Genomic DNA, 70,548 nt, shown 5'->3' with positions numbered 1-70,548 from the left:
CAACTGGCTTCTTTGGGACTAGTGAGGTGGTAAGTTAGCAAACAGCTTCTCTGGTCAAGTGGGGGGAGCCTAGACTCCAGCCATGGGCATCCGTGCAAACACCAACTCTCCCTGCAAGGGGGGCAGAGGGAAGCCTCTGGAACAAGCGCTAAGCTTGTCTAACTTAAGTATCTAACCCAACCCTCTGCCTGCTGACCCTCCGTCTTGTGCAAAGGAGCGTAAAATGCTGCTGCCCCTGACTGCGGGCACTCTCCATGCCCTGTGCATCGGCAGTCCCCGGTGCGACCCGCCTCTCTCCTGTAAGAACACGGGCTTGTGCTGCTTTACCGGGGAGCGTGCGCTGGAGCAGATCAGTGTTATCTGTACATTAGATCAGTGGGTCTCCAACGGTGGGTCGGGACCCCAAAGTGGGTCACGCCCCTGTTTTAATGGGGTCGCCAGGGCTGGCATTAGACCTGCTGGGGCATGGGGTTGAAGCCCAAGTCCAAGCCCCACCACCTGGGGCCGAAGCCAAAGCCCAAAGGCTTCAGCCCTGGGTGGTGAGGCTCAGATTACAGGCCCCCCTCTGGGGCTGAAGCCCTTGGGCTTTGGCCCCCTGCCTGGGGTGGTGAGGCTCCGGCTTTGGCTTTACCCCACCCAGGGCAGCGGGGCTTGGGCGGGCTCAGGCTTCGGTCCCCCCTCCTGGGGTCGTGTAGTCATTTTTGTTGTCAGAAGGGGGTGACGGTGCAATGAAGTTCGAGAACCTCTGCACTAGATCCCAGAGACTCCAATCAGGTTTGCAGTCCCATTGTGCTAGGCACGGTACAAACATACCGATGCAGAGGGTCCCTGCTCCAGACAGCTGCTGTCAAACAGACAAAAGTTGGGGTGGGTGAGGAGAAAGTGACTTTCTCACAACCATTCAGCAGATCAGTGGCACAGAACACAGCTCTCCTGGTTTGTACTCACATGCCCTAACCACTGGGTGACACTGCCTCCCCAGCTCAGACTGTGACAGGTGGACCTTGTGCTGAAAATCCCCACACTTTCATCTTTTTTTTTGGTCCCCTTCTCAACTGTCCTGAGAGCATCCCCTCTAGATGTCTGACCAGGATTTTGGAACAGCTGAAGAAGAGATGTGCGCCCAGAGAATCCATCCTGGATGGTTTTTACCCTGAGTTGGGACTTTGGCACTGAGACTATACAGTGAGACAGTGTGGGGCAATGGGTAGGGTACTGGCCTCGGAGTCAGATGTCTGTTTCGATTGTAAGCTCTTTGGGGCAGGGTTTGTCTTTTACTCTGTATGTACAGCACCTAGCACAATGGGAAACCATCTCAGCTGGAGCGTCTAGGTGTTACTGTCATATAAGTAACGCGGTGCAGGTCTGGGTGACAAAGCTCAGAGTGATGGTGCCTTGTTGCTGAGGCCCAGTGCCGTTGTTTAAGGAGCTCACACTTTTCCTCGTCTTTATTTCCTTCTTTCCCTGCACAGGTTCTGTTGTAACAAATCCTGAATTGCAGCCATTACTCTGTTGCTCACATACATGCTCGCTCTGTAGGGAGCCAAGACTATCCGTCTAGCCAAGGTATTTCATTGCGCCCTCTTCCTCCATTACCACAGGATCTGAGCATGTCAGAATTTGTAATGTTTTATCCCCATTGTACAGATAGGGAACTGGAGTTTGGACAGCCAAAGGGGCTGGCTCCAGGCTGTGCAGGAAGTGTGTGGGAGAGCAGGGAACTGAACCTAGGTGGGCAGCTAATAATGGGCCATTCTTCCTTACGCTGTCTCCAGATAAAAGTCCAGCTCCAGTGTCCAGCTCCATGTTCTGTAGCAGCTTGTGGCAGGCCCTCCTGTTGGGTCTGGGGTTTTCGGTAGGGCTGTCGATAAATCACAGTTAACTCACGCAATTAACTCAAAAAAATTAATCGCAGTTTTAATTGCACTGTAAAACAATAGAACCCCAATTGAAATGTATTAAATATTTTGGATGTTTTTCTACATTTTCATATACATTGTATTCTATGTTGTAGTTGAAATCAAAGTGTATATTATTTTTGATTACAAATATTTGCGCTGTAAAAATGATAAACAAAAGAAATAGTATTTTTCAATTCACCTCATACAAGTACTGTAGTGCAATCTCTTTATCGTGAAAGCGCAACTTACAAATGTAGATTTTTTTTGTTACATAACTGCACTCAGAAACAAAACAATGTAAAACTTCAGAGCCTTTAAGTCCACTCAGTCCTACTTCTTCTTCAGCCAATCGCTAAGACAGACAGGTTTCTTTACATTTACAGGAGATAATGCTGCCCACTTCTTATTTACAATGTCACCAGAAAGTGAGACCAGGTGTTGGCATGGCACTTTTGTGGTCGGTATTGCAAGGTGTTTACGTGTCAGATATGCTAAACATTTGTATGCCCCTTCATGCTTCGGCCACCATTCCAGAGGACATGCTTCCATGCTGATGACACTCATTAAAAAAATAATGTGTTAATTACATTTGTGATTGAACTCCTTGGGGGAGAATGGTATGTCCCCTGCTCTGTTTTACCCGCATTCTGCCATATATTTCATGTCATAGCAGTCTCGGATGATGACCCAGCACCTGTTGTTCATTTTAAGAACACTTTCACTGCAGATTTGACAAAACGCAAAGAAGGTACCTATGTGAGATTTCTAAAGATAGCTATAGCACTTGATCCAAGGTTTAAGAATCTGAAATGCCGTCCAAAATCTGAGAGGGACGAGGTGTGGAGCATACTTTCAGGAGTCTTAAAAGAGCAACACTCTGATGTGGAAACTACAGAACCCGAACCACCAAAAAAGAAAAACGACTCAGATAATGAAAATGAACATGTGTCGGTCTGCACTGCTTTGGATTGTTATTGAGCAGAATCTGTCATCAGCATGGACGCATGTCCCCTGGAATGGTGACTGAAGATGAAGGGGCATATGAATCTTTAGCGCATCTGGCACGTAAATATCTTGCGACACCGGCTAAAACAGTGCCATGAGAACGCCTGTTCTCACTTTCAGGTGACATTTTAAACAAGAAGCAGGCAGCATTATCTCCTGCAAATGTAAACAAACTTGTTTGTCTGAGCGATTGGCTGAACAAGAAGTAGGACTGAGTGGACTTGCAGGCTCTAAAATTTTACATTGTTTTATTTTTGAATGCAGTTTTTTTGATACATAATTCTACATTTGTAAGTTCCACTTTCATGATAAAGAGATTGCACTACAGTACTTATATTAGCTGAATTGAAAAATACCGGTACTATTTCTTTTGTTTTTTTTCTGTGCAAATACTTGTAATCAAAAATAAATATAAAGTGAGCACTGTACACTATATTTTGTGTTGTAATTGAAATCAATATATTTGAAAATGTAGAAAACATCCAAAAATATTTAAATAAATGGTATTCTCTTATTGTTTAGCAGTACGATTAATGGCGTGATTAATCGCGATTAATTTTTTTATTCGTGTGATTAATAGCGATTAATTTTTTTAACCGCTTGACAGCCCTAGTTTTCGGGTTACATTCGGATAGAAGCCATGAAGGGACAGATCATTACACATGCCATTGGACTAGCATAGGCCAGTGCCATGTCTGGCCAGTGGTCAGAACCTGATGTTATGAGAGAAGGCAAAACATCTGGCTCTCATCATGACTGACATCTAGGTGAATGCCTGGTATTTATTTCAAATACAATTCAAATTGCACATGAGATTTGTCTGCAGATCCATTTTATGGCATAGGTATCACCACCCCAGGGCGGTTTTTTGATACCATTGGGGAAATCCTTTGAATGCAGATCTCCTGTGACCCACAGCAGCTGTCTGTGTCCACCAGCCTCAACACAGAATCCCCTTTAGGTTCATTCCAAGCCCTGTGGGTCCTTCACCATGAGCGATGTTACAGATGGCACCTAACAGGGCTTTTTCAGCTCTATCCTCTCTGCTTCAGTGTCAGGTTCACATTATGGAGATATCCTATCTCATAGAGCTGGAAGGGACCTTGAAAGGTCATCAAGTCCAGCCCCCTGCCTTCACTAGACTAGCAGGACCAATTTTTTTGCCCCTGATCCCTAAGTGGCCCCCTCAAGGATTGAATTTACAGCCCTGGGTTTAGCAGGCCAATGCTCAAACCACTGAGCTATCCCTCCCCACCCATCACGGGGACGAAATCAGAGTTGATTCTATGGATTTTAAACAAAAATGACAAAGGGGGCCGGCCATGCTCAGAGAGTAGAGCTCCATCCAAAGGCTAGAGAAATGGACGTTGTCCAGCTCTTTGCCTCTTCCCACCCTGCAAGAAGAGGATGACGGGCCTTTCGGTTAAAACTGATGCGGGAGGGCGAGTGAGCCGTAAGTGGAGCAGCTAGGAAGACGCTATGCAGATTTAAAAGGCAGCTTCCGTTTCTTTGCACAGCCCTGGCTTTGGCGTGGTTTCCTTGCTCTGTTATAAATAAAAACTTGAAGTATTTTTGAAGCTCTGCTGTTAGTAGAAGGGTAGGAGGCAAGTCCCTGCTAGAATCCTCAGTTACAAGCAATGGGCATCAGTGTGCAGGAAAGGTAAAAAAAATCTCCAAGTTGTTATTAGCGGGACAGCACCTGCTAGAGACCCCAAGGCACTGTAAACTCCTGAAGAATGTACAATCTAAGTAGCCAAGACAGAAGAGGATTATTATCCACACACAATAAGGCAAAGTGACTGAGGGGAACTACTGGGAATTGAACCTTTCTCTCCAGAGTCCCACCCAGTGCTTTAACCCCAGGACCAGCCTCTATTTCAGCCTGCAGTACTGACACATGGGTGATGTGGCTTGAAAAATTTGAGCTGTTGAGGAGAAATAACGACTAATCCACAATGTTTTCTGCAGAAAGATTCCCCTCCTGCAGATACCTAGGGGTTAACGCAGATCGAACCAGGAAGCTCTCTGCACCTGTCAGGAAGCAGCGGTTCCTCCCCGCCTCCTCCACAGTCTGGGGGAGGGTTGTGTAACTGACCCCCCCGGGAGTGCTGGGGCTCACATTTCCCTCTAGGTGTCTGGCCGCAGGCTGGGTGTGCCATGTGTGCTGAGAGTTCCCACAAACGCTCTGGCTTCCTTTGCTAGGGCGGCAGGGCTGGCCTTACCGTGAGGCGAACTGAGGTGGCCACCTCAGGTGCCAGAGTGGGGGGGCGCCACTAGAACCAGAGTGTAGAAAATTGTGTCTGCTGCGGGTGCATATGTATTCTCTCTGCTTGAGATGCACAGAGATGGTGGAGGGCTGTGCTGGAGGAAGGAGGGCACAAGAGACATAACAGGCAGGCAGGAGAAAAGGTGAGAGGGAATAACAGAAAGCAGCAGGAGCTGCAGGGAGAGAGAGGAGGAGAAGCCTCTTATGTACCTCTCCAGCACCCCCAGGAGCCTGGACTGATTCACACCAGCGTTTCAGGGAGCTTCCAGTTTCCTGCTGCTTCCCTGAACCCACTTGAGGAGAACAGGCAGTCAACTGAAGTAGTAGGAGCCAGTTAGGCCCTTAAGACGCTGATATCGTCCCTCACTCAGGCCCTGCTACCAGCCTGCTTATTTGTCCCCTTCAATTGAGTGTTGAGAGCCACTATAGCTGGTGCAGAACAGCAGTCATGAGTGAAAGAAGAAAATGCCCCTCTGGGGCAGCATTCAGAAAAAGAAAGAAAGCAAAGGAAGCTTTTCTACCTAAGCAGGAAGGAGCTCACGGTGAGCCTTCCAGCCCCAGTGAGGATGTGAGTGGTGAGGAGATGCCTGATCTTCCACTTAGTCGGAGTGCAGGTGACCTGGCAGCTACTGCAGCATCCATATCTCCATCTCAAATGGATGTAACCATGCACATTCCTGAAGAAAAGTGTAGATCAGAGAAGAGTGTGGTGGAGGCGCAAGAAACAGCTGCTGCTGAGTTTAGTTCCTTAAGTCTAGATGATCCAGGACTGTGGACCCACTTGAGCAGTAGCCTGAGGGACTTCCTTGTACTGCATGGGCCACAGCAAGTGAAAAACTTCATGTTCCCCAAAGACAATGAAAATAGAAGTTTCCATCCAACACATTACTGGCGTGAAATCCCCAATGGTGACAAAGTGGAGAGGCCGTGGCTTATGTACTGAAAAACCCAGAATGCTGCATACTGTTTTTGTTGCAAACTCTTCCAGTCTAATGTTCCAGCCACATCGGGTTCTACAGGAACAAAGGACTGGAAAAATCTGGCTAGAAATCTGGCATGCCATGAGAAGGCAGCAAATCACCAGAGAGCACTCCATAGGTGGAAAGAGCCTGAGATGAGACTAAGGTTAAAGGCCACCATAGATGATCAGCATCAAGAGAAGATTGCATCAGAGTCTCTTTACTGGCAAAATGTTCTGAAAAGGCTCATTGCCATTGTGAGAATGCTGGCTACCCAAAACCTAGCACTGTGTGGCACTTCAGATCAGCTGTATGTGCCAAACAATGGAAACTTCCTTAAAATTGAGGAGCTGATGGCTGAGTTCGATGCTGTACTCCAGGAGCATCTAAGAAGAGTCCCCACCCAAGAAATGTACACACACCACTACCTTGGAAAAACAATTCAAAATGAGATCATACAGTTACTGGCAACAAAAGTCAAACAGAAGATTGTGGCAGATCTGAAGTCAGTAAGATATTACTCTGTTATTCTGGACTGCACACCTGACAGCAGCCATACGGAACAAATGACTTTAATGGTGCGTTTTGTAACAACAACAGAACCTAGTGAAAATGTCCCTGCAATGGTGACTGTCAGAGAGCATTTTCTAGAATTTATTGACATTGATGATACTACAGGAGCTGGTATGACAAATGTGCTTCTTAAAAAGCTGGAAGATACAGGAATTGCGATAGCTGACATGAGAGGTCAGGGCTACGATAATGGTGCCAACATGAGAGGAAAGAACAGAGGAGTGCAGACACGGATCCGAGAGTTAAACCCTCGAGCTTTTTTTGTCCCATGCAGTTCTCATTCATTGAACTTGGTGGTCAGTGATGCAGCATCAGCTTCTAATGAGGCTGCTGAATTTTTTAATGTAATTCAAAACATCTATGTATTTCTCTCTGCATCAATTCATCAATGGCAAATTTTGAAGCAACATCTGGGACCATCCTCTCTGACATTGAAACCACTGAGTGCCACATGATGGGAAAGTCGAGTAGAGGCGATAAAACCTATCAAACACCAAATTGGGAAGATAGATGATGCCATAGTTGCCATTATGGAGGATAATGCTATGACAGGAACTGTTCGTGGGAGAACAGTGGCAGAGGGAAATGGATTCACTAGAAACATACATAACTTCAAATTTCTGTGTGGCTGTGTTGTGGCATGACATACTGTTTGAAATAAATGTTGTAAGCAAGAGACTCCAAGGTGTTGACCTTGATATATCTGGAGCAATGGAACAACTGGACAAAGCAAAGTCATATCTACAGTCTTACCGGTCAGACGAGGGATTTCAAAACATTCTGAAGAGTGCACAGAAGTTGGCAGAGGAACTTCACACTGAAGCTATTTTCCCACCCATTCAAGAATACAAGAGTCACCGAAGAAGAAGACATTTTGATTACGAGGCACGGGATAATCCCATAAGAGACCCCAAACAACAATTCAAAGTTGAATTCTTTAACCGGGTGCTAGATTGTGCAATACAGTCAGTTGAAGAACGTTTCATGCAGCTCAAGGAACACAACAGTTTATTTGGGATGTTGTATGGTATTCCAAAACTCCTCACTATACCTGAAGAAGACCTACACCAGCAATGCAGGCACTAGAGACAGTGTTGACACATGATGACATGCGCGATATTAATGCGAGTGATTTAGGGGATGAACTGAAAGCCCTTTCAAGATACATTTCAGCAGGATCAACTCCAAAGGTTGTTCTGGAATATATGTGCACAAATAAGATGACCACCCTCTTTCCAAATGCTTTTGTTGCTCTGCACATACTTCTAACACTTCCTGTTGCCAGTGGAGAACGCAGCTTCTCCAAGCTGAAGTTAATAAAAACACATCTACGCTCCACAATGACACAGGAGAGGCTGGTCGGCCTTGCAACCATCTCAGTAGAGCATGAGCTGGCCCAGACTGTGGACCTTCAGGAAGCAGTTCAAATCTTTGCAACCAAGAAGGCACGGAAAGCACCACTTTGATTATTCAAACAGATAAAAATGCCAGTGTTTACTATGCAGACAAGAAAAGTTAACTTTCAAATAAGTGAACAGCAAATGTAAGTGTTACTTAAAATTATACAGAGATATACCTATCTCATAGAACTGGAAGGGACCCTGAAAGGTCATTGAGTCCAGTCCCCTGCCTTCACTAGCAGGACCAAGTACTGATTTTGCCCCAGATCCATAAGTGGTCCCCTCAAGGATTGAACTCATAACCCTGGGTTTAACAGGCCAATACTCAAACCACTGAGCTATCCCCCCTTTGAACAAGGCATTTTAAGTTGTTAGTTCTCCTTTATTGGGATAGGTAGCAGAGCAGTACCATGAGAGGAGTAGAACAGGAAGAAGGCAGAATTGAGACCTTTCAAAGTTTTGGCCCAAGCGGAGGGGGCATGAGGGCGTCATTTGAGCTCCCTGCCTCAGGTGCCAAAATGTTGTGGGCCGACCCTATAGGGTGGCTTGAAAATAAAAGGTGCATCTACCCCAGACACAGTTTCTGCAATGATCCACCCAACAGCTCCTAATCCGGCCTCTAGGGGCAGCCCAGGACAGAGGTATAAGGGTGACATCACCCTGTGGGTCTCTTCAGGCCTAGTGCCAGGGGTACCCCCTGCAATCCACCCCTTTCCCAGAGGCAATAAAACTGTAGCTTGAAGATCCCACTGGCCAGGTCCTTTGTTCATAGTCTTGTCTTGGCACCCTCCTCCTGAACCCTAATATCAATAGTCTTACCTTTCTAACGCGATGGATGTGCCCTCTCCCCCGCCGTGGCAGCCCCCAAGCTGGGGCTGGAAAGGAGGGGGGTCTCTCCCCCTCTCCCCCATGTACACCCCCCTGCCCTGTAGCTACTGCTGCCTCCACGCTTCCCAAAGGCTGCTGCCCTGCCTGGCTTTTGGCTTTCCGGGCCCAGCGCCGAGGCTGCCCGCTACCCGGCCTCGCCCCCGCAGCCGGCTCCCACGCGGCTGCTCCCATGCCACCTCGGGCTCTCTCCCCGGCCTGCTCCCCTGGGTCTCAGGGAGTCCTTCCCTTTCCTGGGGATTGTGGGGCCCTCCGCCATCTGGGCCCTTTCCCTCCAGCTCCTTTGGGCAGGGGCAAGGTACCCAGCAATGAGCCAGCAGGTTCATGACATGGGCTTGGCCAGGGAAACCGTGGGGACTTGCTGCATCAGTTTTGCCCTTACTAAAAATGGCTGCAGGCCTCCCCATTGTTCTCAATGGAAGGTGAAGCTCACAGGCTGCCCACCATCAAGATGGCCACCATCAGCCCCCTGGCAGGGGGTAGTGAGGCTGCCCTGACTGAAGATGGCTGCCACTGCCTACTGTTTGAAGCCAGGCTGCCCTCAAGGAAGATGGCCGCTCCTCCTTCACCATGTGTGTCCCAGGCAGGAGACAGGAAGGGGTCAGGGGAGGATGGAAAGGGAAATGTGTGTCTGTGGGGGAAAGTGGGCTCAGGGGAAGCTGTCAGGGCAGAGATGTGTGCTGGTAGAGAGGGGAAGTGGGGGCAGTGGGATATGGGGGGTGGGGAGGGAGATTGGGGCAGTGGAATGGTGGGGTGTGCAGGGAGGGAGATGGGGGGCAAATGAATACAGGGAGGCCGGTCAGGGGTCTGGGGAAGAGGGAGGCTGCAGAGGGAAGGGATGTAGAGGGAAGGGAAGGAGACAGAAGCTGAGAAATGGGGGAGAGAGAGAGAGGTGGGGGGAGGGGCGACTTGGAGACTATTGGGGGGCAGGAAGCGAGGTTATGGGGCCAAAGGCATTGAGGAAGAAAGCAAAGGATGAGAGAAGGAGGGGACAGGGAGGGAGGATGTTGGAGACAGGAGCATGTTGGGGGCAGAGACTGCAGGAGATCTGGGGCGGGGGTCTGGAGACTGAGGGAAATGGAAGTGTGGGCAGAATTTGAAGGGTGGGGTGGGGAGGTTGGGGAGGAAGGCGGTTGATAGGGGAGGGCAATGGGCTGGCATTGCCCCTACCCCAGGGGCTAGGGGAGGGTAATTGGAATCCAGAGGAGAGGCCTGATTTTTTGTGTGTGCCTTTAAGGCTGGATTTTCACCCTGAAATAATCACATGCAAGTTGGGGGTGGGCAGCATCTCTCTAAGGTGGGTTGCTCTCACTGTTGCAGGATCGGGGCTTCCTGTGCGCCCCATTCTGTTCGGCGTTGTTTTACCTTGTGCTCCTGCCTGTGTCCTGTGCAGTTTCCACTCTGCGACTCCAGCGTGCTGGGTTCTGTGTTTATCCATAGCAAAAATGATCCATTTAGCAGCCGGCCCTGCAAGCCCTGGACTCTGAGGCCTTGTCTGCCCTTGAAAAAATAGTGGATGAATCACGCTCCCCCTGCCACCACTGGGGTTAGTTTTAGGGGCAGAAATGGGATAAGAACTCAGGCGTTTTCGTTGCTGTTCTGAACGGGTTTCCTGAGGCGGTGGTAAAGATGTTTGAGCCCTGTCTGCATTAAGAGCTAAGTACGTGGACCGCTGCACCACATCCCTTGCTGCTATAATATGGGTACTCATTTTTGTAATGTAGATGCACCCTGGGAGGCATGCTGGGGTCTTTTCTTCTAATCTATCATCGTCAGGAGTAAAGACTCTGCTGGCCAAATTCTATTCTCAGTGATCCCTGTACAGCCTCATTGTGGTATTGCTGACTCTTGTGAGTTTATTGAGAGTCTTGTGATTTTCTGAAAGCCCTGGCTTCTGGAGTCCTGGGAATAAATGAAAATCTTGGTTTTCATTAAAAAAAGAATGGTTTCTACCCGCCCCCCCGGATGCAGAGAAAAACTTGGAAAGGTGACCCAAAGGTAATCTAAAGCTAAGAAACCAAAGTCTCACCATTTTTTTATTATAATCTCCTGATTTGGAGTGGGTGATACAGCCATTGCTGTCAATGGGTTTGCACGGGGTCAGAACTTTCAAAACAATCCTGTTAATGCCGCATAAGTTGGCACCATTGTTTGCCTTGATGGCATTGACAGATGCTGGCTCTGCTGATGACAGCTGCAGGGCCAACTGCAAATGAGCAGGCATTCATAAGCAGTTCGCTTCACAAAAGCTGGACCTGAGGAATCAGTGGGATGGGAAGTCTCCTTTCTGGAACCGTGCTTACCAATAAGACCTGCCAGTATAGCCCCGCCAGTTCACACCAGGTCTTACACTCCTAGAGAGAGGAGCTTCCTCTGTCCCAAAGAGCTGACAATCTGATGAAACGTGGCTCAACAACTGTGGGGGGAAAGGGTGCAGGCAGTTATTGATGAGCATAAGGAGGTAGAAAGGACTGAGATGGGGTTTAAAGAAGGACTCCAAGGAAGAGAGAGGTGGACACTTGGCGGATGAAGACAGGTAGACTGTGCCAGGCAGAGGGGGCAACATGACAAGAAGCAGAAATGGGAAAAGAAGTGGAAGCAGGAAGGCAAGAGGATTGGGAAGAGCATAAAGGGGAGCTGGAGGACATTCATAGAGTCCAAGGCCAGAAGGGACCATTGAGATGATTTAGTCTGACATCCTGTGTAACATGGGCCAGGGAACTTCCCAAAATAATCCCTAGAGCAGATCTTTTAGAAAAACACCCAGTCTTGATTTCAAAATTGTCAGTGATGGAGAATCCTCCATAACCCTTGGTAAGTTGTTAATTACTCTCCCTGTTAAAAATGACAGGTTTCAGTGGTAGCCGTGTTAGTCTGTATCAGCAAAAAAAACCGAGGAGTCCTTGTGGCACCTTAGAAACGAACAAATTTATTTGGGCATAAGCTTTTGTGGGCTAGAACCCACTTCATCAGATGCATGGAGTGGAAAATACAGGAGATCTGTATTTCTTCTTTTCTGGAAGGTCACCAATGGATTGTAGTTTCCTCAGGAAGTCAGCGGTGTCTCGAAGATAGCTGGGAGTGCTGGTAGCGTAGGGCCATTATGTGCCAGCAATACCCCTCTGCAATGTACATTGGCCAAACCGGACAGTCTCTACGCAAAAGAATAAATGGACACAAATCTGACATCAAGAATCATAACATTCAAAAACCAGTAGGAGAACACTTCAACCTCTCTGGTTACTCAATAACAGACCTCAAAGTGGCAATTCTTCAACAAAAAAACTTCAAAAACAGACTCCAACGTGAAGCTGCAGAACTGGAATTAATTTGCAAACTAGATACCATCAGATTAGACCTGCATAAAGCCTGGGAGTGGTTGGGTCATTACAAAACCTAAACTTAATTTTGCCAATACTAATTTCTCCCTACTGTTACTCACACCTTCTTGTCAACTGTCTGTAATGGGCCACTCTCTTACCACTTCAAAAGTTATTTTTCCTCCCTTAGTATCCTGCTGTTATTGATTTATCTCGTTAGACTGATCTAACACTTGGTAAAGCAACCCGCATCCTTTCATGTATTTATACCTGCTCCTGTATTTTTTACTTCATACATCTGATGAAGTGGGTTCTAGCCCACGAAAGCTTATGCCCAAATAAATTTGTTAGTCTCTAAGGTGCCACAAGGACTCCTCATTTTTTTTTACTGTTAAAAATGTCTGCCTTATTTCTAGTTTGATTTGTCAACCTTCAACTTCCACCTATTGGATCTCTGCTAGATTGAAGGGCCCATTATTTAATATTTGTTCCCTGTGTAGGTACTTATAGACTGTGATCAAGTCCCCCATTAACCTTCTCTTTGTTAAACTAAATAGATTGAGCTCTTTGAGTCTGTCACTGTAAGGCAGGTTTTCTACTCCTTTAATCATTCTTGTGGCTCTTCTCTGTACCCTCTCCAACATCCTTCTTGAATTGTGGGCATCAGAACTGGACACAGGATTCCAGCAGTGGTCGCACCAGTGCCAGATACAGCGGTAAAATCACCTCTTTGCTCCTACTTGAAATTCCCCGATTATACTTCTGTTGGGGTCCACTAGGCATAGCTACCAGGTAACTCAGGGGAGTGGAAGGCCAAAAGTGCCAATGAAACTCTTTTGCTCTGGGCCTACCTGAACCCCCAAACTCCATCTTGTGAACTCGCACCTACTTCTGTGTTAACTGCTTACATGCTCTGAAGCAGGCTGAAGCAGAAATGTATTGGTCAACGTTTCTAGCAGATGGTTGCAGTTTCACTCACACTAGCAGAAATAATAGAGATAAGGAGCAAGGGAAAGGAGGGGTAGTTAGTTTACAGGCGTCTAACCCAAAGGTCGCAAAGACTGGGACAAGTTTTCTCACAAGCTTATGTAGAGCTTATTGTAACAGTTGTCTGAAAGGGAGGGGTAAGGGGGAACAGCCAGACAAAGAGATGTATGCAAACAGTTTGAAGTATAAAAGGTAAAATTTGTTTGTATTTGTTGCACTGGATTTGAGACATGCTGGTCTCCTAGTGCCTTTTCAGAGCTCTGAAATAAACTTGGCTTGCTTTCTCCCCTCGGTGTCTTTATTGGTGCCAAGCACACCGGGCGACGAACCCTGTTTGCCATCTCGAGGCCTTTTTAGGCAGGCAACAGTTTTGGCGCCCAACCGTGGGGCTCGAGGCTGAAATTTAGCCTTGCCCGGATCCCTCCTGGCGGCCGACGGATTATGACGACGACCGACGCCCAGAGCTCACCGGTGACTTCATCGGGGGCCTCGGCAGAGACGTGATTTGATCGACCCCGGAGGGCACAACGGTGCAACGCACACAGACAGTGGAGAAGCAGCTGCGGGCGACGGTGGGGAACTGGTCCCGTGGATAGGGCGACGGTGCAGAACCGGACCCTTGGATAAGGTAGGAACAGTCCAGTGGGGACTTTATCTGTTGTGACCTGGGGACGCCCAGAGTCTGCCTGTTTTGACCTGGGGACGCCCAGAGTCTCCCTAGAATATGGGGCAGGGACAGAGTACAGCCGGCAGGGTACAGTGTACACCCTTAGAATGCATTTTGGTGAACTGAAAAGTGTTTGGATCTGATCAGTTGATTAAAAGTAAATTGAAAAGGTTCTGTACAGTTGATTGGCCTCAGTACCAGCTGGAGTGCCAAGAAAGGTGGCCACCGGAAGGATCACTTAATTACAACACGATCCTTCAGTTGCTTTTGTTTTGTCAGAGAACAGGTAAATGGAATGAACATCTCTATGCGTATACGTTTATGGTATTAAGAAATAGGACTGATCTTTTGCTCAAGTGCCATTTGACTCCGACAGACTCGGTAGTAACGGCTGCTAAACCCCAGAACTCTCCCACAGTTGTAATGCCAGAATCGGTGTCCCCTTCGGCTCCTCCACCCCCACAGGCTTCAGAGAGTACCCCCCCCCTTGGGATTGTATCCGTTGATTACTGAAAGTGTGGTAGCCCGTCCAGGAACACAGGAACGGCCAGCCCAGATAGTGTCTGTATATTCGCATGTACCTTTTAATCCAGTCCATCTAGCTGCTTTTAAGGCAGAGGCAGGAGAATTCTCAACGAATCCAAGCAAGTTCATTTCTATCTTTGAAGGGTGTCTAGCTAGCCATAAGCCTGACTGGGATGATTGTAATATACTTATGAGAACCTTGTTGTCTGAAGTGGAGCGGAATCAGGTTATAGCTAAGGCTAAGGAGGAAGACAGAGAAGGCATTTAAGGAAAAGGAAAGCTATTGGACACCAGAGGTTGTACCGAGTGGAATCCTCAGAAGTGAGTGTGCTCGTCCTGGTTTGCTGCTTCAAAGCTCTGTATAGAAGTTATGTTACTGGAAAGGTGTATGATGGCAATGTGTATGTGTTAATGGTTGGAGGAAAGGTGTATGAGTGAAGAGTGGAAGGTTCCTTTGTAAGTTAGAAGAAGCCGAGAAAGGGAGAAGAGGAAAAAGCACAGAAAGAGTTAACAGGAAAATACAGCTAGCAGACTCAGTCCAAGGACATTGTTCACAGCCAAGACTTGGCTGACAACCAAGAGAAAGGGGGGCCTGAATGTGCCCAAGCAACTGTGAGATCTGCAAAATACTGCCAGGCATAATGAGGACAACAGAAGGGTTAAAAAGCAGCTTTGCTGGACAGTATTGGCTCAAGGATTTAAAAATTCCCCCACTCTGTTCGGCCAGGCTTTGGCCAGAGACTTGGAGGAGTGGGATAATTCAGACAGAGCCCTCCTGCTGCAATATGTAGATGACTTGTTAATTGCTGCTGTGGGTCTAATCCCTTGTCTCAGAGCTACTGTGAGTCTCCTAAACTTTATTGGACTGCGAGGATACAGGGTATCTCAAAGCAAAGCCCAAATTGCTCTTTCAGAGGTTCAATATCTGGGATTTCACATCAGGCAGGGAGAGAGACAGCTCTCAAACGAAAGAAAGGAGGCTTTCTGCCAAGTTCCCATCCCCAGCAACCGTAAACGGCTTAGGGCATTCCTGGGCATGGCAGGTTTTTGCAGAATATGGATTCCAGAGTTTGGACTGTGGGCTAAACCTCTGTATGAATGTGTTAAGGGAGCGGATCATGACCCCTTTCACTGGTCCCCAGAAGCGGACAGGGCATTTCAGTTACTAGGTGCCTGGAAACGTCCTGTGGCATATTTCTCTAAACAACTGGATCAAGTTTCAAAGGGATGGCCAGCCTGTTTGAGGGCGGTCGCAGCTACTGCTCTAGTGCTTGGGGAAGCTGAAAAACTGACACTGGGAGGAACTGTGCAAGTGTATGTTCCCCATATGGTCCGAGCCTTGCTGGACACTAAGGGTAGTTTTTGGCTCACACAGGCTCGGGTTGCTCGGTACTAGGCGAAGCTGTTAGAGAATCCTGAAGTCACCCTGCAAATCTGTCCCTCCCTTAATCCAGCTACACTGCTACCAGAGACAGAAAAGCAGGAACATGACTGTTTAGAAATCATAGATGTACACTGTTCTAGCCGCCCAGATTTGAAAGATCAGCCACTCCCAAATGCTGACTTGGAATGGTATACAGATGGAAGTAGTACTGTTGTGGATGGGCAAAGGAGGGCTGGTTATGCTGTTGTGTCTCTTCATGATACCATGGAAGCTGAGAGTTTACCGGCAGGAACATCTGCCCAGCTTGCTGAACTAGTGGCCCTGACTCGTGCACTCGAGCTGGCAAAAGACAAACGGGTTAATATCTTTACTGACTCAAAGTATGCTTTTGGGGTATTGCATGCTCATGCTGGTTTGTGGAAGCAAAGGGGAATGCTAACAGCCCAAGGCTCTCCGGTCAAGTATGGGTCTCAAATTCTCCGGCTTTTAGAAGCAGTACAACTCCCCTCAGCAGTAGCAGTGGTGCATTGCAAAGCTCATCAAAAGGGAAGATCAAGATGTAACCAAGGGCAATGCCAGAGCAGACAGGGAAGCTAAGCGAGCTGCTACACTGAAGTCACCAACAGAGGAGAATGCCCAAATGCATGCCCTTATCCCATCAGTGGGTGAGCTTGCAGCCCCTCAGTACTCCCAAGAGGACAGAAACCTGGCTGACAGTCTCGGTCTCCAGGAAAAGGAGGGATGGCTTTATTCCACAGAGGGAAAAATCCTCCTGCCCAAGGGCCTGATTCGACCAGTGTTGCAGAAACTGCATCAAACCACACATGCAGGCAGAGAGGCTCTTACCCAGCTTATGAATAAATATTTTTTAACCTCTGGACTTAAACCCCTAGCATCACAGGTACAAGCTGAATGTTTAATCTGCCAAAAGAATAACCCTCGACCAGAAGTAGCAGTGCCACCAGCCACCCTACGGGACTCACAAGGTAACAATGGAAAGGCTAGTTATGGTGAAGCCTTTTGGGTTTGTGGTACTAGTGCCTACAAATGGCTTCCTAATGGTTGGCATGGTAGCTGTTACAAAGGCTATCTCGCTCCTCCCCTCCGCGTTCTACCCAAGGCTCCCTCAGGTCGTCCCAGGTACTATCGGTCCTTGAGAGCTACCTTAGAACCTATCAGTGAAGGAGACAGGTTTGGGATGATATTGCTCCCTACCTATGGGGTGGGACGGCTAACCCAACTCTACAGAAGACTGTCTAAATTTCTCACCCAGTTTGCCAATGATACCCTAGCCATAGAGAAAAGCATAAGTTCTGAGCTGTACCAGCTTCGACTGCTGGCTTTGCAAAACCGCCAGGCCCTAGATTATGTGTTAGCCTCACAGGGCGGGGTCTGTGCCCTTATTGGAGAAGAGTGTTGTACCTATGTCCCAGAGTTTTCACAGGACATTAACAAGCACATCTTGTCAGCTGAACGGGCCTTAAACCAGTGGAAGGCCCAGGAAGGGGAACCCACTATTTTTGATTCCCTTTGGGGTTGGTTACCTGGTCTAGGAGGACTAGGGGGAAGCATTGTTTGCATCTTGCTCACAGGTGTTGTGATATGTTTTGTCCTTTTCCTTTTGCTCGCTTGTTGTAAAGTGCTCATATGTAAGATTTGTACCTCCCCCTCCCCAAGGTTCCTTTATATTCTCTTATTGATAATCCTGATTGTATGGAGCTTAATCACATTTTGTCTTTAGAGTATGACAAAACTCTGACAAAGGTTTGTTGAGTGTTCTCAAAGGAGGGATTGTTGGGGTCCACTAGGCATAGCTACCAGGTAACTCAGGGGAGTGGAAGGCCAAAAGTGCCGATGAAACTCTTTTGCTCTGGGCCTACCTGAACCCCCAAACTCCAACTTGTGAACTCTCACCTACTTCTATGCTAACTGCTTACATGCTCTGAAGCAGGCTGAAGCAGAAATGTATTGGTCAGCGTTTCTAGCAGATGGTTGCAGTTTCACTCACACTAGCAGAAATAATAGAGATAAGGAGCGAGGGAAAGGAGGGGTAGTTAGTTTACAGGTGTCTAACCCAAGGTCGCAAAGACTGGGACAAGTTTTCTCACAAGCTTATGTAGAGCTTATTGTAACAGTTGTCTGAAAGGGAGGGGTAAGGGGGAACAGCCAGACAAAGAGATGTATGCAAACAGTTTGAAGTATAAAAGGTAAAATTTGTTTGTATTTGTTGCACTGGATTTGAGACATGCTGGTCTCCTAGTGCCTTTTCAGAGCTCTGAAATAAACTTGGCTTGCTTTCTCCCCTTGGTGTCTTTATTGGTGCCAAGCACACCGGGCGACGAACCCTGTTTGCCATCTCGAGGCCTTTTTAGGCAGGCAACACTTCCAAGAATTACTTTAGCCCTTTTGGCCACAGTGTTGCACTGGGAGTTCATATTCAACTGATTATTCACCACGACCCCCAAATCTTTTTCAAAGTCACTGCTTGCCAGGATAGAGTCCCCCTGTCAGCATGCCCTGCATTCTTTGTTCCTAGATATACACATTACATTTAGTCGTATTAAAATACACATTGTTGACTTGTGCCCAGTTTACCAAGCAATCCAGATCACTCTGCATTGTGACCTGTCCTCTTCATTATTTACAACTTCCCCACTTCTTTTCCTGTGTTATCTGCAAACTTTGTCAGTGATGATTTTATGTTTTCTTCCAGGTCCTTAATAAAAATGTTAAATAGTATAGGGCCAGAACGGATCCCTGCGGGACCCCATTTTGGAAACACACCTGTTCAATTATGATTCCCTGTTTACAATTACATTTTGAGACTTATCAGTAAAACAGATTTTAATCCATTTAATGAGTGCCATGTTAATTTTATATCTTTCTAATGTTTTAATCAAAAGACCATGTGATACTGGGTCAAATGCTTTACAGAAGTCTAAGTCTATTACATCAACGCTATTACCTTTATCATCCAAATTTGTAATACCATTCAAAATATCAAGTTAATTTGACATGCTTTATTTTCCATAAACCCATGTTGACTGGTATTAATCATAGTACCCTCTTTTTATTCATTATTAATCAAGTCCCATATTAGCCTCTCCATTATCTGGCCCAGGATCGATGTCAGAGTGACAGGCCAAAAATTACCTAGGACATCCCTTTTACCCTTTGTAAATATTGACACGATATTAGCTTTCTTTCAGTCATGTGGAACTTCTTTGGTGTTCTAAGACTTATTGAAAATCAACATTAATGGTCTAGCAAGCTCCTCAGTCAGCTGTTTTAAAAACTATTGGATGCAAATTATCCAGACCTGCTGATTTTAAAATGTCTGACTTTAATAGCTACTGCTTAACATCCTCTGGAGTTACTAGTGAAATGGAAAGAGTTTCATTTTGTAATATATTTCCCATATTCATTGAATACATCTGCTTTTTCTGCATTATTTTTGATAATTCTACCATTTCCATCTAATAATAGATCAATACCATTGTTAGGATTCTTTTTGTTCCAAATATACTTAATAAGCTCCTTCTTGTTGTCCTTAACTCACTGGCCATAGATAGCGCCTTGTGTCCCTTTGCTTCCCTTATCAATTTTCTACAATTCCTAGCTTCTGATTTATATTCATTATTATCTGCTTCCTATTTTTTCTACTTTTTTATACATATTTTTGTTCTTTGTAGCGCCCTTCTCTTTTCCTCTAAATCAGGGTTTTTTTTAATCAATAAAGCCTTCTTCCTCGATTGTGAGAAGTGAGAGCTGAGTCTCGAGAGGAGCTGGATTATGCAAGGGTCCCTGGCTTGTAATTTTTATTTGTAATTACCTGGGTGATGAATGATATTTATGGAGGGCTGAGAGTTTGCTTGAAACCAAACTTGCTGTGTATTTTTTTCTGTGGAAATATTTCATGGATCCTTTGAGCTTCGTTCTTTCTCCCCTGCCCCCACTTTTTTTTTTGTTTTCGACTCAGGTTTCTTTTTCCCAGCAGCAAGATTTGTGTTGCGCCCATCTTAGGTGACAGTTAATCCCGATGCATATACATACGCACACACAAACACTCAGCTTCCATTTCAACTATGTGCCTCAAATCTTGCCAGGTGCTTAATTCGCTGTGCTGTTTGTTTGGGGTTTTTTTTTGGCAGCCGCTGGGAACATCGGTATTTCTGAGCTGCTGAGCAATCCAAGCAGAAATAATAACACAAAAGTTATTCACTGATACAATGGGGCTCAGAAATGCCAAGTGCATCAGGAAGATGCTATATATTAGAACTTTCTCTGAGCACAAAAGGCCCCAGTTATGCCCAAAGCAGGAACCGCATGGCCCTCCTTATGAATTCCAGCTGGAGTCAGTGAGATGTAGGCTCAGATCCTCTCTAGGGTTAGTTTATTTGTGGAGAAACCCATTTTTTAAAAAAGACGTGCTGTCTCTGAGATTTTTGCCTGAGCCAGTGTCAGGAGTGGGAGGGGCAGGAGCAATTTCCCCACTCCTCTGGGGCTCCCCACTGGGGAACGTGGGCACTGCCACTGCCCCATCCTTAGCGGGGCAGCATGCCTCCAGCCGCACCCTCAGCTGACACAGAGAGGAGGAGGAGCCACGGGTCTCTCTCCGACCCCTTTCAGGCACCTCCTGCTTGTGTGCGCCACTAGGAGGACCACTGGGACTCGGGTGCAGAAGCTGAGATCTGACAGCTGTAGAGATGAGGCAGGGCTGTATTGTATTCAAAGGGAATTCTTTATTGAGGCTGCTGGACACAGACAAGCCTTGTGGTTCTCTCTGGCTTTGTAGCGCCGTGCTCTCCAGTGTCTCGGCACAGGGATCCCCTACGTTGGGGTGTTAATTCACGCCTTTGGGATTTGGGGGAAAGTCTGTGTGCGGATGCTCATTCTGGAGTAAAAGTGTCCTATTTTGGTAACAAAAGATATGAACTAAAACAGATTCACTTATTTTGGTGCAAGTTTGTACATACACTAGCCCTTGGTCCGGACTGAGCAGCCGTACACGAACTGGAGCTGCACTACAGAGAGCTGATGTCTCCCAAAGTTCAGGCGAGTTTGGATCTGGGGTTGTCAGATGTTGCCCTTCCTTGGGGGTGTTGTGAGTGTCTCCCTAAAGTGTTTTGTGCTCATGTGTGTCAGGGGCAAACTTAGCATCAAACTAAATTGCACAGTGTTGTAATCAGAGTGATGGGAAGAGGGAAAAAGGAGCGCACGAGAGAAAGAGACACTGCAGGGAAAGAAGAGAGAAAAAGAAAAAGGAAAAAAGGGAAGGGATAAAAATAATGACAGGGCAGACCTCCGTGTGGGATTATTAACTAATGAGATAATTAACGCTTCACGCCTCTCTAGTTCCTTTCATCTAAAGATCGCAAAGCATTTCAAAAACAGTCCACAAACATACCTGTGCGGAAGGTCTTCGGATTACTGGGCATAAAGCCAATCTTGTAATTGACAGAGGTGTTTGCTCTCTGGGCATGAGACACTTGGTTGGGATCGCAGGAGGGGACAGAGTTTCTCCTACACGATGATGGTCCCAAACCATTTCTTGTAACCTCTTGAGGGGGGAGATATCTAGGAGTTGTTCTGAGCAGCTGGGGCTGGACTAAGGTGGGGCTCGAAGATAATCCATGCTGCTGCTGCTGCGTCAACTGTTAGTGCTGGCTTCGTCTTAAATACAGGTTTGGTCACCTCATCCCAGAGAAAACCACATCAACGTTGGGCCAGATTCTGGAGCCCTTCTTTAGACATTGGCCACTCTGATTTGAGTGGGAGTCCTGTCCCTGCAAAGTCTGAATAGCTGTAATGAATCCATGAGCAGCAAAGCTATGATTAACCACTGGAACGAACTCCCAAGGGAAGTGATGGACTCTGCATCTCCCAGTGTCTTCAGATCCAGACTGGCTGCCTTTCTGGAAGAGATGTTTGATCAAATCCAAATGATTGGGCTCAATGCAGGGGTAACTGGGTGGAAATTTAGGGTATCCCAAGGATGTCACTCGGAGCAGTGAAAGTCAACTTCTTCCAGAATAATCTGCACGTGCTCTAGCAATCATTGCTAGAGCCCTGGGACCTTTGCTCTAAACATACAGGCCTTTACTACTTTAAAAGCTAACCTAGACTTCCTGTAATTGATGCTACTAGCAGGACCCATTTGATTCCTACAGGCCGGCTAGGTCACTCATTTACTCCTGCACAAGGCCAGTACATTGCTTCAGGACCTAAAGAGTGCCGCATGCAGATATTTGATCCAGAGAAGAGATCATGAACTCTGGAGAAGTTCGGAAGTAGGTTTCGAGCCAGTTCTGAATGCCGCATCTAGGTGGCAAGGCAGTGAAAATGACTCGAGGCCTGAGTGAGAGAAATTAAAGCCGAGGAACTAGATTTAGTCCTGCCACAAGTGGTTTCAACCCAGCTGGACTGACATCAGCTTAAGCCAGCAGAGCGTTTGGGACTGTGACTGTTTTGTGCAGAAAGGAGATTAATAGGAAATGTGATGGAAGAATGTAGTGTAACAAATGGGATTGCTGGCCCTCATTGCAATGAAAAGGTACGCCTTTAAAACAGATGGAAAGAAAATACTTCTTTATGCAATACATAATCAACCTGCTGTGGAATATTAACTGAGACAAGGAGTTAATTAAGGAGAATTGGATGTCAGGGTGGATAACGTGTATTTACACCTGCTGGGGTAATAAAATCTAGCCAATATGAGGCTTCAGGGCAGAAGCTCATCACCGTCTGGGGTCAGGAGGAAATTACTCCACTGTGGAATGGTATTGCATTCTGGGATATCTGCCCCAGAGAGCTTAAAGAACCAAGGCAGCACGGTTAAAGTGTATTGCCATCCCATGAAAGGAAAAGAGCCGTAGAACTATAAAACCTTGCTACGATTATTGTTCATTATTGTAAAGATGTTTGGTTCCTTTGTTTTCTAGATTCTGGCAGCATGACTAACCAGGAGTCACTCGAGAGCTACCTGAATGGGAGTAAGAAGCAGTTAGGTCAGTGCAAGATGGCATGGCTGGATTGTTTGGCATTGGGAGAGCGGATTGGGAATGGAGAACCTGAGCTGGGGGGGCCGAGTATGGCGTGTAGGGAGCCATAGTAAGTGGGAGAGTTAGGAACCTTGGCTAAGAATGTCCCAACTTAGCAGTAGCTATACCCTGGTACTAAAAAAAGATATCGTAGGATCTATTTAAATGATTTTGGCTGGGGGACTGTTCATTCACCAAGGCTTCGGTTGTGCCATTAAATCACCACCTTTGCCCTGGGATTGTTCCTGAGGGAAAATGGCTGAGACAGGCCCTTCCTGCCCCCTTGGAAAGGCAGGACTGCCCACCCCATGCCAGCTCTGCTCGGCTTGATTTTCCCCAGCGGACTCCAGCCCCTCAGTCCTCAGGCACCAGAAATCCAAGAGCCGAGCTTGCAACAGGCTCCGGAGCCGGAGTGAGTGGCAGGGGAAGGCTTCCGGTGCTCTCTGTCCCCTGGCAGTCTCTACACCGGGCTGGGCACAATCTAGTGCTTAGTGAGGAGCAAAGAAAAAAACACCGGGGCTGGAGCTGGAATGGACTCTCGCTCTGCTCCAGTTGCCCCAAAGGCCACTTCTAATCAGGCCTGTGGGATCCCAATCCCAGTGGGTCCCAAGGTCCTCCTCGGGGAAAGCCAATCATGCCAGCAGCAAGCAGTACTCGGAGCTCCTTGTGGGCCTTATGGTGCTGTCATCTGTCCTGGTTCTGCCTCGTTTCCCCACGGGCCAGAGACTGTTGCCCAGAGATTGGCTAATGGCTCAGCGTTTGGCTGCTTTTCCAGATTTCACCTGGGAGGTGAAGGCCAACGACCGAGCCTATCACCAACAGTTCAAGAAGAGAGTTGCCTTCTGCCTGACGAGGAAAAAATATGAGGTGAGTCACCTTGCTTCAAGCCTGTGCTTATTTTATGGCCACTAGCGTCTCCGCTGATTTCCCAGCTGGCAGTGCAAGCCCCTTGGCCGTGGGCAGGGCGTGAGCAGACAGATCTCCAGAGCGGCTGACTGGAAGCGCCTTTTCTGCAAGTGCCTCATTCAACATGAGGAGGGTGGGGCTGGCCTTCCGTACAATTGCTGCATTGTTCGCCAGTCACGGTCCAGAGCAGCGTGTTGGGCCATTGAGATTTCTCCTAGAAGGGAGTCGTGGCTTTGTGTGCTTGAGGGAGCCATGACCTGTAGTGGCTGGTCCTTAGAGAGCGTAAGGGACCGGATGATGCTCCCTGTTAACGGAAGGCTCCCTTAGCTCAAGTGGTAGAAGCCACTGGCGGGTTTTTTTGGAGCAGGGTTCTCGTCCTGCTTCTTCAGAGGTGTGTGTTTTGTGTGGTGACTGGGTAGGATCTGTTACCGTGGGACCTGGCAGCAGAGGTAAAATGGAAAAGCCTGCATGTGAGAGAGGGGATAAGAAAGGGTAGGATGGGGTGTGTAACCCAAGGCTCCCCGCCGGGCCTGGTCCACTGAGGATACGAGTCTGCTGCTAGACTCGGCTCTTTAGCTCAAGCTGGAGCAGCTTCTGCCTTTAGCTCTGGAGATCCCTGGTGTCAGCCACACTGCCAGCTGGCTCGACCCACCCAGAGTGAGACCGGGAGATGAGCTGACAGACCCAGATGCTCAAAGGTATTTAGGCTCCTGACTTCTATTGATTTCAAAGGGAGTTAGGCACCTAAATACATGCGAGGAACTGGGCCATGAAGATTAAGGGCCTGATTCTCAGTTGCCTTACACCTTGGGCAGTCATTCACTGAATGTAAAGTGGAGGTTGAATGCTTCCACTCTGACTTGGTAGTGCTTTGTATTGGCGTAAAAGATGACACAGGGTTGCTGAGCCTGAGGTGGAGGAGTGGGTGTGGGGGGAAGGAACGCTGCTTCCACCATATACCCCCCTCCCTCGGTGTAGATCCCTGGCACTTTCTAGGCCCAGCAGCCCCACTGCAGAGTGAATCTGGAATTTAACCTGGGAAGAAGGGGATGTCCTGTGCCCCGTGAGATCCCAGTGGCTGGCAGGAAGCCCTGCTCAGCCCAGCTCTTGCTGCGTCCGGAGAAAGCCCAGCCATGTCAGTCTTTAAAATGCTCCTTCCAGGATAACGCCATCAAGACAGCCAAATACAACGTCATGACCTTCTTGCCGCTCAACCTCTATGAGCAGTTCCATCGCCTGGCCAACCTCTACTTCCTCTTCGTCATCCTCTTACAGGTGAGATCTCGCTGGAGGTCAGGGGGAGACTGCTGGGCCTGCCAAGCCAGTGCCCTGAGATGGGCACAGAGGGGAGAGAGACACTGTCTAAAGAAGGAGCTGTGCCTAGGGCTTGGAGCTCGGGACTGTGAGTTAGGACTTCTGAGTTCTAACCCCAACTCTGCTGCAGGATCGCTGCGTGATCTGGGGCAAGTCCCTTCACCTCTCTTGGCCTCCGTTCGGGCTGGAGCAGTCTCCCTCTCTCTGTTTTATGGGGATTTCGGATGATCCATTGGATAATTTAAGAAGACCATGTTTCTCTAGCAGCTTTCATGGAAGGATCACATAATACCCTCCAGTCCTCACACTGCCCCCATGAAGGATATTAGCTGCAGAGACTCGCCCAAGGTCACACAGCAAGCTGCTGGGCACAGAACCCAGGAGTCCTGGCTTCCAGTCCTTTAATCACTAAGGATGGGATTTTCAAACGTTCCTATGCGAGTTAGGAGCCAACTCCCTTGAAAGTCGTTAGATCAAAGCTTCTTCTCTTTGGCCTTGTCTACACGCAGAGCTATACCAGATTTTAAACCAGGGGTTCTCAGACTTTTGTACTGGTGACCCCTTTCACATACCAAGCCTATGAGTGAGACCCCCCTTATACATTAAAAACACTTTTTTATATATTTAACACCATTATAAATGCTGGCAGCAAAGCGGGGTTTGGGGTGGAGGCTGACAGCTCGCGACCCCCCATGTAATAATCTCGTGACCCCCTGAGGGGTCCTGACCCCCAGTTTGAGAATCCCTGTTTTAAACCGATTTAGCTAAACTGGCGCAAAAGGCCATGCGGATGCTCTTAGGGATTGGCCACATGGGAACCAAAATAACCATATGGGTTTTAATTCATCCCCTTAGTTATTTCAGTGTCAGGCTATGTGGGGGCTCTCTCGTTTCACCACAGGAGTGTTCCATTTTGAAATAACTGGCTTAATTGACATAAAGCTAGGAGAAGATACCGTTATTTCAGTTGTTTAGGCAAGCTCTTATTTTGGTTTAACTCAGCTTTGGTTTAACATATCGACGGGGGGGATATTGACCAGAATAGCTTATTCTGTAGCACCTATTCTGCACTAGCTGTTCTAGCTATTGTGGAATATTTTGTTCTGCAATAACTATTCTGGTCAATTTCCCCATGTCACCCTGTCTGGAGTGGCTCACAAGCGTGAGGGCCGACCTTCGAGCAGACTGTCAAAAAGCAGGGCCAGCACCCCAGACTGGTCATATGTTCTATAATTAGATTTCACCAACCCTGTACCAAATGTGAACTCCCAAAGTACTACAATATTCTTATAATGGAGTCACAGACAGTCCCTGTAGACGCTTCAGGCTACCTTGCCACCCAGGCAAGCTGGACTATGTGAGAAATGGTCACTTACACCAACAATTACAAAATAATCAGGTAACACCCAGTCCCAAGAGACCAACACTCAGCCAGGGCGATCTGCATCCCAGATCTCACACCAAAGACAATCCTATAGTAAACTAACTAAAGGTTTATTAGCTAAGCAAAAGAAATGAGAGTTAATGAGAGATTAACGCAGGTAAAAATATATATGTACAGGTGAGTCATACTCTATAATTGCAAAAGCTAGCAGAGGCGTAGTGTTCTTCCAGTTTCCCAAAAGTCTTTCAGGGCTACCCAGAATAACTTGGGGGATCTCTGCCTCCTTCTTCAGTTTTCTGCCCTGTTAGAATCCACACAGCCAGGAGATGAAGAATTTTTCCTTGGGTCCATATTTATAGCTTCTGGCAGAAACCAAGCTGTCAGGACAGTCCCCACGTGGCTTCTTCCTTCATGGCAGGAAAAGAGGAATGTACTTAGAGACTTTGATCTTTGATTTGACACACAATGACCACTCGCTTTCAGTGTGCAGGAATTAACACTCTCCTGTTAAAGTTCTTCATTTGCATTACACAAGGCTCCTCTCTGTTTGACGAGTTATTTAATTACTGGGGTATATGTAATGCAGATGCTTGCTCTTACATTATAACAGGGGACAGATAAGGTAAAACAATGCCTGCAACATCCCACCAGTTCTTCATGGAGTTTAAACACTAAACACATTTTTGTACATTTCACATTTACTTTGTACTTTACTAACATGCAAATGAACTGGCCTGGCTTGCAGGTGTGAGTTTGTCAGTTCTCAGCGGATGCCTAGGCCTTGGCCAGAGCTGGCAGTTGCCACTTACCAGCGTCACACTCCATGTAGACAAGTCCTTAGTGTGGTTTCGCTTGAGTTGATTAGGAAGATCTTTAAGCTAAACTGAAATAAGCTGCTTGTAAACCAAAACAAGAGCCTCTGTGCCGGTGTTTAAAAAGAGATTGAAGTTAAACTGGAGCAATTTCTGCCTGGGGACAGAGCCGCTGGTTTGATTTCCTTTTCCTAGCCTGGTCCCAGGCGGAACCAGGACATTCAGATGCTCCCGTAGAAAGAGTGGGAAAGTTACCCCAACTCTTCCAACCCTCAAGAAAGGGTCAGTGCTTCAGGGTGGGGGGTGAAGGCTGTGTCTGGTCCCACACCCTCCCCTAGTAATGTGATGCTCCTCTGCTCTCTCGCCTCCCATTTCAGACCGTTCCTGAAATCTCCACCCTGCCCTGGTTCACCCTGCTGCTGCCCCTGAGCTGCCTCCTCCTCCTCAGAGGCCTCCGGGACCTGATTGATGACATTGTGAGTACCCCATCAGTTCACAGGGCTGGAAATCCACGAAGGGGCCCGGTGCATGATGTGGCTTGCTGGAGAGCCCGGGACTGAGCTGAAAAGCAGCCTGGCACTCCCTGTATCTTTAGGCCTCAGCACCCAGCATGTATCCACAATGCCTTCATGGAGGCAAGGGGCTGTGGCTATCTACCATCCTCCCTTTGGAGCGGGGATGAGTAACTGGCCCCTTCCCCTGGTCTGGCCTCTCCATGATTGACCCACTCCCCTCCCCTGCTCTTTGGGGTCCCAGCCAATGGACAGGCTTCCTCTTAGATCCACAGACATATTGACCGCCCCTCTACTCCCCACGTTCAGACCCACTGGGCATGCCTTGTGTCATGCTGCGTGGACGGACTCGCGCCCGTGCGTGCCTACGTCAGGGCAGGCACCCCTATAATTAGATTTTACCCACCCAGAACCAAATGTGAACTCCTGGATCGCTATCACAGTCTGACCATGGAGTCGCAGGCAGTTCCTTTAGACCAGTGGGTCTCAACCTATTTATCATTGTGGGCCGCAATGTATTCCTTGGGCCGCAGGTGGAGAACCACAGCACCCCCCCCGCTCCCAAACCCTGCCCCCTACAGACCCCTATGCCCAGGGCCCAAACCCCTGCCCAGAGACCCCTCCACAGAGTGGGGCCAGGAGCGGACCCCGCTGCGCGGCAAGGCAGCACAGCCCCGGAAGCCCGAATCCTGCCCTGCAGGGCAGGGCAGCCCCGGAAGCCCGGACCCTGCCACACAGGGCAGGGAAGGGCAGGGCAGCCTGGCAGCCTCAACCCTGCCATTTCGTGCCGGGCATTGGGCAGCCAGGGCTCCGGACCCCACCGGGTTGGGCGGCCAGGCAGCCTGGCCACCACCACGCGGGCTCTGCAGTTTTTAGCACATCGCTGGGCTGCAGCTCTGTGCTAATTGGGCCACATGCGGGCTGCAGGTTGAGAACCACTGCCTTAGACTCTCCAGCCTATCAGGGAAACTGGACTTGGTGATAAATGGTCACTTACACCAAAAATCACACAATATTCAGGTTGCTTCCAGGCCCAAGAGACCAGTCACTTACTCCAGCTCAGCTGGTTCCCTAGATCTCACACCAAAGACAACGCCTGTAGCCAAACCTGTAATAAACTATCTAAAGGTTTATTAACTAGGAAAGAGAACTAAGAGAGTTGTTTCCAGGCTAAAGCAAGCAGACAGACACACAACTGAGTTGCAATAAATCCTAAGAGTGACAGAATTGTAGTGATCTGTCACTTCAAAGTGTCTTTCAGGGTGGACCCAAGGGTAACCCCTGGCTTCAGTTTGGTGTCTCTGGCCCCGTCAGAGTAAAAACAGCAAAGAGATGGGAAGTTTTCATGTGTCTTTGTTTTATTTCCTTCATTCAGCCTCCAAGTCCGTAGGATGAGTTTCCTTGGACGTTGCCTTTCCAAGGGGCGATAGAGCCATTCACCAGGCCTTTGTATTGCGATGTTCCTTGATGGATCATCTGATTTTGATAGTTCTTCTGGCCACCAGGGTAGGGGTGGAGGTAAACACTCTTCCCATCCGGGTTCACAAGTTTAGAGTAAACATTTTCGAAGTTATAAAGCAAAACTTACATATTTCCTTATCGCCTGGAATACAGACATTGCAAATAAGATTAATGCATACAGCAATTTACAAACATGCACTAGAGTTGTAACACTAGTAAATCCAGTCTCAAAGGATTAACACCTATTTTGCGCAACATAAGCGAACTGGTCATGCCTCCAACTATGAATTAGTCAGTTCTTAGCTATTGCCTGCAGCCTGGGAAAGAGCCTGCCAGTATCACACCTGGAAAGGGCAGATCTCCTCGCTCTGAGACTGGAACTCCCGGACAGAGCCTGGTGCTAACAGGGATGTTTTCTTGCAGCCCCGGTGAACGGGGGAGCCAGACATGGCCTGTCCCTGTCTTTTCTCCTATTTTTGCAGGCCCGACACCGGAGCGACTGGATGATCAACAGCAGGCCCTGCGAAATCTTGGTTGGGAAAAGGTTAGGGGCCTTGAGAAATGTCCAGCTGCGAGCTACAGGATAAAACTCACTGTCTACAGTCATGTTCTCCTCCACCGTGTGTTTGAAGAAGCGGGGGGAGGGGTGGTGGTGGCTCTGTGCCATTGTCTGAGCTCATAGGGTTCTCCCAATTTACCAGCTGTGCTCAGAGAAGTGGCTGTGATGTGTCATCACCCCCAGACTGCCCCACAGAGGCATACCTTCCCACAACCTGGGGCAGGCCTCATTTACTCCATCCTTGGGATTAACACATCCCAGTCCCAGCTGGGATGGGGATCCAGGTGGCCCTGGTTCCACGTGACACCTCCGCCTGTCCTAAAGGAGTTTCCTTTCCTTGGAAGGGCACCCAGAGAGTTTCTGCCACTTCTGGCCCATAGGACTCCTCAAGGGGGCTCTGCAGAGTGACACCCCGGCTTGAAGTTGCTCTTCTCAGGAGGCGGAAGGGTGTAGAAGGGACTGAAACGTCCCATCTGAGCCCAGGTCACTAATGGCCGAAAGTCACTGCCATCGATGGCTGCTAGGTGGCCCACCTGCTAGGCATGGGTGGGTCTCATGCCGGTTCCCATGTCACGAAACCACCCGCCCAGCTGGTCTTCACATTGGCAGGCTTAGCGGAGCAGCTAAGGATTGGATGGGCCACGGAGACTGAAGTCCCCTCTCGTCCTGGAGGTCAGGGTCGAGGCGCAGGGGCTGGGGAGGTGGGAGTGAAACTTGCCCTGCTGCTGCTTCCCCGGGCTGCCCTGTGGAGAGAGGTCTCCAGGGCCGTCAGCTCAGCACATCTCAGCCGTGCTGGCCTCCTAAGCGGCTTGTTTTTCTCTTGCAGCTTTAGCTGGAAGAAATGGCGGGACATCTGTGTCGGCGACATCGTCTGCCTGCGCAAGGACAGCTTCGTCCCGGTGAGTCAGGCCCCTCGTGGCGGGCCGGGCCCCTCGCTCCGAGGCCGTACGCTGGGGAGCGGGGATGAGGGGGGCCTCATTAGGAAAGTCTCTCTGAGGCCTTTTCTCTTTTGCTTGCTTTTAAAGGCCGACCTGCTCCTGCTGTCCAGCTCAGAGCCCAGCAGCCTGTGCTACGTGGAGACAGCGGATATCGACGGGTAAGGAGTGGGAGAGACTGTGGGGAGACCACAGCCACCGGCTGGGGACCAGAGACACCACAGCCAACGTTCTGAGGCCTCCATATTTGGGAGCCCAGCTGGAGACACCTTGCGCCTGGGTTTCAGAGGTGCTGGGTGCCTGGCAGCGGTGTGGTGGACGCTCAGCACCTTCAAAAACCAGGCCCCAAGGGATTCTGAAATGGGACACCCGAAATTCAAAAACTGGGATCTGTTGCATCTGCAAAGCAGGGGACTACAATTCCCGTCAGCCCCCTCTGTACACCCCCTTTTTCCTGGCTAAGCAGGGACCATATATCCTACCAGCCCCATCCCCTTTGCACTTCCATTCCCCTGACCGGGTAAGAGGAACGGTCCTGAGCCAGGCTGGGCTCGGTTTGGGGAGCAGGAGCCACACGGCAGCAGGGGGCTGGGGAGAAGCTCTAGGAACCGTGTGCAGGGCCGCAGTCAGCATGGATTTGTCAAGAACAAATCATGTCAAACCAACCTGATAGCTTTCTTAGACAGGGTAACAAGCCTTGTGGATAGGTGGGGGAGTAGTAGATGTGGTATATCTTGACTTTAGTAAGGCTTTTGATCCTGTCTCGCATGACGTTCTCATAAACCAACTAGGGAAATACAACCTAGATGGAGCTACTATAAGGTGGGTGCAAAACTGGTTGGAAAATCGTTCCCAGAGAGTAGTTATCAGTGGTTCACACTCATGCTGGAAGGGCATAACGAGTGGGGTCCCGCAGGGATCGGTTCTGGGTCCGGTTCTGTTCAATATCTTCATCAGTGATTTAGATAATGGCATAGAGAGTCCACTCTGATACCAAAGCTGGGAGGGGTTGCAAGTGCTTTGGAGGATAGGATTAAAATTCAAAATGATCTGGACAAACTGGAGAAATGGTCTGAAGTAAATAGGATGAAATTCAATAAGGACAAAGTACTCCACTTGGGAAGGAACAATCAGTTACACACATACAGAATGGGAAATGACTGCCTAGGAAGGAGTACTGCGGAAAGGGATCTGGGGGTCACAGTGGCCCACAAGCTAAATATGAGTCAACAGTGTAACGCTGTTGCAAAAAAAGCAAACATCATTCTGGGATGTATTAGCAGGAGTGTTGTAAGCAAGACACGAGAAGTAATTCTTCCGCTCTACTCCGTGCTGATTAGGCCTCAACTGGAGTATTGTGTCCAGTTCTGGGCGCCACATTTCAGGAAAGATGTGGAGAAATTGGAGAAAGTCCAGAGAAGAGCAACAAAAATGATTAAATGTCTAGAAAACATGACCTATGAGGGAAGATTGAAAAAACTGCGTTTGTTTAGTCTGGAGAAGAGAAGACTGAGAGGGGACATGATAACAGTTTTTAAGTACATAAAAGGTTGTTACAAGGAGGAGGGAGAAAAATGGTTCTTCTTAACTTCTGAGGACAGGACAAGAAGCAATGGGCTTAAACTGCAGCAAGGAAGATTTAGGTTGGACATTAGGAAAAACTTCCTAACTGTCAGGGTGGTGAAGCACTGGAATAAATTGCCAAGGGAGGTTGTGGAATCTCCATCATTGGGGATTTTTAAGAGCAGGTTGGACAAACACCTGTCATGGATGGTCTAGGTAATACTGAGTCCTGCCGTGAGTGCAGGGGACTGGACTAGCCGACCTCTCGGGGTCCCTTCCAGTCCTATGGTTCTATGAGGAACCGGCTGTGACTGCCGGACGTCACAGGTGGGTGCAGGCCTGTGTGGGACTTCTGTGGGAGCAGCAACGGCTGGCAGGGAGCCAGGGCGGAGGGGCCCCAACGAGAGACACAAACTGAGCTTGGCTTGGAAACCTGCAAATGCCTGTTTGCAGGACTAGAGACTGGACTGGAGTGGTGCCCTGGGCCCTAGGGCTGACCAGTCCTGACCCTCGATGGGACTGTCTGGGGCCCGAACAGGAACCGCTGTTGCTCAATGTGACTAACTGTGTAAGCTTCTGTACCAAGGGTCTCTGCAACCTTCCCCGTCCTGCCAGCCCCAGTGACAACCTGCCCTTCAGCCCTGTGTCTGAGCGGTTACTGGGACCCACCGGGGCTAGCGCCCACAAGGCCTCGCTGCTGAAGCACCTGCAGGCCTTGCCTCTGAGGTGCATGCACCTGGCACGCTCCTAGGACCTAGGGGTTTGGGGTACAGAATAACCCCAATAATTACAGGGGCCAAAAGAGGATGATCTGGTGGTTAAGGCACTGGCCTGGGACTCTGCAGAGCTGGGTGAAATCTCCCGCTCTGCCCAGACTCCCTGCCTGACCTTGGGCAAATCATGTCACCTCACTGGGCCTCAGTTCCCCATCTATAAAATGGGGATAACGATCCTTGCTCTCCCCCTCTCTGTCTGTCTGGTGTATTTAGAGTGTAAGTTCTTCAGGGCAGGGATTGTCTCTTACTACGTGTATAAGCAACACCCAGCACAACGGGGCCCTGAACTCAACCGGGGCAGCTAGGTGCTACCGTAATGCACATAAATCGTAATAATTAATAGTACCCCTCTCAGCCCACGTTTCTCCAACCCTTGGGGACAACAGGTCAGTGGTTCTCAATCAGGGGTACACACACCCCTGGGAGTAGGCAGAGCTCTTCCTGGGGGTCCATCAACTCATCTAGAGATTTGCCTAATTTTACAACAGGCTACATAAAAAGCACTAGCGAAGTCAGTACAAATTAAAACTTCCTACAGGCACTGGCTTGTTTATACTGCTCTATGGACTATCCACCGGACTGTAAGTACAACATTCGTATTCCAATTGATTTATTTTATAATTATAAGGTAGAAACGAGGAAGTGAGCGATTTCTCAGTACTAGCGCGCTGTGACACTTTTGTACGTTCATGTCTAATTTTGGAAGCAAGTCGTTTTTAAATGAGGTGAATCTTGGGGGTACAGTAATCTGGAAAGATCGAGAGCCATGGCACTAGGGGAGCGACCACCACCTCCCCCGCTTTGTGGCTTTTCCTTCCGATTGTTTTCAGACCTGTTCTTGTTTTCAGGGAAACCAACCTGAAGTTCAGACAGGCCCTTCTGGCCACGCACCAGGAGCTGGTGAGCGAGGCAAGCATGGCTGCCTTTGACGGTGAGTGCCCGGCAAGAGCAAGGCGCGTTTCGTTCGCCTCGCCGGCTCCAGTCTAAACCCGGAGCAACAGGGATATGTATTTAATTACCCTGCCAAAATCTCCCTGGTCTGAGTTTCTTCCACAGAAGCTGTGTCATTTCCCCCGCTCAGGCGGAAGGGGGTGAGGGATGGGAGGAGGGACCCCTCTCTTTAGTCGCTCCCCAGAAAGCCAAGGAGTGATTCAGACCCTCCTTGCTGTTGGCGTCCCAGGGAAAGTGACCTGCGAGGAGCCCAACAGCCGCATGCACAGTTTCATCGGCACTCTGGAGTGGAGGGGTGAGAAGTACTCGCTGGACAGTGAGAAGATCTTGCTCCGAGGCTGCAGGATACGCAACACCGAGACCTGCTACGGCCTCGTTATCTATGCGGGTGAGTGCCAGCGGCCCCCCGCCCCGCCCCCACCCTGCCCAGCCCCAGGAGGAAGCAGGGGCAAAAAGGCAAAGAGACACAAGGGGCCAGATCCCCAGCTGGGGAAAATCAGCCGTAGCGCATTGAAATCAATTCAGCAGAGCTCCCTTGAAGTTAATGGGAGCTTTGCTGATTTATGCCAGAGGAGGATCTGTCCCGGTGGGCCAAATGGACATGTGGGGTTGCTGCTGGTGAGCAGTGTGGGACAGAGCCATGCCCCTCAGCCAGCCTTCACCTGCCTTATCCCATCCCTGCGGAAGCTGGTCCATATACCTGAGTATGGAGACGGGCCCAGTGGGAAGCAGGCCGCCAGCCAAAGGGTAGGCTAAGCTGCTCACTGGATGGCCGCGGCGGGAGGCCTGGTTCTCTCCCATGTGCATGAGGTGTAATTGGCCAGGTGCACCATGGTGTTGGGGGATGGGTTGCCTTCCTGTGAAGCCTCAAGAATAGGCCACTGCTGGCGGGAGGGGAGGGGATGCTGGACTTGCTGAACCAATGGTCAGCCCCAGGTACAGCATAGCCTCTGGGTTTAACCCATCAGTAAAACTTCCTTTTCGCACGGCGTCAGCACTATCGCAGCCCAGTTCACAGCTCACCCCATGTATGATGTCCACACATGCCTAGGAGTTGCCAGACCATTGCACAATATTATCCAGGTCTGTTGGGTATTCCTTCCCGATGCCTAGCTCATGTTCTGCCGCAGGGCGGTGGATAGTTCTCGGAACAAGAGTAATTGCAGGTGCTGTTCTGACTCATTTGAGTAGCGTGGTTGGTCATGCGAACAAACACCTGCAGATTCACTGTTTAGATTCACATTCTCAGGCACCCTTCAGATTTTCCCTTGCAGTGAAGGACTTAGGAAACTCAATCTGTTTGTCATAGAGCAGGTTAAGCGGTGACTTGATCCTGGTCTATAGGTACCTACAAGAGAAGATTTCTGACCGTAGAGGGCTGCTTTTGTCTAGCAGACAAAGGCATAACAAGATCCCGTGGCTGGTAGCTGGCGTGAAATCAATTCGGGCTAGAAATAAGGCACATTTTTATGTGAGTGTAATTAACCATTGGGCCTGCTTACCATGGGATGCTCTGGAGTCTCCACGACAAAGTCTTTAAAGCAAGACGGGGCGTCTTTCCAAAAATAGGCTGTAGCTCAACCCAAGATATGGGCTTGGTGCAGAAATTACAGATCGGAATTCTATGGCCTGTGTTATCAAGGAGATCGGACTAGAGGACAGAACAGTCCCTCTGGCCCGACTCTGTAAAGGGTCTTCAGCCTTTTGGAGAGCTCATTGAATCCCTACCCTAAGGGCAGAGGATGAGGCGACACCTGGTCTTGTTAATGCTCCTGCCACTGTCCCCGGATGTCACAGATACCCAAGGTGGGATTTGAGGGCTTCATATGGCCTGAGGTTTCCAACTCTGTAGCTCTTTGCTAACTTCGGGGTGAGAACAGTTCTGATCAGTGGCAGGTGCCTCTAGTGCTTGCGACGTCGGACAGCAGGCGATTTCTGTTTATCTAAGCAATGCCATTGGGATGGGCGCACTAGAAATGCCGCCGATACCTCGTTTACATGAAGGCCCCTTTGCACCATTCTGGCAGCAACGAAGGAATAAATTACATGTATGCTCCTGGCAAGTTGCCTCTGCAGCGCTTGAATCGCAAAGGTCGGCCATCCACGTGCAAGTAACACTTCTAGAGTTCCTGCACGTGGAGCTCTCCAATGACTGTATGAAGGGCTACACGGAATTATACCCAGTTTATAGATGGGGAAACCGAGCCACAAAGGTGAATTGAATTGCTCAAGATCACACAGTAGGTCAGTGGCAGAGCTGGGAGTGGAACTTAGGAGGCCCCTGGTCTAATCACTAGACCACGCCGTGGGATGGTGGAACGGGCTTCCCTGGAATGAGTTCCTATCACCGTGTCATGACACCTACATCATGGGGCATGTGGGAGACTTTTCTCCCCAGTCAGGAGAGCAAAGTGGGTGTGATGCAGCCAGCAGGCCAAACAATTGCCAGGGCCATGTGTTTTTTTATTTTCCTTTCTAAAACGTGTCTTGTCCAGGATTGGATTCCAAAATTATGAAAAACTGCGGGAAGATCAAGATGAAGAAAACCAAGCTGGACCGCTTGATGGACAGACTGGTGATCTTAGTAAGTGCATCCCTTCCACCAGAAATGGGCTGTCCAGCTGAGCCGGCGCTGCCTGACCGCTCACTCCCCAGAGGTGTGGCTCTGTCTCTGGTTCAGCATGGAGTGGAAGGCAGGTGTGGGACTGGAGTTGGGAGCGTTTTATCTGGTGGGTTGGGGGGGACAGTTCAGACCCAGGTCGGGTCATTGCCATCTGAAAGCTGCGGGGGGAGATGAGTTGGGTGCTTCTCAGTCCGGTTCCTAGTGACTGGATGTCAGTGTCAATCAAGGCAGCATCACAACTAGAGTAACGTTGCTTGCTGGCAGTTTCAGCAGAGGGACCGAAGCCAGAGGCAGAACGCCCCTCTCCTCTAAAGCTAGTGCCTCTCACACAGCAGTTAGTGCAGCTCGGACACTTGCATGGCTTTTCGTTCTTGGCAGCTGTCAAAGTGGTACTTTCCCCATGGCCCCTCCCCTGTGCGGCCAGGCCTGTCCTTGTCCTGGTGGGCTCTGCCCATCCACGCTGATAGCAAAGAGACCAGCCCCTTTCCCCAGCGCTGCAGTTTAAATTAAATAATACCAGGTCTTAAGCAAGTATAAATCAACCTCGCTCCATTGAAGTCAAGGGGGCCAGATTCTCAGCTGGTGGAAATTGACCGTAGCTTTCCTGTAGAGCTGTGCCAGTGTCCACTAGCTGAGGATCTGGCTTGGAGAGCAAAGATCCTCTGTCTGTAGATTCTAATTTAAAGACTGATTCTTGTCCTGCTGTCTTGAAGAACCATGGCCACATATGTTTCCAGAGGGACCAGCAGGCAGATGGGTGAACGTGGTGGTAGGACCATGATGCTATGTTGATAGCTACACATGAGCTAGTCGTGGCTTTCTAAGCTCCTGCTTTCGGGTGTTTGTAACTTTCCAACCAAATGACCCATCAGGCCTATTTACATCAACACTAGGAACGGCAACTATTCCCTGGTTAGATACCAGCTACCCCTGGGGCCTTGTATTGTGTTTATCTCGGAGATAACACGGTCCACGGCTATTTATAGTACCATCTGTGGTGTTCATCACCATCGTACATTAGAAATGGGAACGAATTAGGCTTCCCCACACAGAGAGCGAGGAAGTGACTTGTCCCCAAGGTTTCGGGGGGAACGGGACAAAACCCAGCTCCCCAGAGCCATTGCCCTAACCACAAGACCATCCCGTCTGCCCTGAAGTCTCTATTTAAAGGCAGCACTCTCAGTTACCCATTCTAGCTACGCTGCCTCGTTGGCTTTGTTCTTCCATCCTCTGTCGGTGGCTCCCACGTGATGCTCTGTGGCCCTTTGCGGGGGGTGGTCTGTGGATGGTCATGTGGCGCTAGCTCCTCCTCCCGCTTGCCAGGTGCATTGAGAGAAACGAAAGGTGCATTAAATACTTTCCTACCGGTGCTTTGCCATATAAGCACTGGCTGCACCTGCTGCTGCGGGGATGTTATGTGGCTAGGGATGGGCAGGGGTGGGTCTAAGCCGTAACAACCGGGAAGGGAGGTGCCCATGAGATGTATCTATATTATTATTATTGACTGTGTTATGTGTCATTATTATTAATTTGTATTCCGGTGGCACCGAGGAGCCCACTCATGAACCAGAGCCCCAGTGTGCTAGGCGCTGTACAGACACAGAACAAAATGACACAGTCTCTTCCCCCAAGAGCTTTCCATCTAAATAAAATATGGCCCCCCACCAGGGCAGAGCTTGAGAACTCGGGCTCTATGTCGAAGGTCTTGTCCACATGGGAATGTTTGACCAGTTATCCAGATCTAGTTATGCTGGTATAAACCTCCGTCGTGTGGACACTCTTATTCCGGTATAAGAGTGGCTCTTTTGGGTTTAGTTCTAAACCCCTTCCCAAGTGACATACAGTAACCTGAAAAAAGGCCCAGAATAAGAGTGTCCACACAAAGGTTATACCAGGATCCATGGTTTCATCCATCTTCTAGTCTGAGCTCCCTGCGTAGTTAATTTTCACCCGGAAACCCGTGCACTGAGCCCAAAGACTTTAGTTAGACTAAAGCATGTCAGTCCCCAGGAGACTCAACTGTGTCACACGGCGAGCACAGGAGAGACCAAGGTGCCACCCATGCCCAAGGCTCTGCAATGGCAGGGAATTGATTAGGTGACAGATGCCCAGATGATCCCAAAAGCTGCTCCACACTCCCGGCTGCAGAGGAAAGTGAAACCCCCCCAAGCTCACCACCTGGGGGGAAATTCCTTCCTCACATCAAATGTGGCCATGTATGACCAGGGCATGCGAGCAAGACACACCAGCTGAGGACTCTAGGATAACTCTAGTGGTTTAAATTTACACCATGGGTTATACCGAAGAAGGGCCTGTCTGCACCCGTGTAAGTACCCTGCTTCACACCAGTGCAGCCATTATCTACACTGCTACTAAAATGGCTAATGCAGACGGGCCCTGACCCTGCCTCTCTGGAAGCCTGGGCGGTGCTGCTTGGCCCAGGAACCCCCTCGGACAAGAGCCTGGTGGAATCCTGCACAGTGCCTTGAGATGTGGATTTCTTCCCCTGCCCCCAGATCTTCGCGATGCTGGTCATGACCTCACTCTGTCTCGCCTTTGCCGCCGGATTCTGGGCCGTGAAGTTCCACACGGAGCACAGCTACCTCTCCGCTTTGTATGTCGGCACAAGCCCTGCTGAGCAGGCCTTTTTCGCCTTCTGGGGCTTCATGATCCTTCTGAGCATCATCATACCGATGTCCATGTACATAACGTAAGAGCCTCAGAGCGGATTCTGTGCTGCTTAGAAATAGTCGCTGTCTTTTACTTTACCCCTTTGCCCTCCTGGGTCAGCCTGTCATTTGGGGCAGCAGGGAACATCGGTGCCTCTGGGATTGGGAGTCAGCATGCCTGGGTTCTGTTTTTTACTCTGTTGTGACCTTGAGCAAGTCACTTCTTCTATTTGCTTATCCGTGGAAGGGGGTAATATTGCAGGGCCGCCCGGGGGGGGAGGGGGTGCAAGTGGGGCAATTTGTCCCAGGCCGGGGGCCCCGCAGGGGCCCCCACGAGAGTTTTTTGGGGCCCCTGGAGTGGGGTCCTTCACTCGCTCCGGGCCCCCGGAGCTTCTTCCGCTCTGGGTCTTCGGTGGCAATTCGGCGGCGGGGGGTCCTTCCACTCCGGGACCCGCCGCCGAAGTGCCCCGAAGACCCGCGGTGGGGGGTCCTTCCGCCCCGGGACTCGCCGCCAAAGTGCTGGGTCTTCGGCGGCAATTCGGCGGCAGGGACGCCCCACCGCCGAAGACCCCAGGCCCCCTGAATCCTCTGGGCGGCCCTGTAATATTGACCTAGCTCAGAGGACAGGCTGTGATGCTCAAATTCATTAATGTTAGTAAAGTGCTTTGGGATCCTCAGATGAACGTCACTAGAGAAGCGCACAGGAGGCTGTTGTGGTCTGGAGTGATGGCTAGACTGGTGGCGATAGCTTGATGATGAAGATAATATTTGGTCACTAAATGATTCAGATGAGGACACAACTGGGAGCCTAAATACAGTTAATGCGCAGCACTGTGGATGTTCAAAGCACTTTACAGAAATTAGATACTGAATCCTCCCCTGCCGCAGTGAGGTCAGTGTTCTTAACCCCACTTTACAGAGTGAGGAAACTGAGGCACGCAGGAGGGAAGTGACTTGCCTGAGGCACCAAGTCAGGATTAGCACTCCTGGCTCCCACTCCTTTGCCTGGGCCTCCCTCGGTGCTCATCAGTATGGTAACTGGATGTTAGATTGAAGGGTGGGGAGGACGGAATGTGATAGCTGGTTAGGGCTAGGGACAGGAGAGAGCAGACTCTCCCTCCCCCTCTAAACCTGATCCGAGCCTTCGCTGAGTCTGGAAGAGTTTAACCTTCTCCTCTGCCCATTACTTTGCACATTCACTCCCCTGGGAAGCAGGAGCGATGAAGATCTCTGGGACATCTCTGTTTCCGTCCTGACCAGAGGCAGGAATGACTGGAAATCTCTTGCTCACCCAATGACTTGAGATTCTCAGCCCAGCTGGGAAGACACCAGAGGTCCGATTCGTCAGAAGCAGCTTCCAGCCTTTTGGGTCCTTACCTGAACCGTCAGACGTTTGAGATTGGTCATTAAGGGCCAGATTTTCAAAGGTGCTGAGGGACAGATGTTCTGGCACTCAGCACCTTCCATTAGGGGCAGATTTTCAAAAGAGCTTAGGACCCAACCTGCTCCCAACCCAGAATGCTGAGCTCTCATGAAATTCTGACCCTAAGTGATCTGCATTATTTTGGATTCTAGCAGGCTCCGAGCTGTAAGACAAAGAGAAAGGGGGAGATGTCCGATTCCCAAACGTCCCTAGCTCTGTGGCTAAAATAACGATCATGCCTGTTTTGTGTCTCCTTCCCCCGGGTCTCCTAGGTTTGAATTCATCTACATGGTGAATAGCTATTTTATTGACTGGGACCTGGAGATGTATTACCCTGCAAAGGACACTCCAGCAAAAGCCAGGAGCACCAGCCTCAATGACCAGCTTGGCCAGATTGAGTACATCTTCTCGGACAAGACGGGCACCTTAACGCAGAACATTATGACCTTCAAGAAATGTTGCATCAACGGGATCATCTATGGTACCTCTGAGTGGAAGCAGGTTTCTATGGGTTCTTGGGGGAGGCTGACCTTGAATAGTTGCGGGGTGCAGGACACCTGGGTTCTATTTCTTGTTCTGCTGGGGATTGGTCCTGCTTTGAGCAGGGGGTTGGACTAGATGACCTCCTGAGGTCCCTTCCAACCCTGATATTCTATGATTCTATGATTCTGCTACAGACCTGCTGTGCAACCCATAGCAAATAATTTAATCCAGTTCATTAATATTAGCAAGGTGCGTTGAGGTCTTCAGGTAGCAGGTGCTGTAGAACTTCAGCATGCAGTTATGTCAGATGCTGTTGGGCAGCTGGTTTGCTGGGACTGCTGCTTTTCATGCTGGTCAGTATTGTCCCATTGTTCGCTCATGCTCTTCCTGGCTGCGTGGTGCACCTGGCGCTTAGGGTGACCATATGTTCCATGTTGGCCGGGACAGACCCTTTTTTAAGCCCTGTCTTGGCTGTCCCGACTTTTTCGGCAAAAGTGGGCATTTCTCCTGTTTGCTCTTGCCAACGACGGGACAAAGGCACTTTTGTCAAAAAAGCGGGGTGCGGCGGAACGTGCCGGGGGAGGGAGTGGCAATACCAGCCCCTGCATGGCGAAGGGAGGGTCAGGGCTTGGGCCAGCCCCACACGGGGGTGGAGGGTGGCTTGGGTGAGCGACTCGGCCCAGCCCCGCATGGAGGTGAGGGCGCTCTGGCTAGCCCCACATGGTGTCCTATTTTCCCTTTGGGAAATATGGTCACCCTACTTATCTCACATGTGGATTGTAAGGTCTTCAGCGCAGGGACTGGCTTTTTGTTCTGTCTCGTGCCTAGCACAATGGGACCCTGATCCATGGCGGGGGCCTTTGGGTGCTACCACAATACAAATTATTGTTATGTATTATAAATAACGAGCATTCTTTATAATCCCCTAAAGAGAGAGGCTGGGGAATGTCTGTCAGCCTACAGTCGCTAGAGAGGGCCAAGCCCCAAAGCTCTGCCTAGGAGCCACCTCAGGACCTCCCTCAGAGAGAGGGGAGCAGGGGTCGTTTCCTGTCAGACCCATCCGGAAAGCAGGCAGTATGGAGCAACTGGCTGCTCTCCGTTCTGGCACAGCAGCCTTCGGCTGGCCTGGTGACACTAGATGAACTGAGGCATGACGTGTGGTACCTGGGTGATTGAGGGCAGGCTGTGGGGAAGGTGGTAGGCAAAAGTGCTTATTGAAAAGGAAGTAGACCCACTGGGAGCCGAGTAGAGCTGGAAATGTATCTTATTTCCCACAAAACGTTTTGAGAGGAAATGAATTTTTTCACAGAATTTTTTGAGGGAGGGGTCATTGAAACCCTGCAAACCCTGAATTTTTTAGTTCTGGTTTTTGAAAACTGGTTTTCAGGTTTTTGACCAATTCCCCCTCCCCCCCCCCAAAATTTCAACAGAAACAGAAATCTCTACAAGAAAATTTCCATTTTGTTGAAAAGGCCAATGTTGTGTCCCTCCCAGCTGGAGTGCTGAGGGGACTTCAGCACAGAAACAATTGCTTGTTTGTAAATTCCTGCCAGCCACTGCAGGTCTCCTGTGACACTCCAGAATGCATTCATGTGCCTTCCCCTGCTTTACTTCAAGAGCTCTTCTTAAATGTGACCTGCAAAGGAGGGAAAGAAAAGGGGCTGTTCTTTTATGATGAAGAAGGCCCCCAATTTTCTTTTTTAAAGTTATTTTTATGCATGTTTTTACCCTTAGCAATATCAGGATTGTCAGGTCTTGTCTCCCCTTGTATTGCTGGATGACTCGTTGGAAACTCTCATGGTTTTGGGAGCTTTCTCAGGCTCAGCTCTTAATTGATGAGACTTGCAGGGCAGGGAGTATTGAATCTTTAACACAGAGAGCTTTTCTCCTGACTGCGGAGCATGCATTTGTGTTAAAGGTTCATTGACAAAAACAGACAGGGGGAAAGCCCCAAGGAACTTTAAGGAGTGTGAATAAAAATCACTTTCTTATCAGAAGTAAATCTAATTTCTCTTCCTTGGTATCTGATGTCATAACCCTTCCACTTCTCTGGTCATTGATAAGAGTTTCCCAGGGAAAGTAGGTCAGGTGAGATCTGAATTTCTAATGCTAAAAATATGCAAAAAACCCAAACCAAACAAAAAACTTCAACCAACCAAACAAAAACACCCCTTATTTTCAATCCAATTAAAAAAATCCAAGCCTGTCAGGCCTTCTTCATAAAGAAGCGAATAACAGGACAAAGACCACAGATTTTTCCTTTTGCAAAGTCACCTTGAAACCCTACAGCTAGTGGACGAGCTTAGGGATTGGCCGTTCTTTGGATCTTTCAGCCGGGTATCCGGGAAGGAGATTAAGGAGGGGCTGGGCAGTGAGAAGCCAGGAGAGATCAAGACTCCCACAAGGCAGTGATGAAGGTGGGAGAAATGGGAGGGCAGGTGGCCAGTGCTGGAGAAAATTGTTCTCTAATGAATTAAGGAAAGATTTGCAGAAGTGACTAGTGATTTTTGGGGGCCCAACTTGAGACGCCTAAAAGGGCCTGATTTCCAGAGGGTGGGCGCACTTTGTTTTTTGACAGTCAGGTCAAGGTGTTGTCAGCTGGGTCCCCAAAATCACACGTCACTTTTGACCATCTCGGCCTGAGCACCCACTAAGAAGCATTCAGTGCCGGCTCTTTATTAATTGATTATTTTTTTTCAACAGGATCTGCAAATGGTGAAAACAAACCTTCGGTGCGTAACTATCTGATGCGTAGTTATAGTAGTTATACGTGGCAGAGCTGAGAACCCCCCGCATAGTAAAGCTGTACACTCCTTATTGTGCTAGCTGTTCCCATGCCCAGTGTTTTACTCAGTAACAGCGAGCCATTGTCAGCTTCCAGGGAAAACTGGGCCTGCCAATCTCAGGAGTTATCTCTGAGGATGCTCCTAGCCCCATGTTGGCCAGTGCAGGAATAATTATCTCCAAACACCTGGTTCATCAGGTGGGCTGATGGTGGTTTTGGACTGGTCCGTATTCCTGGGGTGCAGAGGGCTAGGAAACGCATAGCAGATTTGGGGCCTGATTCCCCATTCCCCTGCACCTGCTACAGTCATTTACACCTGTGCAAATGCCCCTCAAATTGTACCAGCTCAGAACGGCAGCGTTTTACACCCATTCTGCACTGGGGTGACTGATGACACCAGGTGCAAGGCAATGGAGAATGGCTTGTAAATACCTTCTAATAACAACGTTGTGCTAACCCGCATCACACTTCACAGTGAGGTTCCATTTATTAATGGTTTATAAAGGGTTAATAAACGATTAATAGGTGTCATAGGCATGTTCCATGTAACAAGCATGAGTAGTGTGGATTATAAGATGGTTATAAGGCACAGTTATAAGCCAACTATTGATCGGTTGGGCGCTAGAACGCTTGATTAGCCAGTTATTAAAACCATCTCTTAATCATGTACACCTCTACCCCGATATAACGCGACCCGATATAACACGAATTCGGATATAACGCGGTAAAGCAGTGCTCCGGGGGGGCGGGGCTGCACACTCCGGCAGATCAAAGCAAGTTCGATATAACGCGGTTTCACCTATAATGCAGTAAGATTTTTTGGCTCCCGAGGACAGCGTTATATCGGGGTAGAGGTGTATTAATGTGTTATAAACAGGTCCTTAATATAAAGGGTGAGATACTGGCTTGTTTTGCCCATTAGAGGGGAAACAGATGGTAGGAGACAGGTTGCTAAGGGAGATGGAACCAGCTTAGGGTCCATCTGCACTTGGGGGGGGATGGGGGGGGATTTCCCGCTCAAAGAGACGTCCCTGCGTTAGCTCTGATCGAGCCAAGGTGCTGAAACGAGAGTACGGACTCGTTTGCCCTGAGTACATCCCCGTCTGAGACCACAGGCTGGCGCTCAGCGTGGCTAACCCATCCCGCTGCTCGCGCTGCCGAAGCTACGCTCCAGTTTTAACACCTTAGTGCAATCCGGTCTAGCGTAAGTATGTCTCCTCGGGCTGGGAATCCCACCCCCAGCGCCCAGTGTAGACAGGCCCTTAGATTTTTCCTTCTGGAGAAAGGTGCTCCCCGTGGTGCTGAGCCGGGTTTGCCTGGCTCTTTGATTTTGCTCCTTGCTCCTATGAACGTCTTGGCCCGCTCCTCTTGCAGAAAGCCAGTGTGAGCTGGAACCCCTATGTGGACAGAACGGCCGAGTTTCACGACCCCGCACTCCTGGAGACCGTCCTGCAGAACGATGATCCGGTGACGAGGGAGTTCCTGAGGCTGCTGGCCCTCTGCCACACCGTCATGGTGGAGGAGAAAGACAGTGAGTTGGGTCTGGAAATGACACCCCCCCCCCCACCGCTCTGCTGGCTGGGGAGCGCCGCGCCGCGGAATTCTCACAGAGCCCCAGGCTCTGACGGGGCCTGTCCATCTTCCCGGACTTTGCTGCTTTCAGCAGCCATGTCTGAAGCCGGAGGCTGGTGCATTTAAAAATGAGCCTGGCTGGCTGAAGGACCTTCACCTTAGGCCCATTCCCCCTGTGCACCAGAGCTCTGTGTAGGGTGGGAAGGGTCACTGGGGGCATGGTCCCAGGTCCAGCAGCGCCTGGCCCCACCTGAGGGCTTAGTGCCTCCTTCGGGATAAGAGATTTCCCAGAGCAGATCAGAAGGGAATGCTGCCGCAAAGTGGGGGAGGGACGCTGGGAACCGGCCCCTTGCCAGGGTGATGGGTGGGCTTTGCCCATGTTCCTCTGATTGCTGCAGTCACCCATCACCCCCCAACCCAATACAGAATTGATGCCAAGCCTAGCGAAAGGGGAAACCCCCGAGGATTCTCACCCTGGTTGGAGTCGGTTCGAGCTGATACTTTCTGGGCACTGATCCCAAACACACACAGTTCAGCAAAGCCAGGGGGTGTCTCCAGAGGCTCAGAGGGCAGGTGGTTCGCCTCAGCTTGCAAAACGGGGCTCTGCTCTGGACTGAGGTTCCTGCTGCTTGGAAGAAAACAACCAACCCTTTTTCTAGCAAAAGTCAAGAAAGCCCAAACCTGGAAGATTGTTCCCTTTCCCCCCAAGGCATCACAGCGTGGCAGTGTGAAATGGGTTAATCTGATCTTGGGGTGCAAGGCACGTTAACACCAGGGGGTGGCGCTGGGGCAGGTCACGTCTACACTAGGGGGTGGGGCTGGGACAGGTCACATCTACGCTAGGAGGTGGCACTGGGACAGGTCACGTCTACGCTGGGGGTGGCGCTGGGGCAGGTCACGTCTACGCTAGGGGGTGGGGCTGGGACAGGTCACGTCTACGCTGGGGGTGGCGCGGGGACGGGTCACGTCTATGCTAGGGGGTGGGGCTGGGACAGGTCACATCTACGCTGGGGGTGGCGTGGGGACGGGTCACGTCTATGCTAGGGGTGGGGCTGGGGCAGGTCACGTCTACGCTAGGAGGTGGCGCGGGGACAGGTCACGTCTATGCTAGGGGGTGGGGCTGGGGCAGGTCACGTCTACGCTAGGAGGTGGCGCGGGGACAGGTCACGTCTATGCTAGGGGGTGGGGCTGGGGCAGGTCACGTCTACGCTAGGAGGTGGCGCGGGGACAGGTCACGTCTATGCTACGGGGTGGGGCTGGGGCAGGTCACGTCTACGCTAGGAGGTGGCGCTGAGGCAGGCCACGTCTACGCTAGGGGGTGGCACTGAAGCAGTTCATGTCTACGCTAGGAGGTGGCACTGGGACGGGTCACGTCTATGCTAGGGGGTGGTGCTGGGACAGGTCACATCAATGCTGGAGGTGGTGCTGGGCCAGGTCACGTCTATACTAGCGGGTCGCACAGGTGCACCAGCATCAATGTAGCCGCTCCAGTGGCCCAAAGCCTTACAGAGCCTGGGCCAAGGGCCTGCGGGGCGCTCCTCCGAGCAGCAGGAAGAGCGAGCTTTGACCAGGAAGCAGCACAGTGCCCGGCATGTGACGAGCTGCATTTCTGCCCACATGAAGCAGGGGATTAGCTCCATACCGGGGTGTTCATTTAAAAGTAACGAGCCGGGGAACAAAGGCGTCGGGGGGCTAATCCTCTGGCTTCTGGGGAACCATCATGGCACGAGGCCACGTGAATCCCTGCAACCCTGAGCAGAGATTCAGGGGATGCCCCGAGGGGGACAGCCAAATGGTGCCATCCAGGAGCCAGGGGAATGAACAGGTCAGAGACAGCCATTCACATGGAGCTTTGAAGCCCCTGTAGGTCTGGCTGAAGATTGACCATGGCCCTGTAGGCAAAGCCGGTGTCCTGCTGGGTGCTGACTCTGCTCAAGCCTGATGGGAAGCCTCTTGTCTCTCTCGCCCTGTTCCTTTAGCAGGCCAGCTGGTTTACCAGGCGGCTTCGCCGGACGAAGAGGCCCTGGTGACGGCAGCCAGGAACCTCGGATACGTCTTCCTCTCCCGGACACAGGACACCATCACCCTCAGCGAGCTGGGCACGGAGCGGACATACAGCATGCTGGCCATGCTGGACTTCAACAGCGTCCGCAAGAGGATGTCCATCCTGGGTGAGCCGGCCGGCCGGGGGCTAGTTACTTATCATAGAATCATAGAATATCTGGGTTGGAAGGGACCTCAGGAGGTCATTTAGTCCCACCCCCTGCTCAAAGCAGGACCAATCCCCAACTAAATCATCCCAGCCAGGGCTTTGTCAAGCCGGGCCTTAAAAACCTCTAAGGAAGGAGATTCCACCACCTCCCTAGATAACCCATTCCAGTGCTTCACCACCCTCCTAGTGAAAAAGTGTTTCCTAATAGCCAACCTAAACCTCCCCCACTGCAACCTGAGACCATTGCTCCTTGTTCTGTCATCTGGTACCACTGAGAACAGTCTAGATCCATCCTCTTTGGAACCCCCCTTTCAGGTAGTTGAAAGCAGCTATCAAATCCCCCCTCATTCTTCTCTTCTGGAGACTAAACAATCCCAGTTCCGTCAGCCTCTCCTCATAAGTCATGTGCTCCAGCCTCCTGATCATTTTTGTTGCCCTCCGCTGGACTCTTTCCAATTTTTCCACATCCTTCTTGTAGTGTGGGGCCCAAAACTGGACACAGTACTCCAGATGAGGCCTCACCAATGTTGAATAGAGGGGAATGATCACGTCCCTCGTTCTGCTGGCAATGCCCCTACTTATACAGCCCAAAATGCCGTTAGCCTTCTTGGCCACAAGGGCACACTGTCGACACATATCCAGCTTCTCGTCCACTGTAACCCCCAGGTCCTTTTCTGCAGAACTGCTGCCTAGCCACTCGGTCCCTAGTCTGTAGCAGTGCATGGGATTCTTCTGTCCTAAGTGCAGGACTTTGCACTTGTCCTTGTTGAACCTCATGGTCGCTGCAGATCGCTGCAGGCCTAGCCGCTGGAGGGCAGCATCGCTCCCACCCGCGAAGACCCCCGAATGGGAGTGGCACTTTTCAGCGGTCACCCTGGGGGGTGCGGCCAGCCCACCAAGAACCAGCCCTGAGAGTCTCCCTTTGCTTTGCTGGGCGCCTCTGGTGCCTTTATGCAAACCTGGCCCTTAATGGCGGGGGGGTCTGTGAGCTGCCACTTCAAGGCAGTCTCAGGGCGATGCCACCTGCTTGCTGCCATGTATCCCCAACCCCCACGGTGTTGCCCTCTGCCCCACAGTTTCCTCGGCAGCCGGGGAGGGGCCGTGGGGCTGGGGGAGACGCAGAACGCTCCGTGGCTAAGCAGGCTCCTTCCTCGCAGTGAGAGACCCCGAGGGGAAGATCCGGCTCTACACGAAGGGGGCGGACGTGGTGATCCTAGAGAGGCTGCGTGAAGATGGGCCTACCAGGGCTTTCACCCAGCTGGCCCTGGATGTGAGTGCGGGACCAGCCCTGGGAGGGGTGGGCTTACGGCTCCTTCTTTTCCCCTGCGTCCCGGGTGTGAGCTCACTCTCGCTGTCGGTCCCTTGCTCTAGCTGTCTCCCTAGCTCCGCGTGATTTGATTCAGTCTCAACCCTCCATGGTACGAGGGCCCCAAAGCTGCCAGTGCGATCTAGGCCTGGCAGCCTCTGCCAGTTTGTTCCTGCTTCCCCAGAGCTGGATCCTGGCTCCCCCGGTGCATCCACGTCCAGGGGTGACAGGTGCAGTTACCCTGAAACTCTGACAGCAGCATCAGCAACTCTTGGGATTTTATGGCAGCTCTTGTCATATTTGGTGTTTTCCCAGCTCCTGGAGTCATGTGATTAGCTGAGGCACTCAGAGGTAGATTAAGCTTTTGGGGGGCCCTGGGCCAGAGCAAGTGGGGGCCCCTCCCCACCCCTTCTGCCTGCAGTCCCCCCTCCCCACGCTTGTGCTGGGGAAATGAGGTTGGGGCATGGAGACTTGCCCCGTGCCCGCACCCGGCACTCCTGCCGGGAGCGGGGCCGGCACGCGGGGGCTTCCCTGGCTCCGCCCGGCTGGCACTCCTGCTGGGGAGCAGGGTCAGGGCACAGGGGCTTCCCCCGGTCCCCGGCAAGAGCACCAAGTGGGTGGAGCGGGGCAAGTCCCCGTATGCTGACCTCGCTTCCCGGCAGGAGTGCTGGGCGGAGCGGGTCGGGGCACGGGGGTGCCCATTTTTCTGGGCCCCCCCAAGTGGCCAGGGCCCCTGGTCACGGGCCCTGTTGGCCCAGTGGCTAATCCACCATTGGAGATGCTCAGATTTCATTTTAAAAAGATGTTTTTCTAGTCTTCATGGAGAAAAGCTTGAAAACGGGGCCCCAAAGGCTCAATCCCAGAAGGCACATGAAAGAGAACCCCCCAGTTATTACTGGTTACAAAAATCTCATGACTTTTGAGCCACCCTGGTGATTTTCCGGGACCTGACTCACGACGTTTGGATGTCGGTGGGGTCACCACGGACCTCTGGAGCTCCCTGTTGTAGCTGAGTAGCCTCCTAGAGGTCTCTGCGCTGCACTGGCAGTGGTGGTGCGGTGGCAGCCATGTGACGGCCGCCGTCACCAGGTTAACGCTGACCTAGCTGCAGTGTAACTGACTTGCCTGCTGTATCCCCGTCCGTCCCCTCTGCAGAGCTTCGCAGAGGAGACCCTGAGGACCTTGTGCCTGGCCAGCAAGGAGGTGAAGGAGGAGGACTACGCTGAGTGGAGCAAGAAGCACCATGAGGCCAGCGTCTTGCTGCAGGACCGTGCCCAAGAGCTGGACAAGGTGTACGAGGAGATCGAGCAGGATCTCCAGGTAGGATCAGGCTCTCCAAGGGCCAGGAACTCAGTGGGGGCCCGGTAAGGGTGGGAGGAGGCAGGATTCGGGGCTGGCTTGGCGTGGCTGTTGCAGAGTCTTATCCCTGGTGTGACTCCATGGGTCTTGATGGTGTCACAGTTTGCCAGCATAGGGCTTAGGGAGAAAGGCCTCCCCTGCTCGCTGTTGACCTGCGCGGCCCACCTGGAGGAGGGAGAGGGCTGCTTGGTCTCCGTGGCCCTCTGCCCACAGCGAGGCCAGTTGTCATGGCTGTTTTTTGTGATGTGGGCATCTCCCCACTGGAGACTGGGCTGAGAATCCACCAACTCATTTCACGTAGGGGCCACCGAACAGCCATCATCTGGGAATGGCTTTTGGTCACTCCCCCCCTGGGCTGGAGTCTGCAGGACGCGGCAAGCAGAATTGTGATGGAGAGATCATTTGTGGGTGGGTGGGTGTAGACCAGGGAGCAAGCCCCACCCCTGGATCCTGGTCCCCTTCCCATCTTGCCCCACCTCGCTCCATCCTGCATGCACAGACCATTAAACCCTCCCACGCTCCTCCTTCTCCAGCTCCTCGGAGCCACGGCCATTGAGGATAAGTTGCAAGACGGGGTCCCTGAGACCATCCAGCTGCTAAAAAAGGGGAACATTAAAGTGTGGGTGCTGACTGGAGATAAACAAGGTACGATCCATGTGGAACCTCAGAGCCGGACTAGAACCATCTGTTCTTGCCTGGGGCAGGATCCTCCCCCGCAAGGGCCCCCACTTCCCTGAATTTCTTCTGCGTTGCTGGGCTCTTTCTGGGACAATAACATGTAGCACTTTCCACGGGTCTCTCTCATTTTACAGAGGGGGAAACTGAGGCAGAGGGAGCAACCTGCCCAAGGTCACCCAGCAAGAGCAGGACGAGAACCTGTCTCCTGCTGGCCATGCAAGTGGGAGCTGCCCAGCCATGCTGGGAGCTGCATAGCTCGTGCTAGGAGTGAGTGGGGGCAGTGCTGGGATATTCCCCTGCTGCCGGGGGACCCCTGTTGTAGCAGCAGCTTGGTGACTTGTGCATTGCAGAGACAGCGGTGAACATCGGCTTCTCCTGCCGGCTGCTCTCGGACGACATGCAGATCCTGGAGGAGAAGGAGATCTGGTGAGTGGCTTCCCGTCCCCTCCCAACGCCTGTCTGATAGAGCAGCAGGCGGGAGATGAAGCGCTAACGAGCCACACTCAGAGCCATGCTAGTGCGTCTGCAGCCTCTGTCTGGTTATTGCAGCCCTGGGCTCCTCCCAGCACCCGCCCAGCTCTGCCAGTGCCCCTCAGTCCTGACCCGCAGCCCCCTGCTAGCCCAGCCTTGGGCTCCCTGCCAACTCCAGAGCTCTGCCAATACCCCACAGGGCCCTGCTATTCCAGCACTGGGCCCCCTGCCAACTCCAGAGCTCTGCGATGCCCCTCACTCCCAACCCGCAGTGCCCTGCTAGCCCAGCCCTGGGGTCCCCCCCTCCCAGCTCTGCGATGCCCCTCACTCCCGACCTGCAGCCCCTGCTCTCCCAGCACTTGGCTCCCCACCACTCCACAGCTCTGCCAGTGCTTCTGACTCCCAACCTGTAGCCCCCCTGGAGACTAAAGCCCACTATTCCCCTGCAGAACATGAGCAGGAAAAGCAGCCACAGGGCTCCTACCCCATGACCCCCAACCGCCCCTTCCCCAGGGGCTAGGAGTTCAGTCTGCACGGCCTGTTCGGGGCAGGGCTGCGAGCCAGCCAGGGGGCTGATTCTGGAGACGTGGGCATCGTGCCCACTAGGAACTGCAGCCGTCGCCTGCCTTCCCACAGGGGAGCACTTCAGACGCCGACGTCCGCCCTGGAGGGGGAAGGTGAAGTCCCAGCTCGGGGAGACAGACCCCGGCTGGCTCCGCCGGCGCTCGTGTGCGAAGCTTAGAGGCGTCGCTGCAGTGGTGGGAGGGGCTCGCCGGCCAAGGACGATCCCGTCCCCGGGTAATACCTGGGGTGGCTGGTCTCTTCTGCAGCTCGGGCCATCCTGGGTGCCCCGGTACAGTCACAGCTAGCGTGGGTTTCACCTCCAGCCCCGGCGTAGGCATAGAAGGTTCTGCAGCCTATGCCCACGTTCCATCCCCTCCCTGCCCCTTTCTTGCACAGTGAGATGCTGGAAGCCTCTTGGGTGAGCACCAACAACCTGGGCAGCAGCGGGGAACGCCTCTGCAGGTTCCAGCAGCGCGCGGGGGTCTCGCGCCAGGGGAAGATGGCCTTAGTCGTCACCGGGGACTTCCTGGTAGGTGATGCTTTGCCGCTCCCTCCCCTTCGCTGCGCAGTGCCAGATGGACCGTAGTTATCTCACTGGAGTCCAGCAGAGAGCAAAGCAGGGGGTAAAAACAGCCTAAGCGAAGCCAGGGGGAGATCGAACCCAGGAACCCAACCCCAAGTGCCCGGCGTGGATTCTGGGGTGGGGCCCATGGCGAACACAAGGTTATTGCGTCATTTCTACAAAGCCTCCCCTTCCCAAATGATCCCAGGATCCACCCACCTGCCACTGAAATGCAGCCCCCTCTGGGGCGCAGAGCGGCAGCTGTTTAGCAACGCACAGCAACGCCAGCCAACAGTTCAGGGCTGGAAGTGAAGATGGGTCTGGCCCCACCGGGCACCGCAGGGGGAATGGAAGGAAGCCGAATGTAGTTATAGTTACTAAACATTTATATGACGGTAGCACCAAGCGGTTCCAGTCAGGTTCCGCATTGTGCTGGTGATGCTCCGAACACACAAGAAGACGTGGGTCCTGGCCCTGCTTTAAGAAGAGCGGAGGGGTGGGGCTGGGGAAGAGGGAGGCCAATCTAACTCATGTTTATAGACACTAGCCATTTAAAAAACTAGATAAATAAAGTAAGTGTCCAGCAGCCTCTCCAACCACGCGCCCCTGGCAGATTTCTCCTCGGCAGCAGGGGAGAGGGGGTCTTGAAGGGACATTTAAAGGAGGTGCTGGCAGTGGCTTGAGGATTGGACACGTTGTGCTTCCTATCGTGCCTCCAGTCTGAGGGTCTCAAAACGCTTGGTGAATGAGGGGGAGAATTTGCAAAGTGCCCAAGGGGTTTAGGAGCACAGATCCCAGTGTACGTCGGTGGGCCTCATGCTGCTAAATCGCGGGGGCACTTTGGAAAATCTAGCCCGTCAGTTTTATGGTGGGCAATTCTTACCCTGTTTTAGAGGGGGAAACCGAGGCAGGGAAGCGACTCTCCGGAGGTTGCGGAAAGACTCGGTGTCGCAGCTGAGAATAGAACCCAGGAGTCCTAACTCTCGGTCCTTAGCCTGAACCTCATAATCATCCTCCCCCTTCCCCACCAGTCAAGTGGGGTGTGGCTCGGGCACAGGGCTAGCACCCCTCGCCCCTGGGGAGCCGCTGGTCTGAGGCCATCTCACGTGTCTCTGCTTTGTCCTCAGGAGAAAGTCCTGGGCACTGGAGAAAAGGTGAAGAGGAAGGAAGGTTTCTGGGCGCGGCTGGCCTGCTGCAAGGCTCAGACGCAGCTGGTGGCAGACAGCTCAGTGGAGGAGGCCTTTGTAGACCTGGCCACCAGCTGCCAGGCCGTGATCTGCTGCAGGGTCACCCCCAAGCAGAAAGCCCTGGTAGTGCAGCTGGTGAAGAGGCACCGGAGCGCCATCACGCTGGCCATCGGGGACGGAGCCAACGACGTGAACATGATCAAGAGTGAGGCCTCAAGCTGGGGGGTCGGGGGTTGGGTGAGCTCAGGGAGCCCTGCGAGCTCAGCACGGACACCTCCTCCATGCAGGCTCCTCCCCTCTCCAGCTCCCTGTATAGCACCCCTCCCACGCATCATCAGCCGGGCTTCACCCTGTAGCCTTCTGCACCCCAGCACAGGCCACTGTCACTCGAGCGAGAGGAGTGACTCTGTCAGCTGGTAGCAGTAGTAGGCTGTTCTCCTCTAGTGGCCCAGCCACTTTGCCAGTAGGTTACAGCCACAGGATGAATCCATGGTGGCCCTGGGGTTCCCCTTTCGTTGCTGATTGGTCCAGAGCTCACCTGCAGGGCCTAGGTCTCAGGGCAGACACAGGTCAGTCGGAGCAATTTAACCCAACCCCACGGGACCGGGGCTGATTTCCCCTGCCCGGTGACACCTGAGGCCCTTCAGCCCTGCCTCTCTCTCTCTTTCTCTCCAGCGGCTGACATTGGGGTTGGCATCAGCGGGCAGGAGGGGATGCAGGCTGTCCAGTGCAGCGACTACGCCCTGGCCCAGTTCTGCTACCTGCAGCGCCTGCTGCTCGTGCACGGCCGCTGGTCCTACCTGCGCATCTGCAAGTTCCTCCGCTACTTCTTCTACAAGACCTTCGCCGGCATGATGGTGCAGATCTGGTTCGCTTTCTACAGCGGCTTCACGGCCCAGGTCAGGTGGCAGCCCTGGCTGTGCTCGGAGGGTGCGGTCGTGTCATGCACCCTCTCTCCCCCTCCTACCCTTTGCCACCCCAGCCAGCCCTTTCCCTCTCCTCACAGAAGGGTGGGATGTCATGCCATGGCTGAGGCTGGCATCAGTAGCACCTGCTAGAGGGTGGACACATATCCTTTGTCTCTGTCCTGGTAATGTGCCCCTTTCTGGTACCCGGGGGCAACAGCTCAGCAGTGAAAAATCCCCCGGGGGTGAAAGCTCCCCTGAATCCATTCCAGGTGGGCACAGAAATTCAGGCCAGGTTGTGCCCAGGGCCCTGCGTGGCCCTGGAGTTTGATGTAGCATCCACCATCTGCTACAGAATTGTCCACTAGGAATCTCAGCTTCCACTGGAAAACAATCAGGCCAAAGTTTGCAAAAGTGACTCCTGATCTTTGGGTGCCCAGGTTGGGACGCTGCAGAGGGTCCTGATTTTCAGCAAGTGCTGGGCACCCGCGCTCTGGAAATCAGGCTCCTTTGAGGGGGTCTCAGGTTGGGCCCCCAAAACCACAAGTCCCTTTGAAAACCTTGAGCTAAATTTCTAGCTCTTATGGTCATGAAGAAAACCTCCCAAACATGAACTAAGGGCCCGTTGATGCAGTGAGGCCTGCAGGGAGTCTAAAACAATAGCTCGGAGAAGGGAGAGCTGCCCCATTCATCTCAACGGGTGCGTTATCTCTGAAACCTAGTGATGACCATTTATGTACCAACATTCTTAATCCTGATCCAGCAAAAGTGCTAATCCCACAAAGCCAAACAACGTCTCACGCCTTCCCAGAGGCGAAACCCACCGCCTTTCCCAGTGACAACTTCTACCAACCACTTCTGCCTTTGAGTCCAACATCCTGCGGCAAATTGAAAATTACATTTTTAGGAGCAGGATAAAGTAAATGCAGACCAATCTCAGATCATACAACCCCGGGGCCTCTGTCTGCACTGTCTCGTCAATTTCATAGTTAATCCTCCATTTTTGTAGATGTGTCAGAAGCTAGTGCACAGCCTCCATTCTGCTACAGATTCGCAGGCACTTTGGGTTTCATCCAGAGTCCACTGGGACTTGGTACTGATTGCAATGAACACTGGATCAGACTTTTAGATCCCTCTGGCTGTGGGGCCCATGAGACTCTGCTTATGTCCCTCTTGTTGTCTGGTCAAAGCACCGATGCGCTGCTGCTCTCCTGGGTTTGTTCTGATTGCTTTCTCCCGTCTCTCCCCCTTTAGCCTTTGTACGAGGGCTGGTTCCTTGCGCTCTACAATGTGTTCTACACCGCCTACCCCGTGCTCTCCATGGGACTGATGGAACAGGTAGCGTTTTCCACTTCGCTGCACGCTGCCAGGGACAGCCCTGCAGCCGGGCTGTGGGGTGGGAGGCCTTGATTCAGTCCAGCCATTCTGTGTGAATACGTGTGTTTGCCACAGCGTAGCGCGGATTGTGAGCTGGCTGCTCAGCCGTGGGAAATCAGAGTTCAGTGGAGCTCCACGGGTTTACATCGGGTGGGGATCTGGCCCTCAGCCTGCCCACACTTGACTGTGTTCAATCACATGAAATACCCCAACAGTCTTGCACATTATGCCTGCTAGCACTCTGCCCTGCCTACCCAGCCACAACGGCCTCTGCATGTGTATCCCAGAGAGCCCAGCTCAACTCCCAGCTGCAGTGCACTCTGGGATTGGCATCCTAGGATATCCCGGGGACACCAGGGGAATCATGGGATCCAGCTCCCATAATCCCTCCTTTCCTGGGAATCGGCGGTAGTTCCCCAGTGTGTATCTCACAGAAAGCTGCAGGGGTGACCCTCGCTGTCTCTGGTTTAAATAGCAAACACTGGTGGCAATGTTACTCTTGTTTTAAACGTATACACAGCTTTCCACCACGGATGGATTAGTCCCTGCTAAAGGTGACCTGCAAAGGATATGGCTGATACTGGCTTAGTGCCCTTTGCTGGCTTACAAACAAAGACTGACATTTTTTGTCCCTAATTTTTTTTCCTGCTTGTTTTTACGTTCTGACAGCACCAGGTTTACAATGGGGCCAGGCCTACACGCAGAAGGGGCCCCGGCACCCAGACCGTGGCCCCACCCCCCTGCTCCGCCCCGTGACTCCGTCCCTGTTTGGCCTCTTTCCCCCGAGGCCCCGCCCATGCTCTGCCCAAGGCCCCGCCCCCACTAGGCCTCTTCCCCCTGAGGCCCTGCCCGCCCCTCACTCCTCTCTCCCCTGCTCCCTTTGCAAGCAGCAGGCAGGACCTCGGGGGGAAAGGCCGAGCAGGGAGGGGGCCTCCAGGCAGAGCGCAGGCAGAGAGGGAGGGAGGGGCCACAGGCTGGGCACCGGGGCCCACAAAAGATTATTCCAGCCCTATATTCTGATGTCAGGTGTTGCCTCCCCTGTTTTTCCTGAGATGCTCTGCAGCTGCATGGGAATCTTGCAGGGCATGACAGGATAAGAGCTGAGGAAACTAACCCCGGTTGATGAGGGAAGGGAATTGTGGTCAGAAGGCGAGATTTCCAAAAGCCCTCAGTGCCTTCCTAAATCCACTCTCATTGACGTCAGTGGGAGTCTGAAAATCGCACCTGGATGGGTTAACACACTTTGCTTTTGGTTGATACTTTCTTTAACTCAAACACCTAACAAGCTATTGGGAGGAAAGTGCTCCATGGTAAAGATGCAGCACCTCCTGCTCCTTCAGTTAAGGGCCAAGAAAACTCCCCATCCCCATTTCTGGGTCTTCCTATGAGACCGCCAGCAAAAGCAGAAATTTCCTAAAGTAAAAAGCCAGGCAGAAACTCCCCACCTTGTTTTGAAAAGCACCTTGCAAGTCTCCTGACTGGCAATCTTAGAGAAGCAAAGCAGGGCACAAACCCAGATCTTTCCCTTTGTGGGTCACTTTTGAGGAGAACACAATCAACCTGGTTATGAACCCTCCAAGGAGAGGTCAGCCCCTTGCAGCATCTCTGGCTCGGTCTCTCCATCTTTCTTTCCTCCAAGATGCTCCATGGGACTTAGAACCCCAGAAGGGTCAGGGTGGAAGGGACCTCGAGAGGTCATCGAGTCCGGTCCCCCCGTGCTGAGGCGGGACCCTGTCTACCTTCAGGCCTGGCCGTGTCCCTTTTAAGTGTCCTTGATCAGATTGTGCCTGGTACTTCCATGCCTCTGAACTGCTCCCCACTAGGAAATGGTAGCAAGGGCTCACAGCACCCCGTTTGTGAGCAGGGGCTGCGCTCCATCTCCCCTGTGCCCCTCAGCCGGCTTCTCCTCCATCTTGTGTGTTCTAGGATCTAGACCTCGGCATTTTGAGCTCCTAGCTGTGTGTGAAGGCCACACACAGAGATTGGACGTGTCCCTGGCGCTGCAGCACCCCAAAATCTCATGCCCCCCGCCCAGCACACGTGGGTGGATGGCTGGCTCCCCCACCGGCCCCTCCCTAATATCTCTTCCACCCCTCCACCAAGCTCATGTGGGTTGGCTCCTTCTCACCCCAGGCTCATCAAGCGTGCGTGTAACATGGCTGGGTGGGTGGCCTCATTAACGTGGGTGGCATCTGCGTGTCAGAGACCCCCATCTCCCTTTCTTCTGGCTGCTCGGCAGGACGTGAGCGCGGAGCAGAGCCTGCAACTCCCCGAGCTCTACAAAGTGGGCCAGAGAGACGAGCTCTTCAACTACCGGGTCTTCTGCGTGACCCTCCTCCACGGCACCGTCACCTCCTTGGGGAGCTTCTTCATTGCCCTGTGGGCCTTCGAAGACAGGGTCGGCAGCAGGGTCGTCGGCGATTACCAGTCCTTCGCCATAACAGTGGCCACCTCGGCCTTCCTGTCTGTCATTGCTGAGGTGAGCCTCAGGCGCCCCTGCCCCATCTCGGAGCAAGGAGCCGGGGGGGGGGGGGGGGACACCCTCGAGGACAAAGGTAGCAGGGAAGAAGCGAATAAACTGGGCCTCATTAGGAGCAGCATCTCAGAAGATGTAGGAGCTTGAGCAGCACCATATGGGCTTCTGTTGAGGTTGTTGGCCTAAAAAGCCCCCCAAGTTTCCAGGCCTTGACACACGGGGACCAAACGGGTGTCGTTCCACCGGAGTCAAGGGTTGAAGCTGGCCTGGTCTGTTCTCACCATCCGTGGCTGGAAGGGTTCCCTGGAAACAGCCAATGGCCACGTGGGGGGAGGCGCTGCCGTCGGAAGGGAGGTTGGCTTGGCTTGGCATGAGCCGTCGCGGGGGGCTGGCGCGAGTTGGGGAAGGGGCCGGGGTGGGCGATGAAGAAGAGGCCGTTTTGCGGCTGTGAGGCGCCGGGTGAGGAAACTGCTTTGTAGGGCTGTTGGGAACCCGCAATTCTGGGCAAACAGTTCATTCTGGATCGGAGCAAAACACCACCATTTCCCACGGAATGAAAACCCGGAGAACATTTCTAGTCAGGGCCAGCGAAACGTTTCGTTCCAGGAACGGTCCAATGCTTGGGGTCGAGAAGGTACAGACGTGTCATTCCCACGTTACTGGTTCTCGTTCGTTTCAATGCTAGTGTATTAAATATAGGAATGTAGGGAGGGACCGTCTGCGGATTGATTCCAGGCCATGCCATTGCAGGAAGCCCAGCAAATAACCCCATTCACAAACATCGCCAGCTCCAGTTGTTTCCCCCCCCGCTCCTCTTAAAAGGCTGTTCCAGAACTTGCCTCTGATGGCTGGAAACCTTCTCATTTCTACCCTCAATGCATTCAAGTCCATAGACACGTCTACTGTTAAATGTAACACTAGAACTGAGGTTTCCCTGTACTCGAAAAGTAAAACTGAAGTGAGGAAGTTGAACCGTTGTGACCGGGGCAAAGGGAGACGTTTCGGCATTATTGAACTGAAACGAGAAAGTCGAAACAATCCCGTTAGGCTTTTCCCATCAGAAATGGCATTGAAATGACCGTGGGACGTTTTGATTTTGGTGAAACTGCGTTCCCTGGTGGGAAACTGCTCTGTCGAAACCCCTTTAAACCCCTTTGAGCCTCCCAGCCTAGGAGATGAGCCCGCGTTACATTAGGGGAAGTGTTGGAGATCTCCCCTGTTGGTTCCACCCCTGCCAGTGGGTGACACAAACACTTCCCAGCCATTGCTAGCCCTGGCCGCACTCCGCTAGCATCAGCAGTGTCAGGGGCCCTGTACAGACAAGCCCCTCTGGCGAGCACTGTGTTCTTAGGGAACATCTCCACTGGCACTGGAGGTGTAATTTCCAACTCCAGGAGCTCTGATTGAGCTAGTGCAGTGTGGTGCTGAGGCTGCCCGGGTGGCAGGAAGGGGTAACCGCCCCAGGACAAACCCCTCTGAGATGTGGGTCTAACTGGCATGGGGGTGGGGATGGTTCAAAGGGCTGATTGGATTTGGGTGCCCCCTTGCATTGACCTTTAGATCCAATCTCTGCTACCACCAACCGGACTGGCCCATTTGGCAACAGTGACTTTCTCAACGCTCAGCCGTGGCCTAACTGCTCCCCTGGCCATCAGCAGGAGAGTTAACAGGCCCAGAATTAGGCCAGAGATGAGTGCTGGGGCCAGTCCCCCCCTGCTGGGTCAGAGGCCTGGGAGAACTCTCCTAGGTTGAAGGCTATGCGAGCAGCTCTGGGGAGTGGAGGCTGCCGGTTCCTGGACTCAATCCCAGCGCTGGCTGCAGAGTCTAAAGGGTTAACAGGCTGCCGGTTCTGCTTCTTCCTGGACAGATCATCATGGACATTAAGTTCTGGACCATTCTGACCTTCCTGACCATCTCAGGCAGCCTGCTCTTCTTCTGCCTCTTCTCCTTCCTAACCCAAAATTTCCCGGCCTTCAGAGAAGCCCCGAGCGTCTTCCGCTTTCCAGGTCAGGTGCCCCCAGGGACCCCAGGGTGGAGGGGCTTGCATCTGGGGTCGCTCCCTCTCCCCACTCCCTCCCCATTTATCCTGAGCCCTCCTCTCTCGCCCCCCTGCTCAGCGGTGTCAGAAGCAGGAAGTCGGGGCCACGCTGACCCCTCCACGTCCTGGGGGTGTCGTGAGTGTTTGGAGATACCGAGCCCCTCCCGCCCCGTACAGCTTGGGGGATCTGAGTCATGATCCCATTGGCCTTGGGCAGAGCCCTAAATCCATGACTGATCCATTCCTGCGTAACCCTGCCGCCGCATGGGCCCATGGGCTGTGCTGGGAGAGCGGCGTACTGATGCCGTGGGAGCTGGGATGATGCATTGGACGCTGCAGTTGCCTCAGGGTGAGGTCTTGGACCTTCTATCCCCGCCGACTGGGCCCTGGGTATAGGTAGAGTCATTAGGGTGTTTCCCATGTCCTGTGCGACTTACCCTGGCCTGCGTCCTATTGACAGATGCCTCCCGGAACGCCCTGACTGACCCGTACGTCCTGTCCATCGTCCTGCTGTGCGTGGTGGTGAACACCATCCCCTCCCTCACCATCCGCCTGCTCCGCGTTATCACAGGCGCCGGCACCATTCAGGATGTAAGTGTGGCTCTGGGCGATGGGGTGGGAGACCAGCGTCTTTGAAGGCCCCTCCCTCGCAATCCAGGCCCTGGGCTATTCTCGAAGGGTCCGTTGCCATGCCGACCTGTTTGCCAGGCATGTCAGTATGTCTCTAGACTGGGTGTGGCTGGATTTATTAAAGGGGTTGGCCATTGCCGTGCATGCTGGGATAAGGACAATCCACTCTCATGCTTCAGGGCACTAGATGATCACCTTGGTGGTCAGGAAGAAATGAGCCAACCCACCACTGGCACATATGGCATGATACATTGACACAGGCTCCCCCGAAGTACCAGGTACTGGCCATGATTGGAGCCCAGATGCTGGGCTGGAGTCTGATCTCATTAGACATGTCCTACGGCATCTATGAAAGGGCCCTTTGGATTTCTGTATTGCCAGTGTGATGCCCTCTCATCCTTGGCAACAAGATCCTGTGTGTTCATTGGAGTTGAAATCTCCTGGCCTTTTCTCATTGCATTGTGGTGGGAATGGCCAAGCATCACCCGTTTACCCCCATTGTGAATGGGGGAGCAGGAATATACATTGCCCTCACCCCCTGCTTTCCCCTCCCGGCTGGGGGTAGGCCTGATGGCCTAGCAGCAAAGCCAGCTGAATCGGTGCCCCCCACAGGCTGAGCAGCGCTAGTGGGAGGCTGCTTCCCCCGGCTCTGCTCGCTGGCCAGCCTGCGCAGCAGGGAACCGGCTCTGCCCATGTGACAGAGGGGAACCTGAGAGCTGAAGAAACTCGTCCCAGGCCAGACAGGGAGGCTGGGGCAGACCCCAGATCTCTCGGACTGGTGCCTTCACCCCAGGGCCAACCTGCCTCTCTCAGCCCGCCTTCTCTCCCTTTGGGGGTGGTGACGTTTCTCTCCTTGGCCCCCCTGCAGAAGATTAGCTCCAGGGACATGCGGGTGGCGGAGAGCACCGTGGAGCTGAAGGCGCACTTCCGCAGGGGCTCCTTGCAGCGGCGCTCCAGCTACGCCTTCTCCCACAAGGAGGGCTACGCCGACCTCATTACCAGGGGCGCCAGCCTGCGGGTGAAGGACTCCAGGAACCGAGGCCCAGTGAATGCCGACAGCTACCAGAGCGTCCTGCTGCCCGCCAGGGAGGGCGCAGCTTCAAGCCCCAGTGTTTTCCTAAAGGAATACAATTAAAGGGATTTTATGTTTCACGCTGCTTTTGGACTTGGGAGACTGCTTCCCAGCTGGGTCTGGAGGCTGCGGACCGTGGGTGCTAGTCAGGCACTGAACTAGCTGCCCGGTTCCTTTAAGGGTCATTTTTTCTATTTTTTGACTGCCAGAGAAGTACTCCTTTGCCAACCTTTCTGCAGAGCAACAGTGACACCCGGTGGCTACTAGTGTTATTTGCAGGCGTGCATTATCTGTGGATAGTCCCTCTGGAACCCTCATTGCTGTTTCAGGATATGGTTACTACATCATGCCAGCTGCTGTGTCAGGGAGGAGTAAGGGTCTCTGGGCAGGAAGATAGTGCCCTTAGCAACACTGATGTATCAGGCAAGGACCATTCATACTCTGACCAACTCAATCTTTCACACACTGTGCTCAGACTCTCCTGACTTGGCAGGAGAACGCAGAGCGGAAGGATGGGCCTCTTTCTGCCCCATAGCTCACCTCTCGAGCTCACTAAAACAACCTCTGTGTTGTAATGAACTAGCTAGTGCTTGTGTGCGCAGCTGCCCTCTCCTGGATGGACTCGGAATTGCTCCAGCTGTGGGTCATAGGCCCTATACTGTTAACAGGGATTCTAACTGACCTTAAAAGACCAAGGCCCGTGGCTTTGGAGCAGGAGGATACGGATCTTGTATCTGCTACACCTGTGAATGTGCAGGCAGCCAGCGCGTGCAGCAGAGTAAGTGGGTGTGTGTCTGGCCCCAGCTTGTTATGGTACATTCCGTGTTCCAAATTAATAAAGTACCCCAGTACTGGGTCTGGCTATTTAATGCCATGTGGGTCCTCTTGAAGGGCTGTCTGAGGATGAATTGCACCCTCAGCAAGTTCGCGGATGACACTAATCTGGGGGGAGAGGTAGATACGCTGGAGAGTAGGGGTAGGGTCCAGAGTGACCTAGACAAATTGGAGGATTGGGCCAAAAGAAATCTGATGAGGTTCAACAAGGACAAGTGCAGAGTCCTGCACTTAGGATGGAAGAATCCCATGAAACGCTACAGGCTGGGGACCGACTGGCTAAGCAGCAGTTCTGCAGAAAAGGACCTGGGGATTACAGTGGATATGCGTCAGCAGTATGCCCTTGTTGCCAAGAAGGCCAACGGCATTTTGGGCTGTATAAGTAGGGGCATTGCCAGCAGATCGAGGGAAGTGATCATTCCCCTCTATTCGACACTGGTGAGGCCACACCTGGAGTATTGTGTCCAGTTTTGCTCCCCACTACAGAAGGGATGTGGACAAATTGGAGAGAATCCAGCGGAGGGCAATGAAAACGATCAGGGGACTGGGGCACATGACTTATGAGGAGAGGCTGAGGGAACTGGGCTTGTTTAGTCTGCAGAAGAGAAGAGTGAGGGGGGATTTGATAGCAGCCTTCAACTACCTGAAGGGGGGTTCCAAAGAGGATGGAACTCGGCTGTTCTCAGTGGTGGCAGATGACAGAACAAGGAGCAATGGTCTCAAGTTGCAGTGGGGGCGGTCTAGGTTGGCTATTAGGAAACACTATTTCACGAGGAGGGTGGTGAAGCACTGGAATGGGTTCCCTAGGGAGGTGGTGGAATCTCCATCCTTAGAGGTTTTTAAGGTCAGGCTTGAGAAAGCCCTGGCTGGGATGATTTAGTTGGTGTTGGTCCCGCTTTGAGCAGGGGGTTGGACTAGATACCTCCTGAGGTCTCTTCCAGCCCTAATCTTCTATGATTCTATGACCCTTCCCTCCTGGGAAGTCCCCCTTCCCCCATCCCCTCCCTGCATTTCTGTCATGGAGCTGGATGTCTGAGCGTGATCTGGGTCTGGCTTCTCCGTGGCGTGCTGCTTTGGGAAGACTGGTTTTTCTAAGGTTTCGGTGCCCGACCTCATGCACAGGCTGCCCTACTCTATCCTAACTATTTCGTTGCCACGAAGCTAGGGGGGAAAAAAAGAAACTGCTTGTTAGACTCCCTGGCTTTGCAGGCTAATCCTTTGGTGTGCCTGTTCCCCCACAGGCAGCAAAGAAACGAAAAGAAAGAAAAAAACTCCCTGACTTTCAAGCAGCCAAAAGGAAAAATGTGTCCTTTTAAAATCCTGAGGTCTGTGCCTCTGGTTCAAAATGATCCCACCGCTCTGCCACCATGTCAAGGCTGATTCCCCACTCTGGCACTCCGAGTGCAGAAGGTGGGGGCCTGCAAGGATTCTAAAAATTAATACCGGCCACTCCAGGCTTGTATTAAATTCCCACGGTTACAGCTTCTCTCTGACCTTGGCTTGGTAAACACTGCCACCACCCAAATGCAAAAGCCCCCAGGAAGGAGCACTTGGGAATTCCTTCCTGTGGGTCCCCTCAAGCCCTTTCACCCCCGCCGGCTCCCCCCCGCCCCCCGGGAAGAACTGAGAAAGAAAACAAAGGAAATTAGCTGTGGCTACCAGCTAATCAAACAACATGCACAAACCTCTTAGGACACAAAAATCCAATCCTGTTCTTAAAAAAGGTCAATTTTATTAAAAACAAAATGGAAGAAAATACATCTGGAACTTAGGCTTTTGCTAGATTTTAAAAGAGCAATTCCAAAAAATTAAGCCCCCAAACTAGCTTTCTTGGGGGTTCAGCTAAAAGGTTACAAGCAAACAAAAGCATCTGGGGTTAGCACAGAGGAATCCACAAGCCTTAAAAAATAAACAGAAATAAACCTAGTCGCGTCTTTCTAAACATTCCTAATTTACTTACATATTTGGGTTGTTAAAAGTAGTTCTAGATGTGATCTGATGACTTTCATATCTGGTTCACAGCATTCCTGCTGCCCCGTCCCTTCAGCCCAGAGGGAACAACCACAGACAAAGGGAAAGTTTTGTTTTCAATTTTAAAAACTTTTAGCCTTTCCATTGGCTTTTTTGAGCAGGTGCCCACTTTCTTTTTTTTACCCTCGGGAACTTTTTAACCCTTTACAGGTAAAGCAAGTAGAGAACAGCTACCAAGAGGGATTTTATAGCTAACTGGCTGGCTGGGTGTCCAGCAAAGGGAGCTATTCCCCCCCCCCTTCATTTATGACACCTTGTTACTGGGGTTGGTAGCAGGCTAGAACCAGGACCCTTTAAAGTTGCTGTCAGGGGTATTTTCTCTGGACCCAAAGGCCCAGCTGCTGCTGCCTGACCAACAGAAGGATTCGAACATTTCCTTATTCGGAGTCTGATTCAAGGCCTGTCTGGGCGTCACTGAGACGTCATGTGGGGTGGATCCTTTCGCAGGATCGGGGCCTGATCTGACATTTCCCAGCTGAGGTGCCAAGCGGCTGAGACTCCATTGTACTCTTCTGCAGCTGCATCAGCTCCTCCGGGCTGATGGAGGAGCAAAGTCCTCCAAACTGGGCTGCTGCTCAGCCTCTCTCATAAGACCAGGCCAAGCAGGTGTCCCCCGGACCTGGAAGGCAGCAGATTCAAAACCCATCTAGAGTCTGGTACCCAACAGGTGTTTATCCTTTGGAACTCCCCACCCCGGCTCTCACTGAGACAAGGAGCCTAGCAGGAGAGGTGAGAACACTGATTAAGTAGATGAACCTTCCTGCGACAGGGCCCAAACCAGCTTCTAACTGGTGGGGTGAGGAAGAAACTTCCCACAGGGGATGATTATTTCATAATTGTCCATTAGGTTTGCTCTGTGCTGTCCTCTGTGCCATGATCTTGAATTACTTGGACCTCTGGTCGGATCCGATTTAGCATCTCCCACAGGCCTGACCCTGCACTCCTGGCAGTTAACGGGAGCTGGAGCAGGCCCTGAGTTGCTAGATGCTAGGTCCCCGTTAGCACCATTGGGAGCGAAGGGTGCGGCTGTGCACCTCAGGGGTCTGGGCCCTTTGTCGGTGTGTTGAGCAGACTGGACCCATCTGCCCTCACCCCCCACCCCCCATCTGTATTCATGTTCCAGCAACATGGCTGCAGTCACTTCGCCTGACTGTGATGGGGTGCACACACCCTGCACTGGACAGCACAGAGTTAACTCCTCATTGTGGGCTGAGGAAGCCACGCCCCCACGTCCCTACTGGGCATGCCCCAAGTGCAGTGCTAGTATAAAAGGGAGCAGCCCAGTTCAGTCTGGGCTGATTGCTGCAGTAGGAGGAAGCATGTTGCAAGTGCCAGTCTGAAAGCAACTACAGCCCCCAGCTGTGGAAGCCAGAGGTGTTGAGACTCTGGCAGATGCCCTGATACTTGCTGTTGCCCCAGGGGATTCATGACTACTGAGAACAGCATGGGCTGGAGCCTGTGAAGACACCCAGGAGTCCTGGTAGGAAGTAGCCCAGGGGAGGGACTAGCCATAGTCCTGAGTGTAGTTGGCATGTTGTGGCTGGATCCCTGCTGACTCAGTGGTGAACTCACTTGCTGCTGTCAGGGCCCTGGTCTGGGACCCGCTACCTTGGCTGCCACCCACCCCCAGGTGGTGGCACTGGACCTTGCAGCCCTGAGGTACAGGGCAGCTCAAAGGATGGGGTGCACTCACCCTGCACTGGATGGGGACCCCCCCATCACACTGACCCCCCCCCCAAAGGGCAGGTTGACACGTGGGTAGGAGATTCCCAGGGAGCTGAGGATCCTGCTCCTCTCCATTCCTAATATTGTGCAGAGGTTCATCGGTTGTAAGGCCAGAAGGGAGCCTTTAGCTCAATCCGGTCTGACCCCTGCATGACACAGGCCATTCGATCGCACCCCGTCCCTCCCTGGAGGGAGGCCAGGAACTGGGGTTGGGCTAAGGCAGCTTCCAGAGAGGCAGCCAAACTGGATCTGAAGACCCCAAGAGCTGCCAAATCCACCATGTTCCAGGGGTTGACCCCCCCCCCCCCGCTTCAAACCTGGGGCTGTTCTTCTCGTTGGCAGTGGCCTGGCTTGAGCGCCCAGCCCTGGGCTCTTGGTCTGCTGTTCGGTTTGATTAGCTGGGTTACTGCAGAGCGGAGGGGCCCAGTCAAGGATCGGGGCCCTGTGGGGGCAGGCGTTCTACGAGCGTGCGCTGAGAAGACGGCCCCTACTGCAGAGAGCTGGCAACCCAAGTATGAGATGAGACAGCAAGCGGGTGCAACCAATAGGTGTGACCTCGGATAGTCACTTGGCCTGTCTGTGCCTCCGATCACCCTGGGTGGCACGGGGATGATAACTCGTCCCGGCTCACAGAGGAGTCTGGGGATAAATACACGGGGGGCCGGGTCAGTGTGGGGCACAGAGCGAGGGCTGGGAAGTGTTTCCCTGACGGCCCCAGCTCTCGTTTTCGACGTCAATTGGAAGCTCTTTGGGGCAGGGCTGGTCTTTGCAGTCTGTTTGTTCAGGGCTGGGCCTAGGGGGCTCCCGATCTGGAACGCCTTTGCGGTTCGTTCAATAATAAACCAGTGACCGAGAGAAATGAAACAAACCGCAGAGCTTCGGTAGGGCGCTGCTGCACCCAGCCATGGGGTGTCCCATCCCCCACAGGGCACATCTCCAAATTCCCACACTCTCAACACCCTCCCTTATGAGGGAGCGTCTCCAAATCACAATCTTTCATAAACGATGCTCCTGGGCGTTGTGCAAGTGACAATCGGTTTGATGTAGTGGGGGGGGGAGGGGAAACGTGTCTGAAGCTACAAGTGAGTCAGGTGAACTGGGCAGCGGTGTCAGGTGTGGGTGGAAGGGGGGGTGTCCCAGCCCTTGGCGTGACCCCCCCCAGAGTCCACAGATGAGGTCAGCGGGAAAGGCTGGCGGAGGAGGCTTCTCTAGCCCTTCTCAGGCGGGGTCTCTTGCTCTGGAAAACCCCCTCCCTGGGCTCTTCCCGAGCCCCGGCAATCCAGCCACGTGGGTGCTCGTCTCCCCCACAGGGCCGTGTCGGGGGTGGCAGGCTCCCTCTGCTGGAGGGGCAGGAAATATAAAGGAGACACTATCAATAGTGCGAGCCCAGAGCTGGTTCAGGGTTGCCCCCTCGTGGGTGAGGATCAGCAGTGCAGCGAGTCCAGGCTCAACAACAATTCTGACACGCACGCACAGGCCCTTAGCTCAGTGACCTCCGTCTCTAACAGCTGATGAATGAAGTGGCTGAGCGTGTTTTTACACATGGCCACAGAGGGCGTATGTCTCAGCCTGCCTAGCATCACCGGCGAACTGGCTGGCAGCTTTGCATGGCACTCGGTGTGTATGCGGCACTTTGATTTTCTTTTTCTTTTTTCATTTTGGCCCATCCTATCATTAATCAGGTGATGGGGAGGCGGGGCTTAGAGTGACAGGCTTGTCCAGTGGTTAGAGCACTAGTCCTGCACTTAGGGGCCGAGGTTTAATTCCCTGCTCTGCTACTGACTTCCAGTGTGACTTTGAACAGTCCCTTGGCCTCTCTGTGCCTCCAAGGGAAGCTTTCTACCTAGCCAGTGATTTCCCCCAGCTAGCGCCATCCACCCTAGTGGGGGGGAAGCTGTATTCTTTGTCTTGCGATTCCTGGGGTTCCACTCAAATGAAATGGAGGGTTTGATTTTTACCAGTGGGCACAAGGAGCAGAAAGGGTGTGTGTCTGTGTGTGGGTGTTAAACAAACACCTACACAAAACCCTTATCTTCAAAATCCTGCTTAGCCGGCACCCTAGAAACATGGAAACTTTTTATTCAGGTCAGTTTACAGTAGTTGTGCTCATTCTGTAAGCAGAGCCCCGAGCCTAGCTTGGTCTATAAACGGCACCCTGGGAGAAGCAACTCAGTGACCCCCCTTTTAGTGACAACATCTTCCCTGCCTCCATCTTGCACCAGGGTAGGAGGGGCTAATCAAGTGCTGATTGATACCTGCAGGTCATTGACACCGTGTGCGCTGGCCAGCAGGGCCGGTTCCAGCTTTTTTGCTGCCCCAAGCGGCGAAGCGGGAAGAAAAAAGAAAAAAAAAAGATAAAGCCGCGATCGGCGGCACTTCGGCAGCAGCTCTACCGGCGGCGGGTCCTTCCCTCCAAGAGGGAGTGAGGGACCCGCCGCCGAAGACCCGGACGTGCCGCCCCTTTCCATTGGCTGCCCCAAGCACCTGCTTCCTTTGCTGGTGCCTGGAGCCAGCCCTGCTGGCCAGGGAATACAGCGCAGTGACCCCCCCCACACACACACACGTCCTACCCCTACCTGCAGCAGTCTCTTTAACTAGTTGTGTGGACCAGCCGCTAGGCCGGGAGACAGCGACACGCTCTCCTGGCGTGGTTTCATCTACACTCACATCAGCTGCATTTTCCAGGCTATGGCTTTTGGTTCGCTGCAAGCTGCTCAGGAGTTGTTCAACTGCAAACGAACCGTAGGGCTTGGGCTGCCCTGGGCTCAGCGTTTAACAGCGTTTTGGAATCTGTATGCAGTGAAACGGGCACGCCCTCGTGTGAGAAGTAAAACGTGTTCTTTGGGGGACAACCAGGAACACGCAGCGTCGTAGAGAGGGTAAATTCAACCAAAGCTTCCTCCCCATCAGGGACCAACCTCGTGTAACCTCTCGGCTTTGCAGAGCTGAGCTGGAAACAACATGAGATGCTTCCCGGTCAGATGGTACCCCAAATACCCATCCTGTATCCACAATCCATATCCTGAGTCTGCTGCTTCTCAGCTGGGGCGGGGGGCTGATGAGGCAATGGACATCCCCGACGTTAAAAACAGTTGAAGGAGATACAGTAAATCTGGCTCAGTTTGAGTGTTTGGATCCAAAGTTCCTGATTCAAATAACCCCAAACTCCGAGTTCTTCCAAACCTAGATCCCGTCGTGTAGTTGCCAGGTCATTCTGTGACTGGGGTCCGGGCCAGGACTTAGGGGGACGCAGTGTATTTCTACCCTCAAAAACCCAGATGATGGTACTAAAACTGGGAGCTAGAAAGCACCACAGGATCTGTGTCCAACAGCCACAATAAAAAATCCCCTTTGGATTGGCAATGCCGCTGGAAGGGTCACGGGCGGGAATTGAACCTGTAACCTCTGAATCGCCCTCTAGTGCCTCAGCGAAAAGGCCAAGCCCATTGGAATATGCACAGCAGCAAACTCCAAAAATCTC

General features: G+C 51.9%; 1 protein-coding gene across 1 annotated transcript; it reads left to right on the top strand.

Moving 5' to 3' along the window:
- The first annotated feature begins 22,824 nt into the window (after positions 1-22,824).
- ATP8B3 (ATPase phospholipid transporting 8B3) lies at positions 22,825-62,540 on the top strand. Its single transcript, XM_065422325.1, has 26 exons — positions 22,825-22,879; positions 23,688-23,779; positions 24,980-25,093; positions 27,706-27,804; positions 29,784-29,845; positions 30,687-30,759; positions 30,886-30,956; positions 33,983-34,065; positions 34,315-34,473; positions 36,581-36,669; positions 39,225-39,418; positions 41,073-41,301; positions 45,443-45,608; positions 47,620-47,811; positions 49,010-49,122; positions 50,314-50,478; positions 51,051-51,162; positions 51,546-51,621; positions 52,627-52,759; positions 53,920-54,184; positions 54,655-54,878; positions 56,139-56,222; positions 58,501-58,740; positions 60,605-60,743; positions 61,236-61,366; positions 62,274-62,540. The coding sequence occupies exons 1-26, from the start codon at positions 22,825-22,827 to the stop codon at positions 62,538-62,540; spliced, it is 3,627 nt and encodes a 1,208-aa protein (XP_065278397.1).
- The last annotated feature ends 8,008 nt before the right edge of the window (positions 62,541-70,548 follow it).

The sequence above is a fragment of the Emys orbicularis genome, chromosome 24 (assembly GCF_028017835.1).
Source record: "Emys orbicularis isolate rEmyOrb1 chromosome 24, rEmyOrb1.hap1, whole genome shotgun sequence".
Classification (NCBI taxonomy): domain Eukaryota; kingdom Metazoa; phylum Chordata; order Testudines; family Emydidae; genus Emys; species Emys orbicularis.
The sequence above is the reverse complement of the archived record's forward strand: the minus strand, read 5'-3'. Positions and strand labels throughout refer to the sequence as shown.

Bases quoted from the DNA above. Each gene is read 5' to 3' on its own strand.
- ATP8B3 (XM_065422325.1), top strand. From the start codon at position 22,825: ATGACTAACCAGGAGTCACTCGAGAGCTACCTGAATGGGAGTAAGAAG. The intron at 34,066-34,314 runs GTGAGTGCCCGG...TTGGCGTCCCAG, and splicing joins AAGCATGGCTGCCTTTGACG to GGAAAGTGACCTGCGAGGAG. The intron at 51,622-52,626 runs GTGAGTGGCTTC...TTTCTTGCACAG, and splicing joins CTGGAGGAGAAGGAGATCTG to TGAGATGCTGGAAGCCTCTT.